General features: G+C 44.2%; 2 protein-coding genes across 7 annotated transcripts in view; one reads left to right on the top strand and one right to left on the bottom strand.

The window, feature by feature from the left end:
* Positions 1–6,498, bottom strand: part of CALCOCO2 (calcium binding and coiled-coil domain 2) — a 23,665-nt gene extending 17,167 nt beyond the window's left edge. For 3 of the 4 annotated variants that reach the window (XR_015147687.1, XM_086358067.1, XM_086358064.1), the window contains exon 1: positions 6,460–6,498. The gene's annotated coding sequence lies outside the window, so the exon portion shown is untranslated. Of the gene's footprint in view, positions 1–6,031 lie in introns of all 4 variants that reach the window. The other variant, XM_086358066.1, reaches the window with a different exon arrangement.
* Positions 6,499–23,254: 16,756 nt separating this feature from the next.
* On the top strand, positions 23,255–69,926 carry TTLL6 (tubulin tyrosine ligase like 6). Of its 3 annotated transcripts, XM_086358061.1 has the most exons (16): positions 23,255–23,394; positions 32,101–32,329; positions 33,193–33,230; positions 34,153–34,271; positions 34,408–34,538; positions 36,122–36,278; positions 37,053–37,196; positions 37,818–37,903; positions 43,200–43,425; positions 44,752–44,927; positions 46,218–46,406; positions 47,206–47,383; positions 48,326–48,607; positions 61,100–61,469; positions 61,952–62,220; positions 68,972–69,926. In XM_086358061.1, exons 2-15 carry the CDS (start codon positions 32,151–32,153, stop codon positions 62,218–62,220), a joined length of 2,544 nt encoding a protein of 847 aa, XP_086214187.1. In that variant the 5' UTR covers positions 23,255–23,394; positions 32,101–32,150; the 3' UTR covers positions 68,972–69,926. The 3 variants fall into 3 exon arrangements, with proteins under 3 accessions (XP_086214187.1, XP_086214188.1, XP_086214189.1); XM_086358062.1 differs by lacking the exon at positions 23,255–23,394 and having other exon boundaries at positions 33,190–33,230; XM_086358063.1 differs by lacking the exons at positions 23,255–23,394; positions 61,100–61,469; positions 61,952–62,220 and having other exon boundaries at positions 33,190–33,230.
* Positions 69,927–71,358: the final 1,432 nt, after the last annotated feature.

The raw sequence follows: 71,358 nt of genomic DNA, 5'->3' as shown, positions 1-71,358 counted from the left end.
ATTGCAAGAATTATCAAAATGAGACATGACTAAGCAAATGCAGATAGAAAAATGGCACCAACAGACTTCCTTAAGATATGGTTGCCACAAACTTTCAATTTGGTAAAAAATGTCAAAAGTATCTGTGAAACACAATAAAACTAGGTAGACAGTGACTAGTCCTTAAATTAGTACCTGTCATAAGAGTAGGCACTTCACACAAAGTAAAGGCATGTTTAATTGCTAAGTTATGTCTAACTCTTTGCAATGCCATCAACTGTAGCCTGTCAAGCTTCTCTGTCCGTGGGATTTCCCAGGCAAGCATACTGGAGTGGGTTGCCACTTCCCTCTCCAGGGAATTGAACCTGTGTCTCCTGCTTGGCAGGCAGATTCTTTATCACTGAGGCAACTGGGAAGCTGCTAAAGTCATGCTGAGTGACAGAATAAAGTACTTGGACAAAGTCTGCATAAAGAGAGGGCTTAACAGATGTGATTATTACTTTTGCGGGGTTTTTTTTTCTCTTTTCTGGCATACAGTCTTTGCCCTCCAAAGGGTCACAATCCGATATGAAGGTTAGATGAGAATTTAAGTGACTGCCAAATGGATAAATACATGCAAAATGCTCCTGGGTTCAAAAGAGGGAGAGAGATGAAACTGGTTAGGAAAATAAAGAAAAGCTTTGAGCAGTGAGTGGAATCCTGGGTAAGTCCTCAAAGAAGATTAGGGTTTTGTCAAGTGTGTTTGGGGGTGAGGAAACTTCAGATGAATGTAACAGCATGCAAAAAGCAAAGAGACAGAAAAATGCAGTCCATGTTTGGAGGACAGCAAGCAAGTTTGGATCTCTACAAAATGGAGACAGTAAGCTGATTTCACCTTTCGAGGTCATGCTGCTGCTGCTGCTGCTAAGTCGCTTCAGTCGTGTCCGACTCTGTGGGACCCCAAAGACAGCAGCCCACCAGGCTCCCGTCCCTGGGATTCTCAAGGCAAGAACACTGGAGGGCTTCCCTGGTGGCTCAGTGGTAAAGAATCTGCTGGCTAATGCTGGAGACATGGGTTCGATCCCTAGTCCGGGAAGATCCCACATGCAGCAGAGCAACTAAGCCCATGCGCCTCTGAGTACTACTGAGCCTGTGCTCTAAAGCCTGGGAGACGCAACTACTGAAACCAGTGCCCCTAGAGCCTGTGCTCTGCAACAGGAGGAGCCACCGCAACTAGAGAAAAGCCCCTGCAGCAAAGAAGACCCAGCACAACCCAAAATAAACAAAACTATTTAAAATAATTAAAAAAAAAAAAGAACACTGGAGTTGGTTGCCATTTCCTTCTCCAATGCATGAAAGTGAAAAGTGAAAGTGAAGTCGCTCAGTCCTGTCTGACCCTCAGCGACCCCATGGACTGCAGCCTTCCAGGCTCCTCCTTCCATGGGATTTTCCAGGCAAGAGTAGTGATCAAGGGTGGGGAACTACTGAAGAGAAAGAAACAATAGGTAAAAGAAACAAAGTCTTTAGAACTGTCAGGACCTGACACTTCCTGCCCTTCAAAAGTCACACGTCCTGTGTTCTAAATGCCTCCTTGGTCTAACATTTAGTGAGTCCATGTTACTCAACCCTCAGCTGTACTGGGAAATGAGAACAATACTGCAGCTCTAAACAGCAGATGAAGAAAGAGCTGTACATATGCAAAAATGGCATAATACCTTACAGATTCAGCTTCTAGAACATGCTGGAAGATTGTATACACACACATGCAAACACAACTTAAAAAAATAGTAAGTACAATAACCAAAAACACAGTAGCTCTTCTGGCTCTGCCCTACCCACTTATTTCCTGGTTTTATTTTGAACTCTAAACAAACAGGCCTTCTCTTCCAGCTCCCTCAGAAATAAATTTTTTCACAGAGAAGGCAAGAGGACTTTGAGGTACCCAACTGTCTGTTCTTGGGACTGAACTGCTCAGAAATGTATTGGCTTTCTGGGGTTTGTGACAGTTTGGCCACATCCTCAGTGTCAAAACTCAGATCAGTTTTTCTAAGGAAAGGAGAGGACACATTCTAGTCTAGGCCAGTACTTGTTCCTCCTGATAAGCTGTGGCCTGCTGATCTGATGAATGCTGCAGGAGAATGTATAGGGAGATTTTTCAGCTTGCAGACCCCAGTCTTTCCTAGTGGTCTTCAGTCCACTGAGGCCAGCATAGCCCTTGGGTCCTAAGCTTGGAGCACCATTTATCTGAGCATGTGACTTGATCTGTGCTTTACCATGGATAATGATCAATCCCTCAGGTAAGAGTGACTTCGGGCCCCGTCTCTCAATTAACCTAAGTACCATGATATTGTCTGTTCTTTTCCTTCATAACACTATCATAACTGTAAATACAACACTAATGCTAGCCCATAGTAATTACTAAGTACTCACAGAATAAATGAATGAATAAGATATGCATGTAATTCATCAAAAAGTGAAAGGAAGGAACTTTGTAGGTAAACAATGGTGTGTATGATGGTGGCGCTAATTCTTGTCTTTAGCCCCACTCCTAATTTGTTTGGTGTCTTTGGAGAAGCTGCTGTTTCTCAGTTTTCTCTTTTCTAAATTAGGGTGAGGAGCAAGTTGCTGGTGGCTAAGTGGTTAGGATTCTGGGCTTTCACTGCTATGGCCGGGATTCAGTCTCCGGTTGGGGAACAGAGATCCTACAAGCCACATGATGTGGCCAAAAAAATAAAAAATAAGTAGGGTAAAGAGATGAAAATCTCCAAGTGTTATGTCAGTTCTCGGTATAGCTGGTTCAGCGGGCAGAGCCGGTTCAAGTGGCGTAGTGCCAAAAAAATAAAAGGCACAGATTTGATTTCCTTAAGGACCCATAAAATTCACACTCCATTACCTGCCTTCCACACACTCAAACTCAAAACATGCTGTTTTGCAAATGCATGCTACTCTGAAAGGCAGGACCAGTCAAGGGTAGGGGAGTTTGGTACTGCCTCTCTTTCTTTACTAGAAAACAATCAATCTGTAAGTGAGCTCAGAACACTGAGCTCAGAACACTGAAGAAATGACAGCATATGTACACAAAATGGCATGACAGAGCTCAAGCTCTGAGGCTTGAGTGTACAGCCAATGGAATCTTTGTTGTTGTTCAATCACTAAGTCGTGTCTGACTCTTTGTGACCCCATGGACTGCAGCACACCAGGCTTCCCTGTCCTTCACTATCTCCCAGAGTTTGCTCAAAATCATGTCCACTGAGTCAGTGATGCCATCCAACCAACTCATCCTCTGTCGCCCCCTTCTCCTCCTGCCCTCAGTCTTTCCCAGCATCATCTTTTCCAGTTAGTCGGCTCTTTGCATCAGGTGGCCAAAGTATTGGAGCTTCAGCTTCAGTATCAGTCTTTCCAATGAATATTCAGCATTGCTTTCCTTTAGGATTGACTGGTTTGATCTCCTTGAAGTCCAAGGGACTCAACTCTCAAGGGTCTTCTCCAGCACCACAATTTGAAAGTATCAATTTTTTGGCGCTAACCCTTCTTTATGGTCCAACTCTCACATCCATACATGACTATTGGAAAAATCATAGCTTTGACTATACGAACCTTCGTCAATAAAATGATGTCTCTGCTTTTTAATATGTTGTCTAGGTTTACTATAGCTTTTATTCCAAGGAGCAAGCCTTTTGATTTCAAGGCCAATAGATGGAACTCTGACATAGTTACTTTTTTTTTTTAATCTCAGTTTCCGAAATGATTAAGGTCCTCAGAGGAGGAAGGCAATGTATTTTAAAATGAGTCTCCTGAACTGGCTCCTGGCTTCTAAGAAAACCTGACACATTTTCATCTAACGAGCATCTCAAGATTAATACATGTCTCCTAGGACTGTTCCATGAGGGCACAGATTCTCTTATATTCTCCTGAAGAAAAGGAACAAAAAAGCCAGTTCTACTCCTGCTCCTTCTGAATGAATCTGTAAACTACACTGATAACACTTTTTTGCAGAAAAATTAAAAAATGTTTTAAACTTTCTGATTAGGTTCTAACAATGCAAATAGTCAACCAAATCATCTTACCAATTTTCCCAAAGAATTTTCCTCATTATGCTAAATCAGGAAGAATAACTTTATTTAAAAAAAAAAAACTAAAATTCTACCACACAAATATTCAACATTTTTATGTTAGCCTTTTATACCAGTGGGCACATGTTTCATGAGAAATGAAGACTTTAGGTAAGTTTCCCTGGATTAGTTCACAGAAAGCAAATGCATCCGAAGCCCAGAGAGAAATGCTAATCAATTCTTCATTTGGGAACCGTTAAAAACAAAACACACATTCAACCCAATTCCTTCTTCCTTCTGCTTACTTAACTTTCTAAACTATTAGCAATTAGCAAAATGGATGAACTGATTTGAATCCCATTCCCCCTGGCCCTGGAAGAGATGCTTCCACAAAACTACCCTTTAGAGAACACTGACAATAGCTATTACGGATGTGTAGATGGCCCTGAGATGGGGAGCAAAAGCAAAGATACATAGCCACTGGTCCTCAGATTATTACAGCCACTTGCTCTAATCCAAATTGTCCAAGTTCATTCTAGTTCCTTACCTAAAATCTTTGAGTGACTTAAGTAAATTTTATACCCCCAGGAGACTTTTAATACCTAATTCACTAATAATTGTTTGGATTCGTTACCCAGCTTATTCTAAGCAGCCTTTATCCCATATACCACATCACTGTGCCAAAAGTACTACGGAAAAACAGAGAAACAGTTCTGAGCAACCAGAAGAAACTGCAAAAAGCTCAAAGCTGTGTACTCAATCTCCATTTTCTTTCATTTTACTTTACTGAGATTTTATACTTCTTCTGTGAAGAGGGTGATTATGCTAACCCTTGAAGTGACAAGGGTAGTGACAGTGATGTGCAGCAGAAAGGGAACTAAGCTAGGAGCCAAGGGACCTGGGTCCATTAGTTCTGCCACTAACTAGCTCTGAGATCTTGGCCAAGCCACACTACTTTTTAAACCTCAGTTTCCTCATCTGTAAAAATGCATGGATCAGGCAAGAAAATCTCTAAGAAACTTTCCGGCTATAATGATGATCCCAAGTGAATGAAAAAGGAAGCGAAGACAGAGTTTAACTGTCTTCATATAAGAAAATGAGGAAGCATGGTATTATATTAATAAGCACAGTCAAAATTTTTGAAGAGCCCTATTTGTACTCTGACTCCAAAGTCTGCAGGATATGTTAGTGTTGTGTAACTCTTACTACCCTTCTCAGAGTCCTTTCCACTCCACAGATGTCATTTCTGCAAAAGGGTAGACTTTCAGATAGAGGCCCTCTGAAAGCATCTGTGAAAGTGAGTCACCTAGATATTCCTTAATCATTAAGGATAGTCCTTAATCATCTACATAATCTACAAAGGCCTACTGTATTAAAGTCTTTTGCTTTTAAAGGTTTTTGCAGTTGCTGCTGCTGCTGCTAAGTCGCTTCAGTCATGTCCGACCCTGTGCGACCCCATAGATGGCAGCCCACCAGGCTCCCCCATTCCTTGGATTCTCCAAGCAAGAACACTGGAGTGGGTTGCCATTTCCTTCTCCAATGTATGAAAGTGAAAGGTGAAAGTGAAATTGTGTCTGACTCTTAGCAACCCCATGGATTGCAGCCCACCAGGCTCCTCCGTCCATGGGATTTTCCAGGCAAGAGTACTGGAGTGGGGTGCCATTGCCTTCTCCTTTTGCAGTAGTGTAATTGTTATATAGCTTTTATATTATTCTACTCCACTCCAACCATGGCTACTTGTTGGCTTACATCAGAAGCAAAGAATCCGAGGGAGAGAAAAAAGTTTAAATGTCCAGGAGGGTTGAACTCAATAAATAAAAGTGGAAACATTAGCCCCCGAACTAAATTGGGGGGAGTGTTGGGGGAGAAGGACTACAGGAGATCGATGGTAAAGAAGCAGGTCACCGCACTCCAGCTGCTCTCTCTTCTCAGCTGTCTAGAACATCTCCTCCAATTACAAAAGGCAACTGAACGAAGGGGGGGTTCAGTGATCAGGACGGGAAACTGAGAAAGTAACTTGCCTAGGGTCACTGGGCAGGGTCCCGCTTCTGCCACCAAGCCGACCGCGATGACGATGACGTCAAGCACGGGAGTTAAGGAGCCAGCACGACCTCGGCCGGCGAGGGGGGCATGACGCCGTGACAAGACCCTCACTCGGGTCAGAGGAATTCCTTCTGTCCCAGGGACCGCCCACGCGGCCCTGGGCACTGAAGCCCTGCCCTCCGCGGCAGAAAACTGCCCTCAACCCTCCAAAGACCGCGGAGAGGCTCCAGGGGGCCCATGACGTCACTCCCACTTACGGTCACCCTAGAAAGATGAAAGGAGGTGAAAACCGAAACCAATCGCACACCCGCCCGCCCATGGCCCTTTCTCAGTACTGAAAGTGTGAAGTCGTTGAACCTGAGGGCCCAACTGTCCCTAATTGCCCGCCTTCGCGCCAGAGACTCACCAGGGGTTGCAGTCAGCGGCAGCGCTACAGCAACAGGGCACAGAGGGGAACAGAGGCGGGGCTAAAAACCCAGGGACGAGCTGTCCTGTCTGACCCCGCCCATCACGTCATAACGGTCAGCAAGTCCCGCCCTCACCGCGGTGCTTTACGGGACTTGTAGTGCTCAGGTGCATGGGTTCCAGAGTTTTCCGTCACCTTGTGTGTTCCGGAGCAGCAATCACATCCGAAGGAGCTTATTTCTTCCCCTAGGACGAGACATTTACTTTAAAAAAAAAAAAAAAAAATTCTTTCAGTTTTCAATGAGAAAGCTCCATACATTTGAAGGGCCAATGAAAGATCATCTTCATTTTTCTCCTGCCTCCACAAAATACTTCACTAAGAGTCTTACAGATGAGAATGCCTTTGGCATTTAATGATGCCTCCCACCTGCCCAGGGAGACCCAGCAATCTCCCTGGGTGCCCTAGTTTGTGGTTCATCATTTCCCTTCTAGGAAGAAATTATTCTTTAATGTTAACTCTGTCAAAGTAGTGCTGTTCCTAATTGGGTTAAGAATAAACTCAGCAAGAGTTCCTGCTAAGTCAGTTTAGAGAAAATTCCCCCACTTTTTGATATCTGATGAAACCCTGGCCTGTCTTCAGCAAGAATCCTGTAAGTAGGTTTAGCAACAATCCCCTCACCTTGATGTCTTTTCTTAGTAATTTTCCATTCACTTATCCTTACTGTATTTGGAGTCTAGTTCAATCTCTCTCCTTTGGTGTAATGTACCCATTGCAATAGTCCTGGATAAAGTCCCTCTTTTATCATGTCAGGATAATTATTTCTTAACACGAAACATGCTGACTATGGAAGATTAAATTCAGAAATGCCCCTTCTCCAAGGTGCAGCATCTGTCTAAATCTGAAAGGTAAGTTTTCTATGTCATTTAACGAGGGAACTTATGCCCCTGTAGCCACTTGAGGCTTCAGGCAGGAGAATGAGTGTTTCCAATTCTGCATTCTCACAAGATTCCTGGCACTCAACTGAGATGAAAGAATGGTGGGAAATAATGAGTAAACCCGGGAGTGGGGTTTCTGTTGAAAGTTCTAATTACCTTCTGAGTTACCAAAATAATACTCTTCTATCTAAAACTGTCTACTGTCTTCTGATCTCAGAATCCTGGATGTATTTCCATTAATGTTACTAGTCTTTTGGAAAGCACTAAGAGTTGACACCTCCTACACACACACAGCTTACGGTTGAGGTGGTAGTCTTCCTTACTGCGGTAAGAATAAACTCAGTTATATCTTGTCAACTGGTTGTTTTGTTGATAGTTTGGGGAGCTAAATTTGACAGCATAGAAGAAAAAGATCAGTCTGATGTTTCCAATATAAGTGTCAAGGGAAGGCTGCAAGTACAATCCTTTATAACTGAATATTAAAGAAATGAGAATTTATATTTAGACCTACAAAGAAAATCTTCCACTTCTGTTTTCAACTGCTAGATATGGGGGCTAACTAAGACTGGAGATTAGGTTACTCTGTGCCTGACACAGTGGGTTATCTCATTTAATCCTTATAAGAGAAGCACTTTTACTATCCCCATTTTATAGTTGATAAAATTGAAGCTTAGAGGAATCAAGTTACTTGCCCCAAGGTCACACAGCTAGTTAGTGCCATTAGAAGGCTTTGAACCCAGCATTCTGACTCCAGTGTACTCAATCACTATACTTACTGTATTTTTCATGAGAGTTCAGTGATCTGTAAGGGAAGACAAACAAACACATAAATGAGTTTAATACCATGATATTGGCTTTAGGAGAATTGTTATGGTGCTAAAACAAAATTGTTTTTTCCTAGGGCCAAGAAGGAAGCTTTCAAAGAAGTATTAAAGAAAAAGTTATTCTCAGATCAGATCAGATCAGTCGCTCAGTCGTGTCCGACTCTTTGCGGCCCCATGAATCGCAGCACGCCAGGCCTCCCTGTCCATCACCAACTCCCAGAGTTCACTGAGACTCATGTCCATAGCCTGTTAAAATGCTAACAAGACTTTATTCAGAACTATTACAATAGAAACATTAAACAGGGGAGAGAGATTGCACTCAACTCCAAATACAATAAGGATACATAGGAATTCATAGCCATTAAGCAGAGTGAGGGGGTGAGTAGATGCAACACTACTGAAAGGACTTGATATCAAGGGTAATGAGGCTTCTTGCTCAACTGACTTAATAGGATTTTTGCCGAGGTCAGGCTAGGAACTGATTAGATATCAGGGTGGAGGATTCTTTCTGAATCAACTTAGGGTTTTTGCTGAAACTGGACTTGGCAAGAATAGACACAGAAGCCCAAATATGAGGCCAAGTTGAGAAAAGGGCTCAGAGGAGCCTAAGCAGAGTTTGGTCAAAGAGAGAGTGTTTGTCAGATGCTTGATTTATGTGAATAACAAATGTGGCAGGCAGAAAAAGGGATGGGAGGGGAATTTGAGATGGAGGGAGGGAGTGGCCATTGGCCAACGGCGGTGGTGCCATTACCAGAATTCTCTGTAATGATGGAAATGTCCTCTATCTGCACTATTGGGTCCAGGAGCCACTCACCACATGTACACCACATAGAACACTTGAAATATGGCTATTACAACTGGGAACCGGGTTTTTATTTAATGTAAATTTAACTAGGTTTATGTGACCACTGTCCCAGCTAGTGCAGATCTGCTGGAGCTGGGTGACAGGGCTGTGGACTTTGGAAAGTAGAAGCAGGGGCAACCTCAGAGAAAGTGCCCAACTAGCTCCTGCTGCTTTCACCTTCACCCTCAGCTCTAGTCCTGCCCAGTCCTACCCAGAAACCAGTGACTCCTCTGGCCTTTGGACTGTCAACTCCATGGAAAGGAAAAGTGAGAGGAATTTTATCCCTGAAGCTTGCTATCTCTGTAACCATCTAGAGACTCTACAGTTTGATGACTTACAATGTGGAAATAGCTTGTATGTCCAGGTTTGAGAAAGAGAAGGAGTAATCAATGGCAAGAAGGCAACTAAAAATTATGTCAAGTACAGTGTTTCATAAACTTCAAGAGAAACCAGGCATGCCTTACATTAATCAGGTGTTTCTAAAATGTGCTGGCAAACCAATCACCTACTTAGAACTTTAGGGGATGTTAATATTTAAGGGTGCTTTGGAATGTCCTGTTAAAAATTTGGGAGGCATATATTTGTGTTTATAAAGTACACTAAGTAAAAAAAAAATTTCTTTAATTCCACTCATGTTTTCAAGACTGCCATCTGTAGAGAAAAATGTGTCTGTTGCACACTCTTCCTTTAACTAGCTAACTCAAATTGATTCAATAGGAATTATTTCACAATTCTGTAAATTGTAAGTAATTTGGGAACAGGTAAGTTTGACTTGTCTGATAGAGGTTTGATTGTTTTTCCTCCTTTTCTTGTGGAAAAAAAAATCAGTTTTGCCTCTGCTTGCAACTCCTTTCAATATTCTAATGGAAGACATTTTCACATATTGAAGTATGGGGAGGTCATTCTGGCTTCTAGGTGATTTAACTTGGATTTTATGCTCTGTGGCCTATCAAACATATATTATATATCTGTTTTGCTATCAAAGAAAATGGTATAGTGACCAGAAGTTTAAAGTGTCCATAAGAATTAAATGCCTCCCTTCCTAGGACACCAATGCTTGAACTCCTTTGATGATAAGACTCCCTTCCCAGGTGTCAAGACCATACCAACTTGCTGTGTATGTGCTGATCTGCTTTTTTTTTTTTTTTTTTAAGTTGAAGGAATGTATCCCTGATGATTTGTTTGATATTCTTTGTTCTGACAAGATATAAAACTGTATGGAAAACCATGCTTCTCCAGAGCAGTTCTTCAGAGTTATCTGAGTGGCTGTGTCCTGGGTTATAGTCTTCAATTTGGCTAAACTATAACTCTTCTCTATTCCTATTACAGTTTGGTTATTAATTATTTACATTGAAAATTCTTGGGGTAGTTGGCAGGATATCAGAAAAGCTGGCCTGAGGTCACCTGTATCCTACTTTGGGCTGGTGCTTAGTACCAAGCCCCTTGAGGACCCCCATCCCCACCCCACCTCTGCCTCACAGCACTCTTTAGATGTTTTGGTGAGTTTTCCCTGATATCTGGATATCCTTTTATTAAATGATAGTCCATGACTTTTATTTGAGCTGTTATCTTAAAATCTGTAGTCTTAAGCAGGTAACAGTTCATTTCCTACGTGAAAGGAACCTAGGGAGAATTCCTAGACAGAAGACATAGGGGGAAATTCCTAGGCAGGGACTAAGGGGAAATTTCTAGGCAGGAAAGACCTAGAAGAAACTTTGGAATGAACTAGGTTGGCTGATTTTTTTTTTTTTAAGTGTGGCTTAAAATTGGAAAGATGTATATGTTATAGTAAAATTAAACTTTTTTTAAAAATGAAAAACTATGCTTCTAAAGCTTATCAACTCATGGACAGACAGCCACCCACTGAACTGTTGGCTTCATGTACAATTGATGTGGAGCCAGTACTTGCAAGTACTTAAATATGTGTGTGAGTCGTTCAGTCGTGTCCGACTCTTTGCGACCCCATGGGCTGTTATAGACTGTAGCCTGTCAGGCTCCTCTGTCCACAGAATTCTCCAGGCAAGAATACTGGAGTGGGTAGACATTCCCTTCTCCAGGGCATCTTCCCAACCCAGAGATCAAACCTGGGTCTCCTGTATTGAAGGCAGATTCTTTAACATCTGAGCCACCAGGAGAGCCCCATTGGCTCAATTAATAGAACCTAAAATTGAAAATTTTAAAATTGAAATTCTCCAAGCCAACCTTCAGCAATACATGAACCGTGAACTTCGTGATGTTCAAGCTGATTTTAGAAAAGGCAGAGGAACCAGAGATAAATTGCCAACATCTGCTGGATCATGGGAAAAGCAAGAGAGTTCCAGAAAAACATCTATTTCTGCTTTATTGACTATGCCAAAGCCTTTGACTGTGTGGATCACAATAAACTGTGGAAAATTCTGAAAGAGATGGGAATACCAGACCACCTGATCTGCCTCTTGAGAAATCTGTATGCAGGTCAGGAAGCAACAGTTAGAACTGGACATGGAAAAACAGACTGGTTCCAAATAGGAAAAAGAGTACGTCAAGGCTGTATATTGTCACCCTGCTTATTTAACTTCTATGCAGAGTACATCATGGGAAACGCTGGACTGGAAGAAACACAAGCTGGAATCTAGATTGCCGGGAGAAATATCAATAACCTCAGATATGCAGATGATACCACCCTTATGGCAGAAAGTGAAGAGGAACTCAAAAGCCTCTTGATGAAAGTGAAAGTGGAGAGTGAAAAAGTTGGCTTAAAGCTCAACATTCAGAAAACAAAGATCATGGCATCTGGTCCCATCACTTCATGGGAAATAGATGGGGAAATAGTGTCAGACTTTATTTTTTTATTTTTTTGGGGCTCCAAAATCACTGCAGATGGTGATTGCAGCCATGAAATTAAAAGACACTTACTCCTTTGAAGGAAAGTTATGACCAACCTAGATAGCATATTCAAAAGCAGAGACATTACTTTGCCAACAAAGGTTCGTCTAGTCAAGGCTATGGTTTTTCCTGTGGTCATGTATGGATGTGAGAGTTGGACTGTGAAGAAGGCTGAGCACTGAAGAATTGATGCTTTTGAACTGTGGTGTTGGAGAAGACTCTTGAGAGTCCCTTGGACTGCAAGGAGATCCAACCAGTCCATTCTGAAGGAGATCAGCCCTGGGATTTCTTTGGAAGGAATGATGCTAAAGCTGAAACTCCAGTACTTTGGCCACCTCATGCGAAGAGTTGACTCATTGGAAAAGACTCTGATGCTGGGAGGGATTGGGGGCAGGAGGAGAAGGGGATGACAGAGGATGAGATGGCTGGATGGCATCACTGACTTGATGGATGTGAGTCTGAGTGAACTCCAGGAGTTGGTGATGGACAGGGAGGCCTGGTGTGCTGCAATTCATGGGGTCGCAAAGAGTCGGACACGACTGAGCGACTGAACTGAACTGAACTGACTAAAAATTGAAAAAAGAAGGTGGGAGAGGGAAGCCTTTTAAACTCAAGGAAGAACACTATGAGATCTTTCTGTGTGTCTATCTGGATGTATGTGTATATCTGTGTGTATTATAAATATGATATGTTTCTATCTCCAGATGATATTATATAATTTATAAAAGAGCTGTATTTGCTTGATTTCAGCATAAGCACCTACAAATCAAATGTTTCTAAATGTAACAAACAACTAATCTCCAAGGTGACAGAGTAGAAGGATATGTGCCTTCTATTTTGGTGCCAGAGCACCAAAATCACAATTAGCTGTTGAACAACCATTGTCAGGAAGATGCTGGGACCTACCAAAAAATATACCCCCAATCCAAAGACAAAGCAGAAGCCTCAACAGGATGGTAGGAGGGGCAAAATCATGATAAAATCAAATCCCATATACCTGCCAGGTGGGTGACCCACAAACTGGATAACAATAATACCAAAGAAGTTCTCCCGCTGTTATGAAGGTTCTGACCCCTACATCAGGCTTTCCAGCCTGGGAATCCAGCAAAGGGACTGGGAATCCCCAGGGAATCTGACTTTGAAGGACAGCAGAATTTAACTACAGGACTTCCACAGGACTAAGGGAAGCATACTTTTGGAAGGCACAGACAAAATCTTGAGCTCACCAAGACCCAGGGGAAATGCGCAGTGACCCCACAGGAGACTGAACTAGACATTGCTGGTGTTGGAGGGTCTTCTGTGGAGGTGTGGGTCGGCAGTGACTCTCCATGGGGATGGGGGCACTGCAGCAGTAGTCCTGGAAGGTGCCCCTTGGTCTAAGTCCTCTTAGAGGTCTCCATTAACTCTACCACAGAGCCTGTTAGACCCCAGGGCTGGGTCACCTAAGGCAAAACAATTAACAGTGAGGGAGCACAACCCCACCCATCAGCAGATAAGAGCAAGACCCAGTTTTTCCCTCCACCAGTCCCTCCCATCAGGAAGCTTACACAAGCCTCTTAGCCTTCTCCATCAGAGGGCAGACAAAAGAAGCAAGACGAACCACAATCCCGCAGCAACTAGAACAAAAACCACAACACAGAAAGTTAATCAGAATGAAAAAGCAGAAGGTTAGGTCCCAGATGAAGGGACAAGATAAAATCCGAAAAACAACTAAATGAAGTGGAAACAGGCAACCTTCCAGAAAAAGAATTCAGAATAATGATCAGATCAGTCGCTCAGTTGTGTTCGACTCTTTGCAACCCCATGAATCGCAGCACGCCAGGCCTCCCTGTCCATCACCAACTCCTGGAGTTCACTCAGACTCACATCCATCAAGTCAGTGATGCCATCCAGCCATCTCATCCTTTGTTGTCCCCTTCTCCTCCTGCCCCCAATCCCTCCCAGCATCAGAGTCTTTTCCAATGAGTCAACTCTTCGCATGAGGTGGCCAAAGTACTGGAGTTTCAGCTTTAGCATCATTCCTTCCAAAGAAATCCCAGGGCTGATCTCCTTCAGAATGGACTGGTTGGATCTCCTTGCAGTCCAAGGGACTCTCAAGAGTCTTCTCCAACACCACAGTTCAAAAGCATCAATTCTTCAGTGCTCAGCCTTCTTCACAGTCCAACTCTCACATCCATACATGACCACAGGAAAAACCATAGCCTTGACTAGACGAACCTTTGTTGGCAAAGTAATGTCTCTGCTTTTGAATATGCTATCTAGGTTGGTCATAACTTTCCTTCAAAGGAGTAAGTGTCTTTTAATTTCATGGCTGCAGTCACCATCTGCAGTGATTTTGGAGCCCCCAAAAAATAAAGTCTGACACTGTCTCCACTGTTTCCCCATCTGTTTGCCGTGAAGTGATGGGACTGGATGCCATGATCTTCGTTTTCTGAATGTTGAGCTTTAAGCCAACTTTTTCACTCTCCACTTTCACTTTCATTAAGAGGCTTTTGAGTTCCTCTTCACTTTCTGCCATAAGGGTGGTGTCATCTGCATATCTGAGGTTATTGATATTTCTCCCAGCAATCTGGATTCCAGCTTGTGTTTCTTCCAGTCCAGCGTTTCTCATGATGTACTCTGCATAGAAGTTAAATAAGCAGGGTGACAGTATACAGCCTTGACGTACTCCTTTTCCTATTTGGAACCAGTCTGTTTTTCCATGTCCAGTTCTAACTGTTGCTTCCTGACCTGCATACAAATTTCTCAAGAGGCAGATCAGGTGGTCTGGTATTCCCATCTCTTTCAGAATTTTCCACAGTTTATTGTGATCCACACAGTCAAAGGCTTTGGCATAGTCAATAAAGCAGAAATAGATGTTTTTCTGGAACTCTTGCTTTTCCCATGATCCAGCGGATGTTGGCAATTTGATCTCTGGTTCCTCTGCCTTTTCTAAAACCAGCTTGAACATCAGGAAGTTCACCGTTCACATGTTGCTGAAGCCTGGCTTGGAGAATTTTGAGCATTACTTTACTAGCGTGTGAGATGAGTGCAATTGTGCGGTAGTTTGAGCATTCTTTGGCATTGCCTTTCTTTGGCATTGGAATGAAAACTGACCTTTTCCAGTCCTGTGGCCACTGCTGAGTTTTCCAAATTTGCTGGCATATTGAGTGTAGCACTTTCACAGCATCATCTTTCAGGATTTGGAATAGCTCAACTGGAATTCTATCACCTCCACTGGCTTTGTTTGTAGTGATGCTTTCTAAGGCCCACTTGACTTCACATTCCAGGATGTCTGTTTCTAGGTCAGTGATCACACCATCGTGATTATCTGGGTCGTGAAGATCTTTTTTGTACAGTTCTTCTGTGTATTCTTGCCATCTCTTCTTAATATCTTCTGCTTCTGTTAGGTCCATACCATTTCTGTCCTTTATTGAGCCTATCTTCGCATGAAATGTTCCTTTAGTATCTCTGATTTTCTTGAAGAGATCCCTAGTCTTTCCCATTCTGTTGTTTTCCTCTATTTCTTTGCATTGATCGCTGAAGAAGGCTTTCTTATCTCTTCTTGCTGTTCTTCGGAATTCTACATTCAGATGTTTATATCTTTCCTTTTCTCCTTTGCTTTTCACTTCTCTTCTTTTCACAGCTATTTGTAAGGCCTCCCCAGACAGCCATTTTGCTTTTTTGCATTTCTTTTCCATGGGGATGGTCTTGATCCCTGTCTCCTGTACAATGTCACGAACCTCATTCCATAGTTCATCAGGCACTCTATCTATCAGATCTAGGCCCTTAAATCTATTTCTCACTTCCACTGGAGAAGATGCAAGAAATGTTTGCCAAAGACCTTCACTTTCACTTTTCACTTTCATGCATTGGAGAAGGAAATGGCAACCCACTCCAGTGTTCTTACCTGGAGAAGCCTGGTGGGCTGCTGTCTACGGGGTCGCACAGAGTCGGACATGACTGAAGCGACTTAGCAGCAGCAGCGGCGGCAGAAGAACTGAAAAACAAACATATGGAGATGAACAATACACTAGAAGGAATCAATGGCAGAATAAGGCAGAAGATTGGAAAGGTAACCCGGAAGAGAGAATGGTGGAAATCACTGCTGCCAGACAGAATATAGAAAAAAGAATGAAAAAAAATGAAGCAACCTAAGAGACCTCTGGGACACGCCAACATTTGCCTTACAGGGATCCTAGAAGAAGAGAGAGAGACAAGACCTGAGAAAATATTTGAAGAGATAATAGCTGAAGACTTCTCTAACATAGGAAAGGAAGTAGTCAACCAAGTTCAGGAAGTACAGAGAGTCTCCTGCAGGATAAACCCAAGGAGGACCACACTGAGGCACATAGTAATCAAACTGACAAAAATCAAAGACAAAGATAAAATATTAAAAGCAACAAGGGAAAAATTACAAATAACATACAAGGGAACTCCCATGAGTTTATCAGCAGAAATTTCTCAGCAGAAATTCTATAAACCAGAAGGGAATGGCATGATACATTTAAAGTGATGAAAGGGAAGAAACTACAACCAAAAATACTCTACCCAGCAAGGAGCTCATTCAGATTTGACAGTTAAAGGCTTTTGCAAATGCCATTTGTCATCAAAACTAAGGCTTGCACTAAAGGGACTGAACCCAAGTATTAGGGAAATGACTTTCACACAAAGGCGAAGACAACAGAATCTGTAATGGTTATGGCACTATAGATAAAGTCCATTCTACCTTCGTAAAAATGAACCCTTCATTGTTGAACTTTTGCCGTCCTGATGTCCTTGGAACATGACTACGGTCTGCTCCCAAATCAGAGAAATTAAGATGGGTAAACAATAGCTATGAATTAAACAATTGAGGCTATGGGAAACCCAATACAGCTGCTCGGATTTTCCCGGTTCCCTGGCAAGCCACATTTTTGCTTGATGGGTTAAACTCTTCCCTTGCTGCAAGCCTGACGTTCTCATAGTGACAAAGAAACTGTTAGAAAATGTATTTTCCATGTGGAGTATGCTTTTTCCGGTGATCAAGGCACCTACTTCACTGGGAAAATCATACTTGTCTTCTTTTTTATTCTATTTATTTATTTTTGACTGTGTTGCACAGCTTGCAAGATCTCAGTTCCCTGACCAGGGATCTAATCCGTGCCCCTTGTAAGGGAAGCAGAGAGCCCTAACCACTGGACTGCCAGAGAATTTCCAACATAGGAGTCTTAAAAAAGACCTCACAAACTTCTTAAAATCATTACTGTCAATATCATCCTCAATCACCAGACAAGTTCAACAAAACTAAAGGAAAAACTAAACTCAAGAAGGAAAAAAATCAGCTACATGGGATTTGACTAACTGGTAAATATGATTATGATTTTTGTGACTTTTTGTCTGAAATACTGCTGACTTCTAATCTTTGTTTTCCAGATATAAGGGAACTTTTCTCCTTAAACTAATTATGGCTTATAGCAATTTGGTAAATTATACCTTTATAAGCAGAATTCATGTATGGATGTGAGAGCTGAACCATAAAGCAGGCTTAGCACTGAAGAATTGGTGCTTTTTAACTGTGATGTTGGAGAAGACTCTTGAGAGTCCCTTGGATTGCAAGATCAAACCAGTCAATCCTAAAGGAAATCAGTCCTGAATATTCATTGGAAGAACTGATGCTGAAGCTGAAACTCCAATACTTTGGCCACCGGATGCAAAGAACTCATTGGTAAAGACCTTGATTCTGGGAAAGGTTGAAGGCAGGAGGAGAAGGGGACAACAGAGGATGAGATGGTTGGATGGCATCACCAACTTGATGGACATGAGTTTGAGCAAGCTCCGGGAGTTGGTGATGGACAGGGAAGCCTGGTGTGCTGCAGTCCACAGGGTCACAGAGAGTTGGATATGACTGAGTGACTGACATGACTGAGCGACTGAACTGAACTGAACTGAATTGAAGCAGAATTAAAGCACTTTTCATCTGATCCCTCCAGAATTTAGAAACTCCTAGGTTCTCAGCAGTCTTTCCCACAAAGGCTAAATGGTTATAAGATGCAAGAAAAACTGACTTTTTAAATGATCTATCTAGTTGGCTCCCCCCAGGAATAGTCAATTTTTCCACTTTGCTTCACAGACAATTATCTGATTTATTGTCATAGTATGTATTATTATTCTTTTCCTAGAGGAGCCTGGTGGGCTACAGTCCATGAGGTCGCAAAGAGTCGGATACGACTGAGCGACTAAGCACAGCACGTGTTAAAAGTAAAGTCCCTGGAACACCAATGCTGGTACTCCTTTGATGAGAAGATTCCCTTCCCAGGTACCAAGGTCATACTGATTTGCTGTGTGCATGCTGATATTCGTTTTTGTTTTTTTTTTTTAACCTTGAAGGAATGTATCCATGATTTGTTTGATGTTCTTTTGATCTGAAAAGATATAAAACTGTGTTTTTCCAGAGAAGTTTGTCAAAGTTATCTGAGAATTTTCTCAGAGTTATCTGTGTCTTGGTTGGCTCAAATATAACTCTTTTTTATTCCTATCATAGTTTGGCTATTGATTATTTGCACTGGCAGTTCTTTTTAATCAGACAAATTGTGCTGCTTTTTCTGAACTAGCTGAACCATCTATCTTCACTGAATGAGCTAAATAAAACCTTTAACATGAGTTCAAATGCACTTTTATTTTATTTTATTTTTTCAAATGCACTTTTATATCTGTGTGAATCATGGTTTTACCTTTTCTGGTGAACATTTTCTTAATATTTTAAACTTTTAATGCATACAAATACATATTTGACATAATTGTAGTCATAGTCTTTATACATTTTTTTTCACTTACTATTATCAGGAAAAAAACTTTTGTATACTGCTGTAAAACTTCATAACGATTGGGAGTTTTTTTTGGTTGTTGTTACATAAGTGATTCTACTACAGCTTTCTTCCCTATTCTCTAACCATTGAATATTTAAGTTATTCAACCTTTATTTATTATTGTTATTATTCGACCATGCTGTGTAGCATACAGGATCTTAGTTCCTCAATTAAGGATTGAACCCAGCACCCCTGCAGCAGAAGCATGGCGTCCTAACCACTGGACTACCAGAGAATTCCCAAAACAACTTTTGAAAAGCAAAGATTCTGCATTTGCTTAACTCCTTCTGAAATTCTTGAATTTGACTATCATTACTATTTTTTTAAATAAATAAATAAGTGTTTTTTTATTTGTTTATTTGGCTTTGTCAGATCTTAGCTGCTGCATCCTGGATCTTCGTGGCCTCATGCGGACTCTTTCGTTGCGGTGTATGGACTCTAGCTGTGGTGAGCAGGCTCAGTAACTGTGTCACAAGGGCTCCAGAGCACGTGAGCTTCAGGAGCTGCAGCACGTGGGTTCTCTAGTTGTGGTACAGAGGCTTAGTTGCTCTGTGGTATGTAGATCTTACTTCCTTGACCAGGGATGGAACTTGTGTCCGTCCCCTGCATTGCAAGGTGGATTCTTAACCACTGGACCACCAGGGAAGTCCCTCATTACTATTTTTACCATATAAAATGATATCAATGTGTAGGTGAGAGGACTCCATACTATATACTCATTTCACACACATACATGGGTACATAGTATGGAGTCTATAAAAGAAGAATTAGTGGGAAATGAGTATTCCAAACAATTTGAAGGAAAATAAAAAGGTAACTCTGACTATACAGGATCCTTTCACTACATGTAGTGCCTTCAGTGTGGGAGACCCGGGTTTGATCCCTGGGTTGGGAACATCCCCTGAAGGAAATGGCAACCCACTCCAGTATCCTTGCCTGGAAAATTCCATGGACGGAGGAGCCTGGCAGGCTACAGTCCATGAAGTTGGACACGACTGAGCAACTTCACCTCACTTTAGTGCACTTACAAGTGCGTGCATCTGGTGTCTCCAAGGCACCCAGCAAGCTGCCCTGCACACATAAAGTGTTCAAGTAATGTGCCTGTTATTTCCTCTGCAGTCAGGGCCACTTTCTATGGAATTTGTTTCTAAAAGCATCTGCACCAAAAAAAAAAAAAAAGGGTGCCGTAAAAACAATCATGAATAATAGCTCCTTTCAGGGAAAGCTGTTTCCCCCAGAAGGCAGAGGGAAGATGAGAAAAGACAAAATAAAAACAGAAGGTGGAAGCTCCATTGCTCCTGGGCAAGCAGCCCTATTCCCTGGGCCTCTCTGAGCCCCATCAGATACATACCAAAACGGAAGACATCAGAAGAGGTGCTGGACAGCAATTTCTGTTACTATTTCACCAATAACAGTACTAAGAAGTGTGTGAAGGAAGGAGCAGTTCTCTATGAAACCCTGTAAGGCCTTGGCCAAGGCATCATATTCTTCTGGGCCTCTCTTTTCCACATCTGCAAACAAGAGATCTCTTCTGATTTAATAAGACTTCTGTGATTGGACATACCTCTATAATATTTCCTAATACATTACATCATTTCTATTTCCTACTTCATCCCTGGTACATAGGGATGTACATGGTACATATACCAGTACTTTCTTTTGATTGGCACAAGCAGAAGGGGCTTCTAGGCTGGATCTTGGGTCAGGGGACCAAAAGCAGGACACTCTATCTTTTTACATTAATTACTTAAAGGAAGTGTCTCAAACTGGGAAACAGAGTGTGTGTCAACTGTAAATAAACTTCTGAGGGTTCTGTTATTGTCTTTTATTTATTTAGTCAGGTGGGTGCCTTAGGAACAAAAAGACAGTGCAAACAAACAGCTTCAGACCTATATTTTTTCACACACTCTTGCTTCTTAGTTGGAGTTCAGAGGAGGGGACATAGTTTACATTTTTGGAGGACTGCAAGGACCCTCTAACACACTGCTTTAACCTTCACACCTAGGCTCAGGAAACCCCAGTGTTTGTCATGTGGGTTTTCCTGCTTCTGGTTTGTCTGCTACAAATCGCTGATGCTCAGATTTCTTGGCTGTCACTCTCTGGCCCTGGAGGGGATGCCTGAGGGGGTTGAACCCTGCTTTGCTCTCCAGTGGGGGCAGCTCTACTGTTCACCCTGTGTTTGTTCCTGTCATTACCCCTGAAAGGACAGCAGTGCCAGGCTCTGGCCTATTAGCTCCCACTGCGGCCAACCCTCTCATAAATAACCCGTTGTCAGGGATTTTAATGGAAGCCCTCTGGAAGCTGTAAATCTTTGTAGCTCCCTCCTGCATCCTCTCTCTCATTTCCATTACAATATTACTCCAGAGGGACCAGAGACCAAAGCGTGAGCTTGCCAGAGCAGATTGGTAGGACACTGGGGAAAGAAAGAGGCGGGATGGGGGAGGGGAACAGAGCTGGGACAGTTGGTCTTAGGGAAGCATCTGTTGGGTGGCCAGTTGATGATGGTCACCTGGATCCCCAAGGCCCTGGAGAGGGGGAAGGGCAAGATGGCCTAGGGCCACCTGGTGGGAAGAGGGGAGAGAACAGGATGGCAGAGAGGCTTGTGGAAGGGTGCACCTTGGGCCCTCCAGTGTGAATTTAAGCACCAAGTAGCAGGATTTTAGTGTCTGCTTCAGGTTATGCTATGCCTTTGCCTCTAGCCTCCTGCTTGAGCAGATCAGCAGGTAAAGGGGTGGTGTCCTGGGTTGGCAGGAAAACTTTTCCTCTACCCATTTAGGTCTGAAAGGTAACAAAGTTTTTATGTACACCAGAGCATTCAGGAGTGAGTAACTACCCCAAATAGCTAGGGATTAAGGTTTAGACATCAGTTTAATAAGAGTGGGGGTGATTAGGGATTCAAAGGATGGAAGTCTCTAATGAGACTTGTTTACACAATTTTTTGGAATGTCCAAGAAAATGGACATTCCAAATGGCTGGGTGGTGCCTGCCTGACTGGAGATCTTCCTGGATGGGTGGAGGGGGTTGCCAGATTGTGACCACTGGTGTTTGGAAAACTCTGGTTTATTTATATCAGGGAAGTTCAAATTGGATTTCTTTCTGCATCGGCTGTAGCCCAAATACTTCCAACTTAAAAGTAAAAACTCTCCTGAAGATTTTTTTTTTTAAAGTCCATTCACCTGCTGTTTCTCTAGTATTCTATCACAGCATGGCACGAAGTCCTGGGTACAAAGTTCCCAGTGAACCTGCTAAAATTTAGCTCCTGGACTAACTTCAGCATGCTTCACATCACAGATGTGGATTTTGTCTTTTCCCTTAGTTGTTTTGACCACAGGTTTTCTTAGGAGGCCTTCTCCTTCTTACATGTCTCCCCTCAATTGCTGGAAAAGAAAGTAATGATCCAAGTCTTACATAAATCATACTCCTTGGGACTAAACGATCTTTTTTTTCACAGGAGCAGCTACATTTCAGTGGCATCAAGTCAAGCATCTGGAAATTTTTCAAGAAGGAAGAGGGATGTATATCCCTCCTCTGTTCAATCCGTTAAGGGAGTTTCTCAAAATCGCTATGATTCAAGACTTAAAATCAATCCTTTGTTCAATCTTTCACCAATCTGAATTAACCCAGGCAAAAACAGCTCTGTGCTGTGCTTAGTCTCTCAGTCGTGTCCGATTCTTTACTGGCTGCCAATCCTTTCCAGGCAGAACTCTAAGCTCAGACAGGTGGAAACTTTAGGAAACCACAATTACCTGAATCCAGTCACTACTCTGATTCTCCACCTGAGAACAGTCAAGGTGTTGTTTTGAGAAGTCAAAACCCCTGAGCCCTGGGCGGCTCTTTCTTATTGGCCAGTTCAGTGGCGGTGTCAGGGCCCCCCCTACGGCCCCCCCTCCCACCCTCTGAGGTATCGTGATTCAATAAGCCTGAGCGGTTCGTCACAGGCTTGTGATACCCATTTTACTGCTAAAGAAGCTAAGTCTCAGGTCACGTCGGCTGTCCGAGGTTACACAGGAAACCTGAGATCTCGACTTGGGTTTCAATCTAGCCCTCTCCGCTCGGTGTTTCCTGCTCCGGGTAGTGGATGTTTACCCTCTACAGAGTGCCTAAGGCCCAAGGCTCCCCTCGCTCGGACCGACTAACGCCCCTGGAGCTCCAGAATCAGACGTTCTGATTCGCTCCGGTCCCCGACGTTCAAGCCGCGCCTGCGCACGACGCCCGGACGGCGCGGGCCGGGTCCGCCGAGGACCCGGGGGCGGGGCGGACCGGGGAGGGCTGGGCGGATCTGGTAAGGCGGGGACCCGCGGAGGGCAAGCGGTAGTTGCGCCTCGCGAGGCTGGAGCGCGGCCCCGCGTCCCAGCGTCCTCGGCGTCTCCCGGGACGACCTCGGGCGCTTCTCTCCGAGCGGTTAACTGGATTCGGGAGGCTAGGGGCATGCCAACTACCGAAGGGGCCAATCGAAGCCCTGAAAAGCCCTATATGCAAATAGGGGGGCCGGGTGGACCCCAAATTAGGAGCGGCTAGGGTTGGGGTTAGGGGTTGTCTGGCAGCCAGAGGGAGCGTGTCTCCGAGGAGGGGACCCACGAGTGTGGTTGCGAACTATACGGGCGGCAAGCGGGGGCGAGACGGGGGAATAGGAATTGCGGGTAAGAGCGCCCCAAAGCCCGCTGCTGCCCCCAGGCTGCGGCCTCCTAGTGCCTCGCCAGTGAAAACCGGGTTCTACATGTCCCCCTCGTCCCCCACGGTGCCTAGTTTCCCAAGGCTACCCCTCTGCCCTTCCCTGGTGGCATTCTGTGGCAAGAGCCTCCCGCACGCCCCTGCTTTCTCTCGGTTCTCCTGTAGCCCACCTCTTCTCATCAGGTCTAGGTATCGCTTGCCCTCTTCCACGCCCCATACTCAGTTCATTGCTGAAATATTCTCACTCCCTTTTCTCATCCTCAGGACCCCATGCCAGTACCTTTCTCACACACCAGCCATTCTTTTCCCAGCTCCTCACTCTTTCCTAACCTACCTTTCCTCCCAAACCTGGGTCGCCCTCTGTGCGCACCCTCACTTCCTGCCCTCCCTCGATTTCCCCAAATCGTTGCCCCCAGGGAGCTGTCCCTGAGATACCAGAGATCCCTGGGAATCGCACAACTCTGTCCCTTTCCTCATTCCTCATCCTCGGATCCTTCTCCTGACCACCTTTCTTCCTTTGTCTGAAGAATCCTTACAGAAAGACACTCTGTTTCTCGTGGCAGCGCAGCCCCCTGCAAATAACCTACCTCCTTTCCAGCCCTCTGCAAATAACCTACCTCCTTTCCAGCCCTCTGCAAATAACCTCGGAGAAGGCAATGGCAACCCACTCCAGTACTCTTGCCTGGAAAATCCCATGGGCAGAGGAGCCTGGTAGGCTGCAGTCCATGGGGTCGCTAAGAGTCGGAAACGACTGAGCTACTTCACTTTCACTTTCATGCATTGGAGAAGGAAATGGCAACCCACTCCAGTGTTCTTGCCTGGAGAATCCCAGGGACAGGGGAGCCTGGTGGGCTGCCGTCTGTGGGGTCACACAGAGTCTGACATGACTGAAGCGACTTAGCAGCAGCAGCAGCAAATAACCTATCTCCTTTTTCTTTCACTTCTAGGCGTTATTTTTCACCTTCCTGAAGGAAAACCCTTCTAGGCTTGAGGAAAATTCTTTGAGACTTGAACCCTAGGGAAAAACGTAACATATTTATTAATAGGAATGAACGTGGGAAGGGAGTTAACAGTTTACTAAACCCTAGTATGTGCTAGGCACTTAAGTTATTTATTGTGTATACCAGTGCCACAATTACATTTTCATTTTACAATAGCCCTTATTTTGAACCAAACATTACTTTAAGAGCTTTAGATATATTAACTCACGTAATCTTTAAAGCAACCTCATGAGGTGAATATTATTTTCATTTTACCTATGAGGGAACTGAGGTACGGAGAGACTCACTCATCCACAGTCACGCTTCTGTTATAGTAAGTGGTAGAGGTGGGGTTTGGATCCAGAACCAATCTGTCTTTGCTAGTTGCTGCTGCTAAGTCGCTTCAGTCATGTCCGACTGCGTAATGTGGAGAAAATGACTGGGTATGAGCCTGCCTGAAAATTGCATCTTCCAGTCTTGCAGAATGCCTTGATTTCTAGCAGAATAAAAGATGGCATCTGAGTCAGCAAGTTTCTTGTTCGCAGGGAACGTGGCCAGTTATTCTCAGCACTTATTGGCAAAACCCTTGAATAGTTGAGTGCCTCCCTTGTTAGTCTGGGTTTTGCTAAGGGTCCCTTCAGGCCCTGTGCTGAAATTCAAAGGGTGGATAGAATGAAAAGCCAAAAGACCATAGTGAAAGTGAAAGTCTCTCAGTCGTGTCCAACTCTTTGTGACCCCATGGACTATACAGTCCATGGAATTCTTCAGGCCAGAATACTGAAGTGGATAGCCGTTCCCTTCTCCAACGGGTCTTCCCAACCCCGAATTGAACCCAGGTCTCCTACATTGCAGGCAGAGTCTTTACCAGTTGAGGCACCAGGGAAGCCCTTCCTTTCTGAAGTCATAGTTTTATGCTAAAATATAGACCAAATAGTGCTCAAATTGACTCTGGTAACAAGAGGCAGAAAAAATAACCTTGCTAGAGTAGGGGAAGGAGTGGAGGACCATAGTAGGCATTTTATTTTATCCTGCCCGCTTCAAAGTTCAAAGCACTTTCCTGGATATTAATCTTAGTGGTGATTCTGTAATGACAGAAAAGATAGGAAATGAGGGAGAATATAAGCACTGGCTTCTAAATATGATATCCTATGTCAAAGAGGCAAAGCTAAAAGCAAGATCCAGAGATCTTACTCCATATCTTTTTTGCCCTATCTACTTCTATCTTTTCTAATAGCTAGCAGAGGCGTTCTATGCTTCTGGTAGGGGAATGAGGACTAAAAGATGAAAAGGTGAGTGGAGTGCAGGAAAACCTATTATTTGGAAGAAGAGAAGGAAATCACAGGCAGACACAGTAGGAAAACTCTTCAGTGCTGAATGAATTCCTACAGACCAAAAGAAAAGCCTAGGTTGTGAAGGTCAGGGTTAAAAAAACTAGGCTAACATTTGAAACACTTAACAACCAAATGATTCTTTCCTCCCTTTTACAGACCCCCATATTAATCCCTGGTAGCTCAGCTGGTAAAGAATCTGCCTGAAATGCAGGAGACCCCAGTTCGATTCCTAGGTTGGGAAGATTCTCTGCAGAAGGGATAGGCTACCCATTCCTGTATTCTCAGGCTTCCCTGGTGGCTCAGACAGTAAAGAATCTGCCTGCAATGCGGGAAACCTGAGTTCAATCTCTGGGTTGGGAAGATCCCCTGGAGGAGGGCATGGCAACCCAGTCTAGTATTCTTGCCTGGAGAATCCCCATGGACAGAGGAGCCTTGCAGGTTGCAGTCTATGTTGCAGAGTCGGACATGACTGAGCAACTAAACATATTAATTCAGCCTAGCAAAGGAAAGCACTAAACATTTCCCACCCTTCTGTAGCACCTCTCGGGCCAAGAGTAGTCAACATGTGTAGTCTTTGAGAAGTGGAAATGGGTCTCTCCAAGTAACCTGCGTTGTGTTTGCTTGCGTGGAGCTCTCCCGGTGCTCATCCCCTCCCCCTGGTGGCCAATGGAAGTCATTTTCATGCTGTCACTAGGCTTTGGTTGGCAACCTCTGCTTGGAAGATCCCAAGATCAAATCCCATACCAAAATGCAAACAGGGTTTTTTCCCACTGTCTTAACTATTTTACTTAGGAAGGGGAATTGACTGTGTCTTGTGTCATCAAGAAGAACTGAAGATGATATTTGCTATGTTTGCTACATATATTTGTGCAGCATAGTATGTATGTTGTTTTTGCTTTAACTCCCTAAGTCCCTTGGTCTATATTGCCTGCCCACTGACTGGCATAATGGAAAGCTATGTAGAAGGGCAGGAAGCTGGGGCTTTGATCCTGGCTCTGCTGACTTCTCTCTGGCTTTCTACAAGTTGTCCCTGTCCGCTAGCTGGGAGGGGGATTTCAAAACCTCTAAGAAGCAAACAGGCTGAACTGGACAATTTCCAAGGTTCCTCCCCACTGTAATATTCAGGAATCCCACTGGAACATGCTCTAATTACACTCAAATAAGAGCCCTGGTACAGTGTGGACACTGGCAAAAAGAAGGGAAAGAAACAGAGTAAAAATACATACACAGTAGGAACAATAGGGCTGGTCTCAGATTATGTCAGATCTGGGGAGATCCAGGCCCCTTGTTGGAAGTGGGGATTTAGAAGTATTTGGCTTAAAGGAAAATGGTGTGGGACCAGCTGATTCTTAAGAGGCTAACATCACTAGACTGCTTCTGGGAGCTAGGAAATCAGTCGCTTCACTTTATGGTTATGGTCGTTTACGGGTGATTGGCAGAGAGGAAAAGGCAGTGGATGGAGTGTAGAGGAGAGACAGGATGTGGGGTCAGATGAATATGAATATAGCTTCTAATCCCAGGTCTGCCTCTTACCCTCTCTGTGTTTCAGCCTTCTCATCTGTAGTAGAAGTAAGAGAGTATCTATGGTATGATATTATGAGGATGAGATGAGACAGTATGTATGTAAAGTGCTTTAGTATAATTAATACCTGTTATACTTGGTAAGTATAATTAATACCTGTTATACTTGGTAAGTGGGCTTCCCAGGTGGTGCTAGTGGTAAAGAATCTGCCTGCCAATGCAGGAGACGTAAGAGACATGGGTTTGATCTCTGGGTTGGGAAGACCCCCTGGAGGGGGGCATGGCAACCCACTCCTAGAGAATCCCACAAACAGAGGAGCCTGGTGGGCTATACAGTCCATAGGGTCACACAGAGTCTCACAGGACTGAAGCGACTTAGCACGCATGCATGCTAAGTAGTCTAGGTAAGTAGGTTGTAAATAGTATTTACTATTATAGTGAATGAAACTGTTTTAAATGCCTTCCGTATGAAAGGATGCAAAGTCAATGCTTAAAAAAAGTTATTTTTTATGCTCACACAACATTTCTATTATATAGATGAGGAAAAGGAACCTTAGAAAAGTGAAACTAGTTCCTGCGTTTATTCATCCTTCCAGTCCATTCATTCAAGAAGCATAGGGATCTCTGTTATGTGTCAGACACTGTGGCAAGAGTTGAGAATTCACAATAGCCTCTTCCATCAGAGAAGTCACAGTCCAGGGCCACACAGCTGAGAATGATAGCAAATAGTGAGCACCTGCTTATGTGCCAGGCACTCTCCTAAGCAGACTGTATTAACTCAAATGAATTACTACATTTAATTCTCATGGCTGGGGTACACCATTTTACAGCTGAGGAAGCTAAGGCAGAGAGCTGTTATGATAAGTAAATTGCCTGAGACCACACGCCTAGGAAGTGGCAAAGCATGGACTTAAATCTAGGCAGATAGACTCCAGAATCTTGAGTTCTTAGCCACTTGCGTACAGCTGCCTCTTAGTAAGTGGTTTAAAGCCACATCCCTGACTGCACAGGCCCTTTGTTGTTGTTGCCAGTTACTCAGTGCGACCCCGTGGACTGCAGCATGCCAGGCTTCCCTGTCTTTCACCATCTCCCGGACCTTGCTCAAACTCATGTCCACTGAATCGGTGATGCCATCCAACCATCCCATCCTGTGTCATCCCCTTTTCCTCCTGCCTTCAGTCTTTCCCAGCATCAGGGTCTTTTCTAATGAGTCAGTTCTTCTCATGTGGCTGAAGTATTGGAGCTTCAGCATCAGGCACAGGCCCTTCCACTAGGATATAAGTACCGTATTTCAGGATGCCAGCAGCAGCCCCCCTCCCTTCTTTGCATTCTCCTTAACCTTGTTCTTTGAATCTGTGGCCTCACCTCTTTTGATTTCTCAAGGCTACAAGATTGCTTTTGACCAAATTTTAAGACAGAAGAGTAGGTAGGAACCCCCAGGTTAACAGGGAGTAGTTGCTGAGACTGGGAAAGAAAAGTTGAGATCTGCTAGCAGAGTCTGAGTAAATTCAGATGTCTGTGGGGTCAGACGTGGAGCCTAAATGAAAGAGCAGTGATCTGGGGCATACAAAAGTGTTTCCTCTCTCTCTTAATGCTGCTAAATGGAAAACAATAACATGAGGGTAACTGTCACTTGGCTCCTGAATCAGGGAGACAACAGGGAATGATAGGGACTGAGGCAGACTGGAAAATGTCTAGAGAGGGAGCCATTGCTCTGTTCTGGTTGATTGCTGGTCTGAAGCTATGGGGACCTCCTTTTCTGAAAGGAATGGACATCTAGATTTTTATGACAGATCTACATTTCCCAGTTATTGGCAGCTACTTCTTTTTTACATCTCTAACAGTGATGACCACCACTGTGGGGCAAGTAAACATTTCTGTAGGCTAGATTCAGGAGGCAAACCCTGGTGACAAATGTTGAGTGAGCTGTTCTCTTTTAGGGGCTGGAGAGAAGCCAACAGGATTTAGCCTTGGGTATGAAACAGGAAGAAGAGGGCTGAGGAAGAGAAAGCTCCCAAAGACAAAGTGAAAATAGTCACATGTGGCAATGGCTGTTGTCTGCTGTCTTGCATCTGTCTCGGGTGCCTTCCAAGTGTGTCTCATGTAGCCTAGTTTACAGAGGAAGGTGGGCAAGTCTGCCATGATGAACCCACAGAACTACACAAGCTCTGTCCCTTCCTTGCCTTCTGTGCCCGAGGCTCTCTTGTGCAAGAGTAAACAGAATTTGACTGGCTTTTTTTTTTTTTAGGGGGGGTTGTTGTTGTTCTCTTTGAGGCAGACAAATACAAGCAACCATGACTTGTTTTTACCACTTGGGCAAGGATTTGAAAAAGGGCAAAGACAACTTGCAACTCCAGAGGCCAGATTCAGGGTCAGTTTTCCCTTCTCAAGTTAACATTAACCTTTAGGTAAACGGAGCCACTCCTCCTAGAGGGCTTGGTAAACAGGAGCCATTGTGGAGGCCAGGGGAGGGGAGCCGGCCGTTTACCTGGCAGGAAGCGAGCAGTCCAAGGTCAAGATTTCATGTACTGCAGTCCTCTTGAACTTTTCCAAGAATATGCCTGTTCACTGAGAAAAACTGACGCACAACGCCCAGGTTTCATCCGTTAATTGCACTGAGTGCAGCCTTTCTCCCCTTGCTCAGGGCAGGCGTCACCACAGATGGCTTGGCTGTGAGGAACAGCCCTCTTCAGCAAGAGAGAGAAACCAGGGGCAGTTCTTGGCCACTTAAGAGCTCTGCTGTTCCTCTCAGTGGTGGCTACGAGCATTCAGTGAGATGGTGTATTGAAAATTCTTTGGAAAACCTAAGGAATTATGTCCATGTAGGGTTTTATTATTAAATTATTCATAGGTAGCCTCTGAATTAGAGCACCCTCCCCCATCTTGGTTTGAAAAAGAAATGGAGAGTGGTGGCAGGGTATCATAATGTTAAATAAAACACGGCTGTAAGGTATCGAAGTTGTCTAGAATTAGCAAGGTTGGGTATAGAGGGGAGGTGATTCCCAAGAGGCTGTGTGACTCTGCTGAGCCTGCTGTAATTGCATGCTGCTGGTGGTAGCTGAAATTGTTGGAATCCCTCTGGGAAATAACATGGCGATATAAATAAATAAATAAAATATCAGAGGCTACATAATTTCCATATCCATTAATTTAGTAATTCTGGTTCTGGATAAATATCTTAAGACTATAATCCTAAAGAAATAAAGGCTCTTCTATACATGAAAGTGTGCATTTTAGAGCTATTTATATAATAGCAGAATTGAAAGCAACTTTCATTGCCAATAACTGCATTTAATTGCAACGGCTGGTTAAATTCAGACACATTCCTTCAGTGGGATATTATTACACAATGATGAAAAGCTAGAACTATGTAAACTTTGCCACAACCAAAAGAATGATTATGATATGATAGTAAGGGACAAAAAGCAGATCAAACGTTATTTATTATATAATTATAATTATATAAGACTTAATTATATAAGACATATGTAAGACTTGTATAATTATATAAGACTAACGATAATTAGAATTTTAGAATAAAAAGGAATATACAAGGGACTTCCCTCTGGTCCAGTCGCTAAGACTTTGCCTTCCAATGCAGAAGACACAGGTTTGATCCCTGGGCCAGGAACTAAGATTTCACGTGCCTTGTGGCCAAAAACCAAAACATAAAACAGAAGCGGTTTTGCAACAAACTCAATAAAGACTTTTTAAATTGTCCACATTAAAAAAAAGAGAATGCACGAAAAGGCCAAAGTTGCTCTGTTAGTTACAGGTGGCTTCCCACCTTGCCCTTTTCTGAGCTTCCTTTAATGTTATAACATTAACAGTATTTCAATGATAATAATAAATTAGAGTAAATTGTAGTAAAGGTATTAACCATTTTTTAAAAGCCAAGGAGTTTTGAGGAAAGAATAGGGTAATTAGCAAGAGGACTATTGGCATCAAATCAGAGGGATTAAAATAATGAAGAGGTTGGTGGGGTTTGGGGAGGTGAGGAGAATGTACCAGAAATCTGGTTTTATGGTCATAGAAGCCTCAGATGTGAAGGGGATATGAATCAGTTCATTGGGCCTGGCCAGTTCTAGCTTACCCAAAGGCAGACTAAACACATTCCTAAGGATTAGTGAAGCAAGGGCATTAAAATCCACGTCGAAAAACTTGATTTTGAAATTTCAAGCAAGCATCAAGGAAGTCATCATGGAGGTGGGGTTAGGGGATGAAAATTTTGCTGGACTTCCTTGTAGGTATTTTATTATTTTGTCTTGCTTTTATTTTGAATTGGATGGTGAGGGAGACACTGTAGCCTCTTCTGTGGTTGAAGTCTCTGAAGGGTTGCATCTGACCCTGGGCTGGAGTCTTGCTCAGTCAGCTACAAGTCAGTCCTGCATTTGTGAATGTCAGTTGCATGCGGGATGTTTGGTGCAGTGCCTGAATAGTTAACAGACCTCCTCAAAGCACCCCGTCTACAACCATGGGGACCAACTCCCTCAGCTAGGGAGGCTCAGGGCTCAGTTCTGAGGCTGTCTCCAGACACTCAGTTTAATAAGACTGTTTACCTGGTGCCGGGCATAGCATCTCAGCTTGCTATGATGCTGAAAACCCCAGGAGGGAAAAACCAAGGCCAGAGTTGGCTGAGTGAGTCCCCAAGGTCATAGTCATGGCAAAAGGTGGAATCAGCTCCTTGCTGGAGCTTGCACGAACCGTGGAGGTGAGGTAGCATTTCATGCACTGCAACCTGTTGTCTGGTTCTGAGTGCTGGCCCACCGCCCACATGAGCAAGGGAGGGGGTCCCCCTGCAGGTGGATCTGAGTAACTGCCATTCTGTTTGCCCTCTCTCCAGGGTAGAGGCGGGGGCAGTATTTCCCCCGAGCCTCCTCGCAGGCAGGGGAGATGCTCCAGTGCCTACCTTTGGAAGAAGAGGAAGGGACAGACTCAGAAGAGAAAGAGGATGGTTCTATAGAAGATTCTAAAGAAATCATCACCATGGCTTTTGTGAGAGAGAACATTGGGGCGCAAAGGGGGCTTCAGAGTGCCCATCAGCAAGGCAAGAAGAAGAGGAAGAAAAAGAGGTTAGGATTGCAAGATGGGGAATGGGGATCCATATTGGGAAAAGCAGGAGGGACCTGGAGGGGAGGGGGCCTCAGCTGCGAAGGAGTAAGTAAAGGAGAAACTGTGGAGTAAGTCACACCATTTTTGGTTCATATAAAAAAGAACCTACTTTTGATTATCTGTTTTATAGAATCAAATAATGGTGTGTGTAATCTAAAACCACACCTGTCCTCATCTTTATTCTGTTGTTAGAATGCCTTTTGAAAAACTGTGTGGGGAGAGACGATTTCCTCATTTTAAGAGAGCACTTATTGTCTTGGGGATTCAGTATACTTTAAATGTAACAGAACCACATTGATTTCTTAGGATCTGACTGTGGCTTCTGTATTCCAGTTCTTATTTAATATTTTGCCATACCCTACTCCATTCTTGGTGAGGGGGGAATGAATCACTCCTCAGACTGATTGATATCTGACATCTTATCTGCTTTCTAACTCATAGCTTCCCTTAATCGGGGGCAATAGGAGGGAGACCATTAAATATTTTGGCCAAAAAGATGTTCACTTCCTATTCCTGATGGGCCACTGGAATTAGAGGATTGAGGAGTGATGATGTTAATGTGAAGCTTCAAAATCAGCGATAATCACAATACAGAGTTTCTAGCTCATAGGCAGAGCAACAGTACTCTGCACCCATGTTTCCTGTCACTCTGCAGCTACAGGGGTGTGTGTCCTTGGTAACAGGGATGGTCAAAGCAGGCTCAGTGTGGCCACTGAGAGTTCACTCAGCTCCCATGGGGCTGGATGTTTTTGCATGCAGTCACTTGTTCTGGCAAGTGTGTCTGTCTCTGTCTTGGTGCTTTCCCCTTTCTCTTTTCCAGATGATTGGTGATCAATCTATCCAGCTGCCGATATGAGAGTGGTGAGCATCTGCCCTCAACGCATCCACCATGGGGACCCCACCAGATTCCCCCAAAGAGTTGGGAAGGGTCACTCACATATTCCTGAGGACAGGAAAGGGGTTCTAATTGTGTTCTTTGCATCTCCCAGTCCAATGAACTATTTGAGAAGGTTGGGTATCTCATTCCAAGAAAATACGAGTTTTGATCTCAGTGGTGTGTACTTCCACTATCTATAGTTCCTGTTGATGGTTATTGGGGGATCTGTTGAAGAGCTGGCAGCGATGGCTGCAATCAATGGCTCTTTTTTGGAGTACAAGTTACAAACTGGCAGTCCATGGGCGAAAGATGACCTGCAGACCTACTTTGACTGCAGAGCAGAGTGTCATTATTTTCACTTTGAATTTGGGTGCTTTAGGCTGGTCCTGACTCTTTGGGTCACTACAGGCACTTCTTCCTTTCCAGGTCCTTAAAGGTATTTGAATTTGTGTTGGAGTCAGCTCCCAGTTATTAATAGGGACCAGGAAAGAAGGATGTGTGTGGTTTTGAAATACACTGTGTAGTTTTCTTCTGTCAATTTACCTTACTAATTAAGCTTGGTTTTGGCTGATGTTAAGGATTAGTTTATATTCCCTGAACACTCAGTGCTAGTGTTTGGAGGAAAGCCAAGGCCTGCTTCCTGGCAAGGGTGGGTGAAACACTGACCTCAGAAAACCTTTTGTGGTGATCGCTGGGCACAGGCCATGCTCTCCAATAGCTTTTGACTCTCTGTGTTCCTTTCTCGGCAATGGCATGTCCAGATGGGGCAAGATGGCTTCCGGTCCCAAGGAGCCCACTAGTCTGGCTTCCGTGTATAGTCTGGGAGCACCTAGGAACGTAACCTCCCCCTCTTGTGCTTCTTCCCCACTTTCCCCCTTGGGTCTTTCTTCCTCTCCCTCCTGGCAGTGCGTAGGGCCGCCCAACAGTATGGCCTTCGAGAGGGAGGAGAAAATGACGACTGGACTCTCTACTGGACTGACTTCTCAGTGTCACTGGAACGGGTGATGGAAATGAAAAGTTACCAGGTATCTGGGTCAGAGCTGGTCCTCGGTGTAAGCGTGGCATCGACCCTGTGGGGCCCCACTCTTATGACTACCCCAAAGGGGAGCTCCTGGGTGCTCCTCTGGGCCCCATTGTTCACCACTTCGGCTTCCTTTGCAGAAAATCAATCACTTCCCAGGGATGAGTGAAATCTGCCGCAAGGACTTGCTGGCCAGGAATATGAGCCGCATGTTGAAGATGTTCCCGAAAGATTTCCACTTTTTCCCGAGGACCTGGTGTCTTCCTGCTGAGTGAGTGCCCCTTTCTCCACTCCCCACCCCCAGTTTACATTTTCCCCTTGCCCCTAACCCTGGTTACTACTTTCCCTTCCCATGGGATCTTCCATTTCTCTCGCTTCAGGAAGAGAAGGGATAAAGGGTGTGTCAAAGGTTGAGAAAACACAAGGCTCTGCCTGTAAAATTAGATGACATTTAGGGGCTGGGTGCCTTGGAGCCTGTGCCCACAGTTGGGTTGAGAGTTTGTTCTCACCTTGAAAGCTGTTAATTTTGAACTTGTTCCAGTCCTTTCACTGTGCAGTTTCTGAATTTTTGAGGCCTTCGAGCACTTCTGGAGGGAGTGAGGTGATAGTTAGAGCCCTCTAACCATTAGGAGCAGGGAGGGATGCCTGACCTCTGACCCATGGCAGGACATGGCAGTCAGCCTTTTCCCATCTCTGTCTCACTATATCCATCTGGACATCCATTCCTGGTACATAAAGTACTCTGGACCACACCGCTGAGAAGCAGGAGAAATGTGAGGTGACATGAGCATGACCTGGGTACAGTCCGGTGTCTGGATGAGGTGGGGAGGTGGGGGTACAGAAGCATTGCCATCAGAATGATGTTCATAGGGCAGGGGCCCCACAGGAGTCCCACTGTCCCTGCTCCACTGAGTGCTTTCCCAAACCAAGAGCACCAGGGTGCCCAGCCTTTTCAGACTTGTCTAGAACAATTGGCAGAACTTAGCTGCAACTTAGAAGGAAATGTGTTTGTCATCAGGTCAGCAGGCTCCTCCAGATTTCCTGGCCACTGAGAGACATTGTAGTTACATGACTTTTCCAGTGGCCACAAAGCTCCTTTGAGTTAAATGGAAAACAAGAAGTATTGCAAGGCTGAGATTTAGAATGCTTTAAGTTGGTTGCTTGCTTCTGAGTATACTTTCTTCAAAGTACATTCAAAGATAGCATTTGCCGGACTACCCCAGTGGTCCAGTGATTAAGACTCCACCTTCCAATGCAGGGGGTGCAGGTTCAATCCTGGTTGGGGAACTAAGATCCCAAATGCCATGGGGTGAGGCCAAAAATTAAAATAAAAAGATAGCACTTTCCCTGTCCCTCTAGCTAGAGTGGAGGTGTTACAGAGGAAAAGCTGAAGTCCAGAGCAGGGAAGGAGATCCAAAGTCACGTCATTTGTCAGGGCTTGAGTCAGATTTAGAACTCCACATCTCTTATCTGTAAACTCAAAGCCAAACTGCGTGGATCACAGTTACTTTTATGGGAAGTGAGGCATGTACCAACACCTTGCCTGCACTGTGTCATGTATGAGATAACTGCCATTGTCCACATTGTGTAGATGAGGGAACTGAGGTTTAGTGAGATCAAGTCCATGCAAAGGGCCACACTGCTGGTGAGTGATGTTGCCTGGGTTTAAATCCAGCTCTGATCTCCCTCCAGAGCCCATCCACTCTCCACTGTGTGTGCTCCACTATCTCTCCAGATCTCTGGGCATCTGTCTGTCAATTCCAGGGTTTTTGTAGCTTTTTTTAAAAAAATAAAGAGCTTTCATTTTCGCTGATCCCCAGCTAAAGGTGTCTCATTCCCTCCCTGCTCTGGTAGCTGGGGAGATTTGCAGAACTACAGCAGGTCAAGAAAAAATAAGACTTACATCTGTAAGCCGGATTCGGGCTGCCAAGGGAAAGGTATATTCATCACCCGAACAGTGAAAGAAATCAAACCAGGGGAGGATATGATCTGTCAGCTCTATATCTCAAAGGTACTTCCTCATCATAACTATTTATTTATCATCCATGCACCCTCAGGCTGTAGCTTCACTGTGAAACTAGGGAAGGGAGGGCAGGGAGGGAGTGATGCTGAATCCCATCTTCTGCCTTGTACTTGGTCAGACCAAGCCTTCTGACTGGAGAGGTGACATGTGCCTAGGCCAGCGTGCCCTTGCACCCTTGGAGGTTGGTCTGGCCCTGCCAGGCTGGCCCCTTGCCTCTAACAGCCACTGATCTCTGGAGATCCCACCTCCTCTGGGAGAGAGAAGTAGCTCTGGAGAGATCAGGGCAACCAGCTTTACTCCATGGCTGGAGATAAAGCCCAGTACAGAGAGGGAGCCTTCTAGAAGGTACATGGAAGGGAAGCCTGGCTGGCATTGCCATCAGCATTGCAACTGCATGAGAATTCTGGCAGAAGAGCAACAGTAGTATATGCAGTCCTGGAGGGTGACAACATGTCCTTCATCATAGGACTTCTTCATGTTATTTTGTTTCATTGCCAGGAGAGCTCTTCAAGGTAGTTACTTACTTGTGCCATTCGACAGATCAGGAAACAAAGGCCAGGTGTGGTTTAGTGACTTCCACAGGGTCACGTGATGGGTCACAGGGCCCAGGCCCCACATCTCCCTCTCCAGTCCTGGCCCAGGCCACCCTTTTTTAAACACAGGCAACACTGGAGCTGACACCAAACACAAGACAGGGCCCTAATGAGCTTCAGGTCTGGGTTTCTCCTCTGACGCTGTGTGGCTTCTGTTCTCTCCTCCCAGCCCTTTATCATTGACGGGTTCAAGTTCGACTTACGGATTTATGTGCTCATGACATCCTGTGACCCCCTCAGGATTTTTGTGTACAATGAAGGACTGGCACGCTTCGCCACCACCTCTTACTCCCATCCCTGCACAGACAACCTGGTGAGCTCGGGGACACGCTCCCTCCACTTCCTCTTTAAGCTGGTAAAAAACCCCTAGTTACATCTGCATTCCCAAGGCGGGGTGAATGTGGCTGTCACTTGCTGGACTCTCATTTAGTGTGTAACAGGGTGTATCTGTTCTTGGATTTAGCCTTCCCAAGAGCCCTCAGAATAGGGATTATCATCTCCAATTTACAGATGAGGAAACTAAAATCCAGTTATAAGGACAGCAGAACTAGGAAAGTCCAGGACCTTGGGCCAAGGCCCAAGTTCACAGAACTAGGAAGAGGCGAGGATGGGACTCGTGGCCTGACTGCAAAACCACAGTTCCATGGTGCTCAAAAAAACGACATGGGCAAGCCCTTAGTCCTTCCCCCACATCCCTGGCCCCAAGGTTCCTCAGGTCTTCCTCAGCAGAGTGCCACTCAGCCTCCAGAGGAGTGGGAGTGTTATGCTCCAGCTATAGGGTACCCCTTCTTTCTTCCTCCTTTTAGCCAGTATATGTAAGCCCTAAGACATCTTCTTCCTTCTCTTTAAACCCCAGGGCCCATGGGAGGGTGCATTGAGGATGTGGGAGGCTGCGCTTCCTTCTGACCCCACAGACTTGTGTCTCTTTCCCCAGAACGATATCTGCATGCACCTGACTAATTATTCCATTAATAAGCACAGTGCCAATTTCCTTCAAGATGCTCACTCTGGCAGCAAGAGGTAAGGAAGCGGTTCCCCTTCTCTTTTCTTCCCCTGCTGGGCTCAGAGTGGCTCTCTGTGATTCTACTCAAACCCCGTCAGACCCCATCAGTGTTTCCATCTCAGATCATGTGGTCTCAAAAAATATTTCTTTTCCTCTAAACCCAGAACAGACGCCTTAGTCTCTGCCTTCTGGCTGTTAATCATTAAAAGAAGGTCACATCATAAACCCTAGGGGGTTGGGAGGAGGAGAGATAAACATGAACTGTTTCCCTAGCAGGATACACACACACACCAAAACATACTCATATTACAGTTGGCCCTTCTGACATTTTCAGACCAACAGCTATTTATCGATTGCTGGTCTGCCACTGGAGAAGGACCTTCCAGGCCTGGGGTTCCCTGGGGTGTTGCTCCGACAGAGATTCTCAAATGATGTGGCATGGTGTCCTGGTGTGACATGACCTGTGGCTAGCTGGCTAGAAGTTTCCCCAGAAGAATGGGGGGAAATGGGAGGAATGCATGAGTGGCTTTTACATTTTCCCCAGTGGCTTTTACATTTCTATTATCATCTAATCCTGTCTCACTGAGTTTTAAGATGACTAGGCTAAAGGGAGAAGGAAATGGCAACCCACTCCCGTGTTCTTGCCTGGAGAATCCCATGGACGGAGAAGCCTGGTAGGCTGCAGTCCATGGGGTCGCACAGAGTCGGACACGACTGAAGCGACTTGGCAGCAGCAGCAGGCTAAAGGGAGAGGGCAAGGAAGGCCTGTGTGTCAGGGCCCATGTTGGTGCTTTGTGTGCATGTTTTTTTCATTGAATTTTTGCAACACCATGGCAGAGGTGCCATCACCTCCCCTTTGTAGGTGGACAGCTATGAGTTAGGCACCACCTCCATTTTATAGATGAGGAGACTGGGCCTCTGAGAGGTTAAATAAGCTGCCGAAAATTACAGGCTATAAATGCTTGAGCTGGACACAAATGTCAGTCTGTCAGATTCCAAGGCGCATGATCTTTCTCTTGTATCAGGCTTAAAGGACTGGTAAATAGAGTCTGTTTGGCTTCAGAGAATCAGAGAAGCATAGGAAATTTCACAACTCTCTCGGTAGCAGAATTCCACAAAGCAAAAGGAAAATCAGTAGGTTAAGCCTCCTGGAAGGGGACGTGTCGGGTGGATAGAAGGCGATCTCCCCCTTGTCCGAGAGTGCCGACCACCCATCTTGCCCACAGCTCCCTGACCTCCTCTTTGCCCACCTGGTCCTTGGGGACCCACTGGCATTCTGCATTGTTCCATGTTGAACATCGGGGCTCGGTGAGGCCCAGCTTCTAGTCCCTGCTCTGACTCTTGCTGGCTGAGTAGTCTGGAGCAAGTCCCTTCACCTCTGTGAGCCTCCGTTTCTTGGTCTGTAGGATGAGAGCAGTGAGATGCCCTGCCCTGCCCACCTCGTAGGGTCACTCCAAGCCTCACGTGACCTGTGAGAGCTCCCAGACCGCTAGCGCTCCTAGTTACTGTGATTTCTCCTTAGTCTAGAGGCGTGTAGTTAAAGGACCACCATCCCCCTCCTCTTATGAGAACAAACACCCCACTAATGGACTTTGGGCCCTCAGACTGTGATGGGCAGTGTGTGTGTGGTGCCAGGACCAAGGTGGGGGTGTAGAGTATTGTTCTGCTGCCTGTATTTTCCTTCCTTCCTTCCTCTTCTTTCTCGTCGCCTCTCTCACCCAGGCCTGGCCTCACTGCTCTGCTCTTGTCCATCCCCCTCCCTGCTGGAGCCCCCTCTCCTACCCGCCCCCCGCAGTCCACCATCCACCCTTTCTCTAGGCCCATCTCTCCTCAGCTGCACCTGGATGTCTGTGTTGCCTTCTGCTCAGCATTTCCCAATGTCTTGCATCCTCTCTCCTCATGTCCACCCCAGCAGTCCAAGCTTCCCCCTCTCTACCTTCTGATTCACAGGATTGGAGAGTTTGGTATCATCTCAGATGTTTCCTTTTTCAGCAAATCATTGAATTCTGAAGTTCCTTCCTTCAAATTTCCCCCAGTCCTTTCCTGTCCACCAGGCCTGACCTTGGTTCAGCCTCTTCCTTGACTATTGCATGACCTCATCACTCTTCTCCTTAGCTCCAGGCACCTCTGCTTAACCTTTCTGTACCTCCGATTTCTCATCTCTGAAATGATGAGATTGGGACATCCCTGGTGGTCCAGTGTCTAAAACTCCGCACTCCCATGCAGGGGGCCTGGGTTCAATCCCTGGTCAGGGAACTAGATCCTAGATGCTTCAACTAAAAGATCTTGAATGCCACATCAAAAGCTCAGCATAGCCAAACGAATAAATAAAATGACATGATAGGGAATTCCCTGGTGGTCCCGTGGTTGGGATTCCGCATTTACACTGCAGGGGGCACATGGGTTTGATCCCTAATCAGTTCACTGATCAGATCCCACAAGCCGTGCAGTGCAGCCCACAAAATAAATACAAATAGATAAATAAAATGATGCAATAAAAACAAATCCTGGCCAGCCAGCCTCAAACAGATTTACCATAAGAACTTACTGAGATGATGTGTATGAATAGGCCTCAAAAACCATAACCCCCATGCAGGTGGCTCCTGTTATTATTATACACTCCATATACTCATTACTTCCACACTCAGGCAACCAGTATGATTCCCAGGTGCCTAGAGCACCAGTTCAAACTCCTCTAGTCGCTCTATGCTTTGACCAGACCCCATTTCCCACTATTATTATTACTACAATAATAGTTACCATTTTATTTGTTGGGCATTTGCTGTCTGCCAGACACTGCTCTGAGAAATTTACACACCTCAATACATTTAATCCTCACAATGACACTATTAAGTTGGCATGATTTCCCAAGTTTGCATATTAGGGAACAGGTATAATAATGTTAAGAAACTTGGCCAAGGTTACACAGCTAGAAAGTGGCAGAGCTGGAATTAACTCCTGAGTCTGGTCCTTGCCCTTAACTACTAGTAACACTGCCTGCACCATCCACTCTGTGGTGTTCTCCAAGGATGTTCTTTTGCTCGCTTTTTGATACACAAGCCTTGCTCATTCCCACTTCTCTGCCTTTGCTCAGCTCCACCTGGAAACATAGGGAAACATCCTTGAAGGCCCTTCTGTCTAACTAAGCTCAGTGTTGCCTTCTCTGACCTGGTCCTAGATGCTGGTCCAGCCACATAACCACTGCAGCGTGGGGGAAACCCATCTTCTCCGTGGGCCTCTGTTTCCTCACTTGTCAGATGGGAGAATTGTCTTCCATCTCTAAGGACAAGCCTGTGGAATCTGAGTCTAATCACCCCAGAAACCTCTCCATCTCTGGACTCCCACCATCCTCCTGGTCAGCATCAACTGTAGCCTGTAACTACTCTGCTTGGAGCACATGTTTGTCCTGTGTACCCAGTTGTACTTAAGTTCCTTGAGGGTTAGTATGGCGCCCTGGCTTTAGAATCTAGGTGTTTCCCATGTTTTAAGGCAGAATGTTTTCCTTCTCTCCCTCCAATTTGCTTTCACCTCTCTTCATTCTCCTCTTCCTCACCTTTTGAAACCATCTGCTTCTCCTACTGACTGCCCCACCTGCCCTAAACTCCCCCCTTCCTAGCTTGACACCAACCATACCCGCAGTAAATCCCCACCAGACTGCAAACTCAGTAGGAGCAGTGAAGAAGAAAAACTGGAAACTTAGCAGGCCTCCAGGGCAGACACGGGGCCTTCTTCATCTTTCAGGGAGCCTGGCACATAGTTGGTGTGTTAAATTGAATGGACTAACCACTGGGCGTTATGAAATTACACAGTATTGTGGGTTCATTGTGATGTGCCTGAGTCATCAAGAAGAGGTTATGTTATGATTCATAATGTCTATTATAAGATGGTAGAGGAGTATCTAATCTATTTTGGGAATATTTATTTCCCAGTTAGGCAAATTAAACACTTTTTTTTTTTTCACTTGAGAGGATTGGCTTCAAGTGATCTGGAAAATTCATTTACGAGCAGCACTTCATCCTGGACAGTGGCAGGTAGAAAGGCGTGCCTCTGTACTGAGTGTCTCTGTTTATCTGTCGTCCTATAAGTGCGTCTTTGGTTGTTTCATATGTATGCTGGCTCCTCAAATGGTCCTTAGGCTTCCCACAGGAGAGGTGCTGCTTTCTCAGGATCCCCTCATCGCATGAATTTTGCACACACAGCAGTGTGTTTGTCGCTCAGTTGTGTCCAACCCTTGGTGACCCCACGGACTATAGCCCGCCAGGCTCCTCTGCCCATGGGATTCTCCAGGCAAGAATACTGGAGTGGGTTGCCATGCCCTCCTCCAGGGAATCTTCCTCACCCAGGGATCAAACCCATGTGTCTTATGTCTCCTGCAGTGGCAGGTGGGTTCTTTACCACTGGAGCCACCAGCAGGCCCTTAGTAAGTGTGCATTGGCTCCACCGACTGGGGTCCAGATCTATGGACTGCTGCTTGAGCTGTATTTCCTGTCTTCTCATTCTTCTCTTTGCTTTTCATTCTCCCGCATCACCCATATTTCCTCCTCCAATGTTTTCACTTCCTACTTTGGCTCTGTGCACACATGTGTGTATGTGAGGGGGCTGGTATCTGTCCCCACCATTGTCTTTTGGACCTGTCAGATTTGTCCTGTCTCTGTACTGCCCAGCTCAGAGCTGACTGGAGCATTTCTTCACAAATTCTCTGCAAGGGGCAGATATTCTCCGATATCTGTGACAGGGGGACCAGCCATCTTGGTTTGCCTGTGACTGAGGGGTTTCCTGGGATGTGGGACTTTAAGCTGTAAAGTCAAGACTATCTGGTTTGCCTGGGACAGTGGGTAACTCTATCTGTGGAAATGCCTTGGGGTTGCCTTTTCCCTCTGGGCTTCCCTTTAGGGGGTTAACATTGAATAAAATTAACAATATTTCTGTGTTTTTAGTGTCCCCAGAATCCCCTCAGATAGTGGAAGTGGAACCCAGATATCAGTGGTCTTAAAAGACTCCTTAAGTGCTTCTAATTAACACCAAAGGCTAAGAAACCATTGCTACCAAAGCAACATTGTGATGTGGGGTGTTGGTTTTTACAATTTTTAAAATTCATCCATTCAGCGGGATAGCCAATCCCTGCCCCAGCCCACAGATGTTTCCTCCTGCGGGTCCTCCTGAGCTGACACAGCTATTACCCTGGCTCCTGAGTGTCCCTCCCACTGGCTTTGGGACTTTATCCTCTCTAGAAGTTTCTAGTTTCCAGCATTCTGCGGCCTTAGATGACCAGAGGTGGGCCGCCCTGCCTCATGGCCCATGGTTCCCTTCCAGGAAGCTCTCCACCTTCAACACGTACATGGAGAGCCATGGCTACAACGTGGCGCAGATCTGGAGAGACATTGAGGACGTTGTTATCAAGACGATCATCTCGGCCTACCCCATCATCAAGCATAACTACCACACCTGCTTTCCCCACCACACACTCAACAGCGCCTGCTTTGAAATCCTGGGCTTTGACATTTTGTTAGATCACAAACTCAAGCCCTGGCTGCTGGAGGTAGGGAGGTTGGGGTGAGGGGTAAAGCTGGCACCTGTGACTGGGGTCAGTCCCATCCCTCCGCCCTCCTGGCTCAGCTAGCATGTTGTAATCCACTTGCTGAGCAACGGCCTCCCCGGTGCTCGCTGCCTGGGGCGTCTCCCTTTGCTGAAAAGCGGCCACCAGAGGGAGGTAGACGGCCGGGAATTAGAGAATTCCTTGTGCTTTCTTGAGGTCCACCCAGACTTAGAAGCTCTGATCTCAGGCACAGAGTGACTCTAAAGACAGCTCTACCTTTTCTAACAGAGTTGTCTCCGTCACAGAAAGGAGACTTTGATCTTCATCAAAGCTGGGTGGAGGATATTTGAGATCAGATGGAGCTACTGGGCCTGGCTATCTGGGGCCTAGATTCAGTACCAAGCACCAGCAGAGAACAACCTAGTGTCTGTGGGCACGGAAAAGGGCGGGGGCCACTCAGTGAGTTTCCTGTCTCCTCCAGACCCATGGGGTGGTGGGAAGAGGAGGAAGAGAAGCTTCTGGGTGTCTGAGTCTCTTCCTGACTGGACCTGTGCGAGCAGGCCTCTCCCGCGGCCGTTCAGAGTACACACCGGAAGCAGGGGCGAGGGCAGGGTTGTGGTGCAAGTCAGAGGTGATGGTGACGGCTGCCAGTGATACAGAGGCAGCCCTCAGACGGGAAGACCCAGAATTACATATCAAATTCCTGGGGTCTTGCCTTTCCTCCATTCCTAGCCCTTGTTCCCAAGTGCAGGTGGGAAGGAGAATATGGCCGTTCAGAGCTCTTACCAAAGAGCAGAATAAGCTACCAGGAGCAAGCCTTCAGAAACTGCTAGAAGTCTTCAAATGTCACATAGTGCCTCTGAACAATATGTACTCTTCTGTGAGCAGGAATGAGTCATCTCAGTCCTCCCACCATCCTGACCCTTAACCCCTGTCAGGATCCTGAATGCATCACTCCCTTCCCCTCCCCACCTCCCAGCCTGGCCCTCTGGACTGCCCTCTTCCAGCTGTTCCCTGGGGTGCACAGTACACGGGAGGGGCACATGCACCCCAGATGAAGGGGAAACCAAAGACAGTGCCCCCACTCCCACCCCTTGGCATGCTCCTCAGGAATTCAGGACTGAAATAAAGCTAGTTACACTGCAGGGGGTTCTGCTCCTTCCTTTTTTCACCGGGGCTCCAGTCCAGACCCTCTTTCCCTCTCTCTTCCACTCATTGTGGTAGCCAGGGCCCCTAGGTGGGCTCGGGTGGCTCCGTGGAGGGGGCACTTAGCTTTACCCCCTGCTTGCATGCTGCCCAGCCTCCCCAGCTGCCGTCTTGTCCTCACAGGTAAACCACTCTCCAAGCTTCTCCACTGACTCCTGGTTGGATAAAGAGGTAAAGGATAGTCTGCTGTACGACACTCTGGTCCTGATCAACCTGAGAAGCTGTGACAAAAAGAAGGTCTTGGAGGAGGAGAGACAGCGGGGGCAGTTCCTACAGCAGTGTCGTTCTCGGGAGACCAGGTACAGTCATGGGTCAGTTCTAACAAATGATAATCCTGTTTGGAACATTAGTTTCCATTTGCAGGATGTGGCAGGTTAAACAGTTTTTCCTGTGGTTATTCCTTTGTTCCTAAAAATAGATTTATTTATAGACATAAGTACATGTGATGAATATAATTTGTTAATATCATATGAAGAGATCCAGGGATTACCGATACAAAAAAGTAAAACCATTTGTCATTACAAAAAGGAACATTCATCTGTTCTCCCCTTGTCACTGAGTTGTGGGGGACACCTCATCCCTGCTGCATAGCATTTGCTTTCATTCTATAACAGAGGCCTTCGTCCGCAGAGCGAAAAGGAAATCTCAGAGCCCGTCAAGGACTTGGCTTTGCTGCTTTTCAGATCTCACAGTGGCCCCTGCCCTCCCCACAAGCCTGACCCTTCGGAACTGAACTTCTGGAACCAGGCCATGGCATCAGGCCATCTCTGTTTGGATGGCACTGTGTTTCTCAGAGCACGTTCATGTCCACTGTCTTCCCTGTAAGGAGGGGGCGGGTAGGTGGTAGCATGGGGGATTGTATGTCCTGCTTTTGGAGCTAAGAAGACCAAGACTCTGGAAGGGGAGCTGCCTGTATAGGTCACCTCGCTGGCAAGTGTCAGGTCTGGACACAGAGCCTGATAGGTGTGCGCTGTCTGGCATTCCAGGATGCCTTCCACTGAACTCTTGGAGAAGGAGGCAGCATCATCTAAGGAGCATCCCCTGAATCAGTCTCCTCGTCATGACTTGGCCCTGGATGGCTCAGGGGCTCCTGGTTTCCCTACTATCAAAAGGGCTTATTGATCCTCCGGCCTGACCTCTACCTCCTGGGGGGCTGTGAGGGGGAATGAGATCATCAGCTCTCATAAAATCTCATCAGGCTTATCCACGAAGCCCTCAAGTTTAGCCGGTTCTCCAGAGGAGAGTAGCGGGGACTGTGATTGGAAAGGTAACAGTCTACCTCCCGTCAGAAGCTAAGCCAAGAGGGAAATGGGCTTTACCTGTGATGGGAGAGAATTTGGTGAGCTGTCAGGAAGACTGTTCTAACCAGCTGTTAGTGCACTATGACACCAGCTGTCCCAGGAGGGCTAGAATCTCCTTTCAGGAAACGTTCATGTATTCATTTACTTAGGAAACGCTGGTTGAACACTCTTGCGTGCAAAGCCTTGGTCTCACCCTAGATGACATCCATGTCCTTGGAAAGGCCATGTCCTTTCCAAGCTTGGTCCCAAGAAAACCTAACTGCAGCCCTGTGTTCTGCTTCCCAACAGGAAAGAGGAAGTCAAGGGCTTTCAGGCCGTGCGTGTAGAGAAAACTGAGAAGTATGAAAAGGAAAACTGTGGAGGGTTCCGCCTGATTTATCCCAGTGTGAATTCGGAGAAGTATGAGAAGTTTTTCCAGGACAACAACTCCCTCTTCCAGAATACAGTTACCTCCAGGGCTCGGGAGGTCTATGCCCGGTAGGAAGGCTCCTGGGGTGAGGGTGGCTGGGTGTTGGGGGAAGAGGAGATAATGCTTGACCTGTGGTGTGACCTTGGGGCAGCCATGAAGTTGCTTTAGTCTCACAAGGACCAGGAATCATAAGGTTCCTTGGTGTGGGATGTTGGTAAGTGGATATGAAGCTGTTTCTACAAACTCACCCCTAAGACAGCCACCCCAACCCCACTCCCAGAAAGCCCAACCCCTCAGAACTACTTCCTAGATTCATTCAGGTATCAGATTTAAGGACCAGAAGGGACTCATCCCATCCAGTCCAATGCCTACCCACCATCCATTTCATGGAGTGGAAAAAGGATCATCCAGCAAATAATGACAGAAGAAGCTCTAGAAGCCCTGTCCCCTGAGTCCTGTGACTGAGTTATTTCCATCACGTCTTTGACCAGAGAGGCCCAGCATATGAAGGGTTTGGATGTGGGAGCCCCTGATTTTATCCTCCTACCCAGACCCTCTCCCTAGCACTTGTCAGTTGTGTGATCTGGCATACTGGGAAGGGAGGAGGGAGATGGGGTGGTACAGTAGGGTGCTGCCCCCACCACATCTCTCCCTGGGCTAATCCCAGACGGGAAGTGGTGTGGTTGGAGGAAGGACTATCTCCTCCATCTCTTGCTTTGGAACTCTCAATCATTTGGACACACTGGGGCAGGGAAGATGGAGCACTGCCCCTCCTTGCCCAGTCTTGTCTGCCCCTCAAGAAGTATGTCCATAATATTCATAGCCCATCCCTAACCTGCGTGATACTCACTGTTCCTCACTGGGCAGGCAGCTGATCCAGGAGCTGAGACTGAAACAAGAGAAAAAATCCTTCCAAATGAAACAGAAGAGGGTAGACATGCAGGGGGAATCAGCAGGCGAGCAAGCGAGAGGCAAGAGCTGGCAGAGCTTGCGACAGAAACGACAGCAGAAATGCAAGACTACCACCAGCCAGACCTCCAAACAAGTAAACGTGGATGGGAGGGGAACGCGCATGCCCAGCACACTTCCCCGGCTGGGGCCAGTTTTCCAGGGGGGGATGCTGAGAAGACCCCTACTGAGAGCTCAGAAACACTGAAGGAATGGAGGCTGCATGGAGGGCTGGGGCCCAGGAGGGGGGCCTGGAAGTCACAAGGAGCCCCGCGGCCTTCAGAGGATCCCTCCATCCAGGCAGAGAGGACTCGCGCTGTTCTGTCCTTCTCCCTGCAGTAGGAGTAAAAGCAGCTGGGAGGCTGAGGACCAGCCCCATGTGGGAGTGGGCTCTAGGACTACCCTACTCATGGTCCCCAACTCCAGTTTAGGTTGGAATGCCCCCTTCCTGCAGGCCAGGGGCACAACTGAGAGAGGAGGCTACAGGGAAGAACTTCTGGGGGCAGGGCCTCAGAACACTACATGGAGGGCAGAACACAGCTGGTCCTTCCAGCCTGCTCTCTGCTCCAAGTATGGACTGGCCTCCAGGCTGGAGCCAGCTGTCCAGTTGTCCCGTGATCTCAGTCTCTGGAACCCCCTTCTTGGCCTAGCTCTCTCTTCTTGCTCAGTGGAAAGATTCAGTTGACTTTTCAGTCTCTCTCCTCCTTCTTAAAGACTTACCTGAAGTGACAGGATTAGAGGGGTTTTTTTGGAATAATTTTTTTAGGGTCATAGACCCTCTGAGAATCTGATAAAAGCTATGGAATCTCTTTCCATAAGTAACTGCAGTTTTAAGTGGTTCAAAGGCCCCATGAAGCCATCCATGAGCCCTCTAGGGGTGTCCTTGAACCCTAGGTTAAGAGCCCTGGATTAGAGAGACTGATTCAGATTGCTTTCCTCTACTCCTGATCTCCTTTGCACCTACCGTTGGGTGCAGATGATCTGGAAGTGGACAGAGCTTGGTTCCCATGGGCTCTATGTTTGGTTTCCTTCTTCCCAGTATCTCCAGCCATTGATATTGGTGTCCGGTACACCTGACTTGCTCTCGAGTGTCAGACACACAGAGAAAAATGAAGCAGATGGCAGCCTTGACCAGGAGGCCCCCAAAGAGGAGGCTGATCCAGCACTCTGTAAGCCTTCATCTTCAAGGCCTTACAGCTCTGTACCTGACCTGAGGAATTCAAGCCTTCTCAGCTGCTCCAGGCCAGAGCTCAGTAAACCCATCTCCAAAATGAAGGAAGCCAAGTCTACCTCTGCAGTGAACACGATCACCAGCACTGTGGTAAGTAGAGCAGTCTGCCTCCCCTGAGGACTGAGCTGGGGTGGGGTGGGGTAGTGGTGGGAGTCTTGCCTTCTGGTCCATTCTCCGCCCCTGACTTACTATGGCCCTTTGAGTAAGCTGCCTTCCCTTCTCAGGCCTCGATTTCCCCACTTGTGAAGTCCAAGTTGTGGAACAACACTCCTGCTAGGAGTCTAGGCCTATGGTATAGGGCTTTTAGAAAGGATGCATGCCCTCTTTGGGGCAGGTTACCATCTGTTGTATTAGTTTCTGTAGGGCTGCTGTAACAAATTACTGTAAACTTAGTGGCTTGAAACACAAATCTCTTATCTCACAAATCTATTCTTCAGATCAGAAGCTAAAGATCTGAAAACAAGGTGTTGACAGGGTCATGCTCCCCTCTCTAGGGAGGATCCTTGCTTGCTTCTTGCTAGATTCTGGTGGCTGCTGTCCAATCTCTGCCTCTGTCATCACATGGACTTCTTCCTTGTGCTTCTCCTCTGTGTTGACTGGTATAAGGATACCAGTCATTGGATTTAGGGCTTACCGTTATCCACAATGAGCTTATTTTTAACTTGAGATCTGCAAAGATCCTATTTCCGAGTAAGGTCACATTCTGAGGTTGTGGGTGTACATAAATTTTAGGGAGCTGTTGAACCCAGTATACCACCTCAACAACATTTCCATTTGAAACAATGGAGTTTCAAACTCCATTGATGTATGGACACCTTTTGATGGAAAGAAACCTCTTTCAGATTCCAATTGTAAACAAATTATTTTTTTAATATATACAAGCATAAGATCAGATATAAAGCCTTTATACCTATAACTCTTGAAGTGAAGTGAAAGTTGCTCAGTCATGTCCTACTCTTTGCCACCCCATGGACCATTCAGTCCATGGAATTCTCTAGGCCAGAGTACTGGAGTGGGCAGCCATTTCCTTCTTCAGGGGATCTTCCCAACCCAGGGATCGAACCCACATCTCTCGAATTGCAGGTGGATTCTTTATCATCTGAGCCATCAGAGAAGCCCACCTATAGCTCTTGCTCCATGCTAAGTTGTTGCAGTCGTTTCCAAATCTTTGCGACCCCATGGATTGTAGCCCACCAGGCTCCTCTATCCATGGGATTTCCCAGGCAAGAGTACTGGAGTGGGTTGCCTTTTCCTCCTCCAGGGGATCTTCCTGACCTAGGGAAGACCCAGTGTCTCCTGTGTCTCCTGCATTGGCAGGCAGGTTCTTTACCACTGAGCCACCAGGGAAACTTAAAACTCTTACACAGCTACAAAACAAAACAAAGCACTTCCTGGTGGTCCAGTGGTTGAGGATCTGCCTGCCAAAGCAGGGGACATGGGTTCAATCCCTGATCCAAGAAGATCCCACAGGCTTCAGGGCAGCTAAGCCCGTGCAGCACAGCTGTTGAGCTCATGCTCTAGAGCCTGTGAGCTACAACTGCTAAAGCCCGCACACTCTAGGACCCATGCTTTGCAGCAAGAGAAGCCTACACACCACAAAGAAGAGAAGCACCCGTTCCCTGGAACTAGAGAAAGCTTGCGCTCAGCACCAAAGACCCAGTCTGGCCAAAAACTAATTAATTAAAAAACAAAGCAAACAGCACCAATAAAATGGGCACAAAATATTAACTTCCCATGACAGTTGATTTTCTATTTTTTGTAGAAACCAAGTTGCCACATAAATGTGGTACTGAGAGTCCTAACACAGGTTCTTTTAGGCCAACCACGAGCTATGTGGTGACTCTACTGGAAAATCTTCAGCACTGTTGGGCCTTCACTTGGTCCAAGTGCAGTATAAAGCAGTGCAGTGTTTTTCAAATTTCTAACCAGAGCCCATAATAGAAATTCATTTTATTTCATAGTCCATCAAATATACATACCTACAACTGGAGAAGAGTTTAAAACAGTGCTTAGCCATGCTGCATATAGTGAGTGACTCAGTCTTTTCTTTTAAAAATACCACTTACAACTCCCTAAATTAATTTCATGACCTAGTGGTAGGCTTGCAACCCATAGTTTGATAAACATCTTAAAGAGAGTTTGCTTCAAAGCTTTATCCCCTTGGATTTCACAATGATTTCTTGGATATGACACCAAAAGTACAAGCAGCAAACCCACACATAGATAAGTGGGACTACATCAGACTTAAATAATCAACAAAATAAAAAGACAACCTTGGAATGGGAGAAACTCTTTTCAGATTGTATATCTGATAGAGATTAATATCCAGAATATATAAAGAACTCTTACAACACACAGCAACAACAAAACCAAACAACCTGATTAAAAAATGGGCAAAGGCTGGGACTTCCCCGGTGGTCCACTGGTTAGGACTCTATGTTTTCACTGCGGAGGGCACAGGCTCAGTCCCTGGCCAGGAATTAAGATCCTGCCAGCCATGTGATTCAGCCAAAGGAAAGAAAAAAAGTGGGGTGGGGAAGGAAAGGTTTAAATAGACATTTCTCCGAAATGAAATTAGCCAGCCACAAAAACAAGAAAACAAATACTGCATGCTTCCACCTATATGAGGTATCTCGAGTAGTCAAACTCTTAGAAACAAAAACTAGAGTGGTGGTTGCCAGTGGCTGCTGGGTGGGGCGAAAAAAGGATGTTTAATGGGTACAGAATTTCAGTTTTGCAAATTAAAAAGATTCTAGAGATCTGTTGCCCAACAATGTGCATATGGTTAAAACTACTGTACTATACACTTAAAAATGGTTATGATGGTAAATTTTATGTTATATGAGGGGTTTTTTTTACTATAATAATAAAGAGTAAGGAGTATACTTTGGGAATCCGGCTGCCTCTGTTGGGTTCTTGGGGTCTCAATTTTATTATATACATGACTTCCATCTAGTCAGTCTAGTCTCCCTAAGCCTTAGTTTCCTCACCTAAAAAATGGAATTTTCATCATAGTACCTACCAATGGATTACTATGAGGATTAAATGAAAGGATCCACAAAAATGCTTCGAGTGGTATTCAACACACAGGAGTCAGTAAGCATTAGCTATTATTTTAATGTTACTGCTACTTCTTAAGACCCACCCCCTTGCGTATGTGTGTGTTTTGCATAAACCCAAGAATTAAAGCAGTACTTTAACCTAAGACTTAAAGCAGTACTACTTAACTCTGATGAAATTACAAAATAAGGCAGCTAGCAAAAATTCACTTTTTTTCTTTTTTTGGATTTCATGTTGATTTGAGCAAAATCATTGGCTCAGGATGTTGTACTATACTTGGTTCATTCAAAGCCTTTGCTTGTTTGGTTTATTTACTTGTCACTTTGTCCCTATGCTCATCTCCATTCACCTAGCCACCATCTTTTGTTTATATGTTTCCTTGTAAAGAAGAGATTTTTTAAAATGCAAGCATTTAAAATTTGTTTAAATGTGACTGGGTTATTTATCTCATTCTATGTCCTATTTTTATTCTTATTGAGCTCTACTTTTTCTTTTCTTTTTTAAGATTAATTTTACATGCATTAAAATGCTAAGTTTTAGCTGAACAGTTCTGACAAATAAATACACCCGTGTGATCCATATCCCTGTCATGATATAGAACTTTCTGATATTTCCCCAAAGTTCCCTCTGGCCTTTCCCAGGCAATTAACCTTTGCTCCCTGCATCCCTCCCCAAGGCAGCCTCTATCCTGACTCTTTTTTTCATTAGTTTTGCCTATTTTAGAATTTTGTGTAAATGGAATAATATAGTATATATTATTTTGAGTGTGACTCCTTTAATTCAGTATTATATCTGTGAGATTGATTCATGTTGTTGGAGACATCAGTACGTTGTTCTTCTTTGTTGCTGAATTGTGTTCCATTGTACAAATACACGGCAGTGTGTTCCTCATTCTCCTGTTGATGGACATGTGGGTTGTCCCTAGTTTTTATTCTTTTATTGCTATTGTGATTAAAGGTCTTATGATATAAGTCTTTTGCGGACGTAGTTTTCTTTTCTCTTGGATAGCTACTTACGAGAAGGATTGTTAGGTCAAAGGGTAGATCTATGTATAACTTTATAAGAACACCAAAGCCTTTAGTTAAAGTGATTATAATAGCTTTTGTACATTTCAGCCAACAATGGATGAAGGTACTGATTGCTCCATGTTTGTTACCATTTGGTGCTGTCTTTTAAACTTTAGCCACTCTAATGGCTACGTTGTGATTTCTTATTTCAGTTTTAATTTGATGATTAACCATGTCAAGCACTTCATCAAGTATGTTTCTTTCATGAATGTTTCTTTATGAGGAGTTTGTTCAAGTTTTTGCCTTTCTCCTTTTTAAGAAATGGGATTTAAAAAAAAAAATATTTGTTTATTTGTTGCATTCGGTCTTAGCTGTGGCACAGGGGATCCTCATTGCAGCATGTGGGATCTTAGTTCCCTGACGAGGGATCAAACCCACGTGGTGGATTCTTAACCACTGGACCACCAGGGAAGTCCCAGATTTAAAAAAAAAAAAATTTTAACACCAAAAACATCTTGTACTGGGGTGCAGCCAGTTAACAATGTTGTAATGCTTTCAGGTGAACAAGTGAAGGGACTCAGCCATGCATATACATGGTAGCCATTCTCCCCCAAGCCCCCTCCCATCCAGGCTGGCACATAACGTTGAGCACAGTTCCATGTGCTAAACAACAGGTTTTTGTTGGCTATCCACTTTAAATATAGAAGTTTGTACATGACCTTCCCAAAGTCCTTAACGATCCCTTCCCCCTGGCAACCATGAGTTCCTTTTCTAAGTCTGTGAGTCTCTTTCGGTTTTGTAAGTAAGTTCATTGGTATCATTTCTTTTTTGATTCCACATATAAGGGATGTCATATGATAATTTCACCTCTCCTTGTCTGACTTACTTCACTCAGTATGACACTCTCTGGGTCCATGCATGTTGCTGCAAATGGCCTTATTTCATGCTTTTTAATGGCTGGATAATATTCCATTGTATAAATATATATACACCACATCTTCTTTATCCATTCCTCTGTTGATGGACATTTCGGCTGTTTCCATGTCTTGGCCATTGTAAACACTGCAGTTCTACAGTGAATGCTGGGGTGCCTGTATCTTTTCGGGCCATGTTTTTCTCTGGGAATATATACAAAGAAATGGGATTTTTTGTTTTGCTGTTGTGTTGTAGGAACTCTATATATTCTGGAAACCTACCTATTCTTTTTCTTAATAGTGTTTTTTGATTAGTGAAAAAGCAATTTCGATGAAGCTTATGAATTTTTCTTTAATGGTTATTGCTTTCTGTGTCCTGTTGAAGAAGTTTTCATGCACTCCCGTGTCAGAGATATTTCCCTAGTTTTTTTCTGAAAGCTTTATGGTTTTAGCTTTGTGTATAGGTCCATGATCCAACTCAAATTAACTTTTGAGTGTGCTAGGTGATGGGCAGTAGGGTTTTATCCCCTTAGGCACATCTAGTTACAAGACTTTACTGAAGGACTTTCCTTTCTCACTGAATTGCTTAGGTGCCTTATAAGTTCTATTAAAGTTTTATTTTGTTGTTGTTGTTGATGCCATAGGATTTTTATCAAACAATTATGTCATCTTCAAATAAAGACAGTTTTACTTCTTTATTTTCAATCTTCATACCTTTTATTTCTTTTTCTTGCCTTATTGCCTGTCTGGGATTTCTAGCACAGTGTTGAATAGGAGAGGAGAGAGTAGACATCCCTGCCTTGTTTCCAATCTTAAAGGGGAAACATTCAGTCTTTTATCATTAAGAATGGCATTTTTTGTAGTTTTTGACAATGTTCTTTACCAGCTTGAAGAAGTTCACTTCTATTCCTAGTTTGCTGAGAGTTGTTTTAAATCATGAATGGATATTGAATTTTGTCAAGTGCTTTTTTGGTACCAATTGATAGAAGTTTTTCTACTTACATTGTTAATATGGTATATAACATTGATTAATTTTTTATCTTGAGCCAATCTTTTATTCCTGGAATATAAAACCCTTTTGCCAGGTTGTATTGTTCTTTTTACAGATTGCTGCATTCAATTTGCTAACGTTTTGTTGAGGATTTTTGTCAGTGTTCGTCAGGGATGTTGGAATATAGTTTGTTTCTTTTGTCTGTTAGCTCCATAAAATAAATTGGGAAGTGTTTTCTCCTCTTCTGGAGGAGATTGTGTAGAATTGTCATTATTTCTTATTTAAGTATTCAGTTAGAGTTCTCCAGTGAAATGATCTCAAGCGGGTGATTTCTTTTTTTGTAATATTTTAAACTATAATTAAATGTCTTTAATAGTTATGTATTCCATTTTGAGTGAGTTTTGGTGGTTTGTGGTTTTTAAGATATTGGTCCATTTTATCTAAGTTATTGGATTTATATGTGAAGAGTTGTTTATAGTAGTTTCCTATTATCCTTTTAATGTCTGCAGAGTTTGTAGTGATACATTCTTTCATTCCTGATAGTGGTAATTTGTTTATTCTTTCACTTTTTTTCCCCTTGGTCAGTGTCACTAAGAGTTTATCAATGTATTATTTTCAAAGAGCTGAGTTTTGTTTCCATGAATTTTTTTATTTTCTATTATTTTCCAATTATTTTCTATTATTATTTCCCATTTCCTATTATTTTATGATTTTTTAATTTCATTGACTTTTGTCACTAATACTTAGGTTCTGTTTGCTTTGGATTATTTTTGCTTTTTTAATTTCTTAAGGGGGACATTTAGAATGTTGAATAAGACCTTCTTTCCTAATATACACATTTCATGCTATAAATTTCTTTCTAAGAACACCTTTAACTAGATACCATGAATTTTGATCTATTTTCATTTTCATTTAGTCCAAAATGTTTTCTAATTTCACTTGAGATTGTCTTTATGACCCTTGGGTTATTTAGAAATGTGGATTGTTTTTTAATTTTTAAAATTTTATTTATTTTTGTGTTTTTTATTGAACTATATTTGCTATATAATATTATATAAATTATAGATATACAATATAATGATTCATAATTTTTAAAGGTTACACTCCATTTATTGTTATTATAAAATATTGTCTCAATTCCCCATTTGTACAATATATCCTTGTAGTTTATTTTGTACCTAATAGTTTGTACCTCTGACTCCCCTATCCCCTCCCCACTTCCCTGTCCCCACTAGTAACCACTGGTTTATTCTCTATATGTGAGTCTGCTTCTTTATTCTTATATTTGCTAGTTTGTTGTATTTTTTAGATTCTACATGTAAGTGATATCATACAGTGTTTGTCTTTCTCTGTCTGCCTTATTTCATTTAGCATAATGTCCTCCAAGTCCATCCATGTTACTGCAAATGGCAAAATTTGGTCCTTTTTATGGCTAAGGAACGTTCTTTTGTGTGTGTGTGTGTGTGTGGTTATACGACATCTTTATCTATTTTTCTGTTGCTGGACACTTAAGTTGCTTTCATATCTTGGCAATTTAGAAATGTGTTAACTTTCAGTTGTTTGGGGGTTTTCCTGTTATTGATTTCTAATTTAATTCCATATCATCAGAGAACACACTTTATGTGATTTCAGTTCTTTAAAATTTGTTAGAGTTTATGTTATGACCCGGAACATGGTTTCTTTTGGAGAATGTTTCATGTGCACTTCAAAAGAGTATCTGTTTTGCTGCTATTGGGCAGTGGGTCAATTAGGTTTATTTGGTTGCTGATGTTGTTCATTTCTTCTATATTCTTACTAAATTTCTGTATACTAGTTCTGTTAATCACTGAATTCTATTCAGTACTGGAATCCACCTCAGGACTTTCATCATGGATATGGGGGCAAAGAGAGTAGAGAAAAGAAAAAAAGAAGAGCCACAACTAAAAGGTTCTGTTAGGGCTTTCTCTGTCTAAGGAATTACTTAGCTGGCTAAGGAATGTTCCTTAGCCATAAATAGGACAAAATTTTGCCATTTGCAGCAACATGGATGGACCTGGACATTATACTAAGTCAGAGAAAGACAAATACTGGATGATATCACTTATATGTAGAATCTAAAAAAATACGACAAAATAGTGAATATTCCCCAGTACCCACTTTTGAATTTTGAGTTGCTTTGAGTTCAAGTCAGGGCATACTGAAGGAAAAAACAGTAAACTTCTCTGGTGGCTCAGATGGTAAAGAATCCACCTGCAATGTGGGAGACCTGGGTTTGATCTCTGGGTTGGGAAGATCCCATGAAAGAGGGCATGGGCATGGCCACCCACTGCAGTATTCTTGCCTGGAGAATCCCCATGAACAGAGGAGCCTGGCAGGCTACAGTCCATGAGGTCTCAAAGAGTGGAACACGACAGAGCGACTAAGCACAGCACTGCCGACTTGCTGGTGCTTTGAATTCTCATCTTCCTTAAATCTTCCTCAATCTGCTTGCTACTATTTACTTTTCAGAATTGTCAGATAACTATTCTATGCATGCGTTCTTTGCAGGTTTTATAGGAATAGCCTATGGGAGAGATAGATGCAATATGCTTAATTCATCTTAGCTAGAATCAGAACCAAACTACTGTCCCTTCTGGTTGTTTTAAATTTTCTTATCTCTTTGATCTCTGCATGATGCATCCAGATATCTCCTTTTTCATGGATGATAAAAGCATTTATATTTCCTCTTTATTTATTTTGATCTTAGTATGAGATTATTCATTTTATTAAAGAACCAATTTTAGGCTTTGTTAATTTTCTCTACAGTTTGCTTTCTATTTATTTTCTATTGCTATTGCTTTTCCAGAGAAGGCAATGGCACCCCACTCCAGTACTCTTGCCTGGAAAATCCCATGGATGGAGGAGCCTGGTGGGCTTCAGTCCATGGAGTTGCTAAGAGTCGGACACAACTGAGCAACTTCACTTTCACTTTTCACTTGCATGCACTGGAGAAGGAAATGGCAACCCACTCCAGTGTTCTTGCCTGGAGAATCCCAGGGAAGTGGAAGCCTGGTGGGCTGCTGTCTATGGGGTGGCACAGAGTTGGACATGACTGACGTGATTTAGCAGATTGCTTTTCTAGTGTTGTTGTTTGTTGTTTCATTGCTAAGTCGTGTCTGACTCTTTTGTAACTCCATAGACTGTAACCCACCAGGCACCTCTGTCCATGGGATTTCCCAGGCAAAAAATTGGAGTGGGTTGCCATTTCCTTCTCCTGGTGATCTTTCTGACACAGGGATTAAACCTGCATCTCCTGCTTGACAGGAGGATTCTTTACCACTGGGCCACCTGGGAAGACCAGTGTTTTCTTTATTATTTCCCTTTTTTCTCTTAGCTTTTAGTTTAATTCTATCACCATTTTCTAGTTTCTTAAAGTAGAAAGTTAGATTATTTACTGTAAGCCTTTCTTCCTATCTAATGTAAGTGTTTAGCACTATAAATTTCCCTATAAATACCAGATTATCTTCATAACATAAATTTTGATATGTTGCATTTTTATCATTGTTTGAAATATTTTTCTGATTTCCTTGTGATTTCATTTTTGTTCCATGGGTGATCTAGAAGTATATTGTTTAATTTTCTAATATTTAAGAGTTTTCTAGTACTCTTGCCTGGAAAATCCCATGGACGGAGGAGCCTGGTAGGCTTTAGTCCATTGGGTCACTAAGAGTCGGACACGACTGAGCGACTTCACTTTGACTTTTCAGTTTCATGCATTGGAGAAGGAAATGGCAACCCACTCCAGTGTTCTTGCCTGGAGAATCCCAGGGACGGTGGAGCCTGGTGGGCTGCCGTCTATGGGGTCGCACAGAGTCGGACACGACTGAAGCGACTTAGCAGCAGCAGCAGCAGATATCTTATTGCTATTCAGTCAGTTCAGTCACTTAGTCATGTCTGACTCTTTGTGACCCCATGGACTGCAGCATGCCAGGCTTCCCTGTCCATCACCTACTCCCTGAGTTTGCTCAAACTCATGTCCATTGAGTCGGTGATGCCATCCTTACCATCTTATCCTCTGTCGTCCCCTTCTCCCACTCCTGCCTTCAGTCTTTCCCAGCATCAGCGTCTTTGCATCACTTCTTTGCATCAGGTGGCCGAAGTATTGGAGTTTCAGCTTCAGCATCAGTCCTTCCAATGAATATTCATTGACTGGTTTGACCTCCTTGCAGTCCAAGGAACTCTCAAGAGTCTTGTCCAACACCACAGTTCAAAAGCATCAATTCTTCAGTGCTCAGCTTTCTTTATAGTCCAACTCTCACAGCCATGCGTGACTACTGGAAAAATCATAGCTTTAACTAGACGGACCTTTGTTGACAAAGTAATGTCTCTGCTTTTTAATACACTGTCTAGGTTGGTCATAGCTTTTCTTCCAAGGAGCAGGCATCTTTTAATTTCATGGCTGCAGTCACCATCTGCAGTGATTTTGGAGCCTAAGAAAATAAAGTCTGTTACTTTCCATTGTTTCCCCATCTATTTGCCATGAAGTGATGGGACCGGATGCCATGATCTTAGTTTTTTGAATGCTGAGTTTTTTTAATTTATTTTTTATTGAAGGATAATTGCTTTATGAATGTTGTTTTAAGCCAACTTTTTCATTCTCCTCTTTCACTTTCATCAGGAGGCTCTTTAGTTCTTCTCTTTCTGCCATAAGGGTGGTATCATCTGCATATCTGAGGTTATTGATATTTCTCCTGGAAATCTTGATTCCACTTGTGCTTCATCCAGTCCGGCATTTCTCATGATGTACTCTGCATGTAAGTTAAATAAGCACGGTGACAATATACAGCCTTCATGTACTCCTTTCCCAATTTGGAACCAGTCCATTGTTCCATGTCCGATTCTAACTGTTGCTTCTTGACTTGCATACAGATTTCTGAGGAGGCAGGTCAAGTGGTCTGGTATTCCTGTCTCTCCACACAGTCAAAGGCTTTGGCATAGTCAATAAAGCAGAAGTAGATGTTTTTCTGGAATTCTCTTGCTTTTTCTATGATCCAACAGATGTTGACAATTTGATTTCTGGTTCTTCTACCTTTTCTAAATCCAGCTTGAACATCTGGAAGTTCACGGTTCACATACTATTAAAGCCTGGCTTGGAGAATTTTGAACATTACTTTGCTAGCATGTGAGATGTGTGCAAATAACATTCTTTGGCATTGCCTTTCTTTGGGATTGGAATGAAAACCAACCTTTTCCAGTCCTGTGGCTTATTGCTATTAATTTCTGATTTGATTCCTTTGTGGTTTGTACAATGCTTTGATAAAGTTTCAGTGTCTTAAAATTTATCATCTTATTTTACAGCCCAGCAATACCTTGATGAATATTCCATGGGCACTTGAAAAGAATGTGTATTCTGCAGTTGCTGAGTATAGTGTTATATATATCAATTCAATCACCCTGGTTGATAGGGTCACTCAGATTTTCCATATCCAGACTAATTTGATTTCTGCTTTTTATATCGATTGCTTAGAGATGGATTTTAAAATCTCAACCCCAATTATGGACTTATTTCTAAATATTTATTTATACCTCATATAAAGAGAATCATACAATAATTGTACTTTGTGTCTGGTTTATTTCACTTTGGAGCTTCTTTGGTGGCTCAGACAGTAAAGAAATCTGCCCGCAATGCAGAATATCCAGGTTCGAAGCCTGGGTCAGGAAGATCCCCTGGAGAAGGGAATGGCAACCCACTCAAGTACTCTTGCCTGGAGAATCCCATGGAAAGAGGAGCCTGGTGGGCTATTGTCCATGGGGTTGCAAAGAGTCAGATATGACTGAGTGACTAACACTTTAACTTTATTTCACTTAGCATAATCTGTTCAGAGTTCATTTATGTTGTAGCATATATCAGAATGTACTTCCTTTTGAGGATGGTAATAATATTCCACTGTGCCTATACCACATTTTGTTTATCCATTCATTTGTTGGTGGACATTTGGGCTGTATCCACCTGTTGCCTATTGTGAATAATGTTGCTGGGAACATTGGTGTACATACTTTTTTAAAAGGAGCAATCTTATAACTTATTTAGCATCTATAGCTAGGAGCTGAATTGCTGGGTCAACAAGGTATTTGTAATCTTATTTATTTATTTTTGACTGCACTGTGTCTTTGTTGCTGCATGCAGGTTTTCTGTAGTGGTGAGCAAGGGCTACTCTTCATTGCAGTGTACGGGTTGTAATCTTATCTTACTTATCTTTCTAGATGGTTCACCAGAGTGTCTGGACCAACCTACATTCTCATCAGCAGTGCATGAGCGTCCCTGTAGCTCCCTTGCATTCCACCAACACTGATATCCAGCTTTCTATTTTTTGCCAGTTTAATAGTTGTGAAATAATACCTATTTCTCTGATTACTAGTCTCCAGTGTTTAAAGTCTCTCACATTTAAAGACCTCCAGAGGAAGCTCTGTGGACATTCCCCACCATCTTCCGCCTTAGTGTTTAACCAATTCATGGTTAGAAACTGTTCTAACCAAAATCTTCCTTATTGCTCATGAATGCAGCTCTTCATCTGTTTGTTTTAATTAAAAAGGGCATAGGAAGGAGCCCTTTGCTTTTCATAATCTCATTTTGGGCCATTTTCTCTTCCAGCCTCTAACTTCAGTAGAAGCCTTCCCAGAATCCACCACCCAGGTCTCAGACACCCCTGAATGTCTGCTGAATGTGACTATGACAGCCAGCTCTGAGTGTAGCAGCCCAAAGATGGACAGGGTGGCCTCCTTTAAATGCAAGCCACAGCAGGTGCCTTGGTACCTCATCCCAGAAAAAGTATCAAACGGTTTTCTGCCTACAAAATCCCAGAGCTTCTCGTGGAGTCCGAACCCAAGCTGGACTTTGCTAAAGAATGGCCTGAAGAAGCAGCATCCTATGTCAGAGCTGTTCACCAAGGTTCAACTGAGAGAGAAGCTGTCTTTGTTCCCAGCTCACTACAACCCAAAGCTGGTGCTGAGTGACCAGTCACGTGAGTGTCAGTGTGTTTGAAGATGTGCCAAGAGCATAGGGGATGAAGAAACCAACAGGACCAGCCTAATCTTGGGGAGTGCCCCATCTGAGGGGGGCTGAAACCCCTGCCTTCAGGGAGATCCCAGTCTGATAGTGGAGACATAGTCTTTGTACTTAGGGAGTCTCTAGCCTTAATGGGAAAGCAAAAAAAAAAAAAAAGTGATAAAAATAGAATGCTATGTCTAAGTACCCTTTTCAGTCTTTTCTGGTTCTTATTCAAATGAAGCCCTTTCAGCTGAGCCTGTACAAGTTTGGGGTGTTAAGTCTGGAAAAAAAAAAAGGGAAGAGAAACTGTTTGGAAGAAAGGCGCAGTGGCTGATTCTAATTAAGGAGCTTCAGCCAGTTTTAAGCAGGAGACCCTAGTGGGAGGTGGCCTTCGCCAGGAATTTGTGCTGAGTCCAGCAGCACAGATTGATGATGCCAATGACTTTGCCTTTCCAGAAAACCCCTCCCTGCTCCGGGAGTCCTACTTTCGCAGCCGAAGCTCTGGTGAGAAGAGGCAGCTGGATGTGCCCTCCTTCCTCTTCTTACAGAATTCTCACAGCCATGATGTTTCCCTGAAAGACCTGCTGGTGGTTGCCACTCCAGCCCGACTGGACCCAAGGCCTGGCAGAAGCCATACAGGTGCTTTGAAAGACCTGTGTATGCAGGATCAGGAAGCATACAGTCACTACCTGATCTCTGGCCAAAGAGGATGTGAGAGGAACTAGGTAGGCCCACTTATATTCCCTTCATGTGTCTACAGCATTGGCAGGCACTCTTACATATATTTCTGGAATGTTGGGTAGGTAGGTGGGCAGATAGATTCATAAAGACACGCAGGTAAGTAGACAGTTAAGACTCACCTCAGGGCTTCCCTGCTGGCTCAGTGGTAAAGAATCCGCCTATCAATGCAGGAGACATGGGTTCAGTCCCTGGTCCGGGAAGATCCATGTGCTGCGGGGCAACAAAGCCCGTCCACCACAGCTGCTGAGCCTCTGCTCTGGAGCTTGGGAGCCACAGCTACTGAAGCCCTGCCTACAGACTGTATTCTGCAAGAAGAGAACCCACCATGATGAGAAGCCTGCACACCGAAATGAAGAGTAGCCACTGCTTGCCCCAACTAAAGAAAGCCTGTACACAGCAACGGAAACCTAACACAGTCCAAAATAAATAAATATGTTTTAAAAAAAGACTCACCACATTCAAAATGTGACCCCCTTGCAGTGTATCGATGTGTTTCTACTATGACCGATCTGGCCCCGCTGCTTTAAGTACACTTTGCCTTGTTTTCCACTTCTGGCTGAAACTGAGACAGTCACTAATGCCGGCCCTGGAAGTAGAACCGTGTTAACCATGAAAAGGTGATCTCCATATCTTTTGTCTTCTGCCAGCCTAGCCTACTTAGGTCCAGGGCACTTGACCTGAGAGCTGACCCTGTAAGGCGTGTACTAAGGGGACAGAACAACAGGACACTGGTGCCTGAGATCTGGAAACAAAGATCCTTAAGCTTTTACTTATTTACTTATTTATGGCTATACTGGGTTTTCATTCCTGTGCACAGGCTTTCTCTAGTTGCACTGAGCCGGGGCTACTTTTCTTCACAGTGTGAAGGCTTCTCATTGTGGTGGCTTCTGTTGTGGAGCACCAGCTCTAGGCCCAGGGACTCCAGTAGTTGCTGCACATGGACTCTAGAGCACAGGCTAAGTAGTTGTGTTATGGCGCACGTACACGTGGAATCTTGTCCTGGACCAGGGATTGAACCTATGTCCCCTCTGTTGGCAGGCAGATGCTTAACTACTGGACAACCAGGAAAGTTCAAAGACCCTTAAGCTTTAATTCCACTGTGTAAAAGCACCAAAGAGATGGCAAGGGAGCCCTCTGTCAGAGCATTAGTGCTTCTGAAGGAGGGTGATATGTGAAAATTTAGAGCTCTACAAGATAGCATTGCCTATGGTGGAGGGTTAGAACTGGACATGAAACAACAGACTGGTTCCAAATAGGGAAAGGAGTACGTCAAGGCTGTATACTGTCACTCTGCTTATTTAACTTATATACAGAGTACATCTTGAGAAACGCTGGGCTGGATGAAGCACAAGCTGGAATCAAAATTGCCAGGAGAAATATTAATAACTTCAGATATGCAGATGACACCACTCTTATGGCAGAAAGAGAAGAACAACTAAAGAGTCTCCTGATGAAAGTGAAAGAGGAGAGTGAAAAAGTTGGCTTAAAGCTCAACATTCAGAAAACTAAGATCATGGCATCCGGTCCCATCACTTCATGGCAAATAGATGGGGAAACAGTGGAAACAGTGACAGACTTTATTTTCTTGGGCTCCAAAATCACTGCAGATGGTGACTGCAGCCATGAAATTAAAAGACACTTGCTCCTTGGAAGGAAAGTTATGACCAAACTAGACAGCATTTTAAAAAGCAGAGACATTATTTGCTAACAAAGGTCCATCTAGTCAAAGCTTTTTTTCCAGTAGTCACATGTGGATGTGAGAGTTGGACTATAAAGAAAGCTGAGCGCGGAAGAATTAATGCTTTTGAACTCTGGTGTTGGAGAAGATTCTTGAGAGTTCTTGGGACTGCAAGGAGATCCAACCAGTCCATCCTAAAGGAAATCAGTCCTGAATATTCATTGGAAGGACTGATGCTGAAGCCGAAATTCCAATACTTTGGCCACCTCATGAGAAGAACTGACTCATTGGAAAAGACCCTGATGCTGGGAAAGATTGAAGGCAGGAGGAGAAGGGGACAACAGAGAATGAGATGGTTGGATGGCATCACCAACTCAATGGACATGGGTTTGGGTGGACTCCGGAAGTTGGTGATGGACAGAGAGGCCTGGCATACTGCAGTCCATGGGGTCGCAAAGAGTCAGACACGACTGAGTAACTGAACTGAACTGAACTGATGGTGGAGGGATTTATACTGCTTGACTGCCTATAGGAGATAAATTTTAATCATCTCATTCACTTCTGCCACCTAAAACAGACTGACCGGACAGTCTGACCTGACCCCCTTGTGACCTATAGTTCACACTGCAGAAGGGCTGACGAGTGAATATCAGCCCATATGCATCACTTTGGATGCTCATAAAAATGCATATTCCAAGGCCTGCTCCTGGAAGTTCTGAATCAGTAGGTCCTACTGAGGGGTTCAGGAATCTGCATTTTAAGAAGTTCCACTATGTGTTCTGATGGTCCTCTCACCACCCTCAAAGGAAAAAAATGGCCTAGTGTTTCCCAAACTTCCATGATGATATGAATTGTGTGGGGGCCCTTGTTAAGCCTGTAGTTTCCAAGGCCACACCTCTGGAAATCCTGACATGAGATTTGGGACAGGTCACTGGGAATTTGCCTTTTGAAGACATCTCTCTAGTGTGGAAATGAAAACTATCCTGTATGTAGACCCAGGCCTGGGCAGAGGAAACTGTGATGACCACCCTGACCTGTGGACCTGTTATAGGAACAAAACTCCTCAGTCCTGATGGGGCTCAAACCCACCCCCACTGTCTCTGGCTCATAATTTTCTAGAATTTTAAGTTATTTATGCTCCTACTTTTAAAGGGAAGGATAGGGGACTTCCCTGGTAATCCCTGGTGGTCCAGTGGTTAAGAATCCACCTTGTGATGCAGGGGACACGGGTTCAACCCCTGATAGGGGGACTACGATCCCATATGCCTTGGAGCAACTGCACTTGTGTGCCGCAACCAAGATCTGATGCAGCCAAGTAAATAAATATTTTTTAAAGTGAGGTGGATGATATGTGGTTGGAGGGGAGGGGGGTTAGTCGCTGAGTTGTGTCTGACTCACTATGACCCCCATGGACTGTAGCCTGCAAGGCCCCTCTGTCCATGGGATTTCCCAGGCAAGAATACTAGAGTGGGTTGCCATTTACTTCTCCAAGGGATCTTCCTGACCCAGGGATCAAACCTGGGTCTCCTTGCATTGCAGTTAGATTCTTTACCAACTGAACCACTAGGAAGCCTGGGGCATGAAAACATATGCAATATGAGTGTTAAAATAAAGTTATAATGATCAGAAGCCACACTGAGAAAGGGAGAAATAATTATATTGAAAGGGTATGATTAAGTGCTTCCTAAAATGACAATTGAATTTGGCTCTGGATCTCTTAGCAGAAAAAATAACATCACATCCTGTTTTGGACTTTTTTGTCTCCCTAATCAGAGACTCCCGAGGACACAGACTATGTCTGCACCGTCACACTGGGGTTTCCCTGAAGGCAGGGTCTTCATCCTCCTACCCCAACCCCGGAGAGGGCACTCCCCAAGATTAGGGCTGGTTCTGTGGGTTTCTTCATCCCCTAAGCTCTTGGCTACTTCTACATCTACTTCTGCTTCACTGACTATACTAAAGTCTTTGTGTGGATCACAACAAACTGTGGAAAATTCTTAAAGAGTTAGGAATGCCAGGCCACCTTACCTGCCTCCTCAGAAACCTGTATGCAGGTCAAGAAGCAACAGTTAGAATCGGACATGGAACAGTGGACTGGTTCAAAATTGGGAAAGGAATATGTCAAGGTTGTATATTGTCACTCTGCTTATTAACTTATATGCAGAGTACATGATGCGAAATGCTGGGCTGGATGAAGCACAAGCTGGAATCAAGTTTGCCAGGAGAAATATCAATAGCCTCAGATATGCAGATGACACCACTCTTATGGCAGAAAGTGAAGAGGAACTAAAGAGCCTCTTGATGAAGGTGAAAGAGGAGAGTGAAAAAGCTGGCTTAACATTCAGAAAACTAAGATCATGGCATCCAGTCCCATCACTTCATGGCAAATAGATGGGGAAACAATGGAAACAGTGACAGACGTTATTTTCTTGGGCTCCAAAATGACTGCAGATGGTGATTGCAGCCATGAAATTAAAAGATGCTTGCTCCTTAGGAGAAAAGCTATGACCAACCTAGACAGTGCATTAAAAAGCAGAGTCATTACTTTGCCGACAAAGGTCAGTCTAGTCAAAGCTATGGTTTTCCCAGTAGTCATGTATGGATGTGAGAGTTGGACCGTAAAGAAGGCTGAGTGCTGAAGAATTGATGCTTTTGGACTGTGGTGTTCAAGAAGACTTGAAAGTCCCATGGACTGCAAGGCAATCAAACCAGTTAATCCTAAAGGAAATCAGTCCTGAGTATTCATTGGAAGGATTGATACTGAAGCTCCAATACTTTGGCCACCTGATGTGAAAAACTGACTCATTGGAAAAGACCCTGATGCTGGGAAAGACTGAAGGCAGGAGGAGAAGGGGATGACAGAGGATGTGATGGTTGGATGGCATCACCAACTCAATGACCATGAGTTTGAGCAAGCTCTGGGAGATGGTGAGGACAGGAGAGCCTGGCGTGCTGCAGTTCATTGGGTCACAAAGAGTGGGACATGACTGAGTGACTGAACAACAGCAACCTCTTGGCACATCTCTGTACACACTGGCACTCATGTAACTAGTCTGGGAACAAAGATAGCTTCTCTCTCAGTTGAACCTTGGTGAACAGCTATGACGTGGGATGCTGCTTCTTCAGGCCATTCTTTAGCAAAGTCCAGCTTGGATTTGGACTCCATGAGAAGCTCTGGGATTTGTAGGCAGAGAAGGTTTTGATATTTTCTCCTAAATGAGTAAAGATAAATTTACTCATCTAGTAAACAGGTGATTTTTTTTTTTTTTTTTTTCATTAGGGCGGCAGGAGGAGGTGGAGGAGGACTCCGGGCGCTCCGCTCTCGGGAGATCCACCCTCCTCCTGGCCGCTCTGCAGCAGCTGCCCTAAACAGGTGATTCTTTAGGGGTGATTCTTTTCACTGCCTCTGATTTCTAAGAGCAGTTTGTCATGTGGTCACTTGCCATTATGGACTTTTTCTACCATAGTAGACGATGGCTGAAGGTACTGGCATGTTTTCTGATGAATATGAATGATGGTAAAATTTACTCTTTTTTTTTGGTAATGTACTCTATAGGCACTAGCACTCTCTCTGTGTATATATATATAATTTAATTTCAATCATAATTGTGAAGTTTAGAAAAGAAAAAACTGAGGCTCAAAGAGCATAAGGTTTAACATTCAGGAGGTTCCACAGCTTTCAGTGGTGAAGGGTTTGAGTCAGATGTTTCTGATTCCGAATCCTCAAGCTCTACAACCACTCTTTCTTTCAAGTGGTATTTTTAATATTAGTCTTCAGTTAGAGCTAAGGGAATGATAAATGGCTCTTTAGTGAAGGTATCTCTGTAGGAAGCAGTGGTGGCCACGGCCAAGCAGGGCATTCCAGGGTATTGTGTGGAGTCACCAGATCTCAGAGCTTATCCTCTGCTTTTAGGTCAAGTAATGGCTTCTCAAAATTCCCAGCTGATCAGACTGCAAGGAACTGACACATACAAGGCAAACTGGGAAAAGTCTAATTATATGCAGCAGAATGCCTGTCAACGAGTTGGTTTACAAATGGAGCAGGATGGGTATGAGAATAGGGCTTCTGCATAATGCTTGAATTAGAGAAGGAAAGCGCAGAGCAGATGTTCAGACTACAGATCATGAACTTTCTCTGTAGGTATAATAACAATACCTTCCACACATCACGTTTACCTACTGTCTCTCATGTAAGCCTCAGGTCAATGCTGTGAGGTTGGCAAGACAGAATTATTCCCTTATCCTCAATTTGCAGAGGAAGAGAATCAAGGTTTGGGAACATTAACTGATTTGCCCAATGTCACACAGTGGTGGGTTTCGGTGTTTCTTCCTCTTTACCAATCCACCATGAACTTAGATCCCATCCTGACTCATGTGAGGAAGGGAGCCCTGACAAATTCCTCCATTTTTCTGCTTAAATCTCTATAACCTCATCATCCTTCCTTGGGATCCACTTTCGCAGTGAGGCCACTGAGGTCAGGGCTTCAGATCTGCTAACAGTTGAGCTTTAGGGGATAAATAGTCCCTTTTGTAGCACTTAAGGATGATTTAAAGCTTGCTAATGCAGGGTGCTTGGCAACCTCCTCGATAAATGTAGCTACAGTGATGATGGTGGTAACGATACTGTGCTGATGGTGTTGAGCCCAACACAGACTGGACACTTGTTTGGGGTGTATTAAAAGTTTTGCCTACAGTATCTCAATCCTCAAAGCAACTCTTTGTGGTAAGTACCACTGTTATTCTCTTTTTTCAAATGAGGAAACCAAGGTTTAGAGAACTTAACTTGCCCAAGGGCACACAGATACTGGGAGCTAAGTTTGTGCTCTTAACAAGTACCACTTGTTGTCTCTGGACCAGCCAGGTTAGCAGCTCTTAAATGATCCTTGTCAAATGTTTGGGGCTATGATAAGGATTCAGGAATATGAATGTTGTGTAGGTAATGGATGTGAATCACCACAAGATAGGAATGGTGATGATGAAAGTTAATTGACTTAAATATTCTAGAAGCCATTTTAAAGAAAAATCTAAGAAAAAAATCTTTTTTTTTTTCTTTCTAGAGTCAGACTGGATTTCTGCCATTTCTTCCTCTTACTCCCAGGAAATGATTTGTCTCTTCCTACAGTGTCTACGATGCCTGCAGAAGCAACTGAAAGTTTTATTTCCTCATCTAGAGAGCCTGGTCTTATGACTACCTCCCTTTAGCACTACGGAAGCTAACAGCCTTGCTTTTTGTCCCGCCCCCCAGTTAGCTTACAGTCCTGGAGAACCACGACTTCCGGGAGTTATGGGTGCTGCCCCAGGACACGTTCTAGCTGCCCCACCAGTGGCGTTCTTATGGGTCCCTCACACAGCACTGCCATCCAGGACACTCCCAAGGATAGAGCAACATGAAGGGAGGAGTGTTGCAAGGAAGGACTCCCCATTTCCAGAAGTCCAGAGCCCTCAGGGCACCACCAGGTCAGTGTCAGTGGTCTTCAACTCCAGAGAGAAAAGACAAAGAGCTAGGGCTTGATGGAGAACTCTGAGCCCCGAGTAAGGGAATCAGGACAGCTGTAGCTTCATCAGGTAAAGACCAGACCTCCTCCTACACCAGCAGCTCTGTGCCCAAGTATCTTCCGGCTGCCTTCCCTACCATCCTAACTCAAATTGCCTTTTCTGATGCCACCATCACTATTAGGCTGCCATAGGTCATAGTCTGGCCCAGAGAAAAGGTGTAAGACTTGCTGAAATGGGACTTCCTAGAAGCTCTGTATCTTTCCCTTTTTCTCCCTAGTCACCAACCCCAGCCAGTCAAGGTTCCTGAGTTGATAAAATGGAAGTCTCTTAAGGTGAAGTCAGAATTATTTGTCTTCCTAAGGGACAATTTGGTGCCAGCACTTTTGAACCTAACGACAGGGTCACCTTCATGGTCGTGCAGTCTATGCAGTCACACAGGGCTCCACGCTAGGAAGGCCTTGCATCTGGTTTAATGCTGTTACCATCTTGAAATTCTGAATAATTTGTGAACAAGGAGTCTTGTATTTTCATTTTTGCATTGGGCCCACCAAATTAAGTAGCTGATCCTGCCTAGAGGCTGTAATGGCTCTGGGTTGTCCAAAGGCAAAATATTATTAAGAGTAGGATGCTTTCCTAGCCCCACCTCCTCCTGCTTGTTCAGCCATGGAGCTATGCAGAGCAATTGTCTGCTGAATGCTTATGGGGGACAAAAAATGCTCGTGGCAGTCCTTGCCCCCATGGAGTGTGCGGTGGGGTAAGACGGGTCCCCGGATAACTAGTCGGATTTAAGTTCCACTAAAGAAGAGCATTGGTGGATGAGAAGGAAATGCCCTCACACCCAGTTGCGAAGATTAAGTCTGCTTCATTAGAAGAGGTGATATTTGAGGTGACGGAAAAAGATAAATGGATTTTTTAATTAAAAATTTTAATGTAAAAAATTTCACATTGCAGTGATGATTTATTTGCCTTTGTATGAAATTTTGTATAAAAATTTAGGTTCAAAATGCCTTTCCTTCAAAAAAATTTTTTAATTGAAATACAATTGACAAACAATATTATATCAGTTTCAGGTATACAGCATAGTGGTTCAACATTTACACACATTGTGAATTGATCACCACCATAAATGTAGTAACCATCTGTTACCAAACAAAGTATTACGATATTACGGACTACATACCCTATGCTGTACATTACATCCCTGTGATTTATTTATCTTATAACTGGAAGTTTGTTTCTCTTAAATCCCCTTCACCTATTTAGCCAACCTGCCTTCCCTCTGGTGGTTACCAGTTTGTTCTTTGTATCTCTGAGTCTGTTTCTGTTTTGTTTGTTCATTTGTTTTGTTTTTTAGTCCACATATAAGTCAAATAATATGGCATTTGTCTTTCCGTGTCTAACTTATTTCACTTAGCATAACACTCTCTAGAACTATCCATGTTGTCGCAAATGGCAAGATTTCATTCTTTTTATGGCTAAGGAATATTCCATTGTGTATGTACACTACATCTTCTTCATCTATTTATCTATCAAAGGACACTTATGTTACTTCCATAACTGGGCTATTGTAAATGATGTTGGAATGAACATAGGGGTGAATATATCTTTTCTAGTTAGTGTTTTGATTTTCTTTGGATAAATACCCAAAAGTAGAATTTCTGGATCATATGGTTAGTTCTATTTTTAATTTTTTGAGGAACCTCTATACTGTTTTCCATAGTAGCTGCACCAATTTGCATTCCCACCAACAGTACATGAGGATTCCCTTTTCTCCACATCCTCACCAACACTTGTTGCCTGTTACACCCTGATAATCAGTTATGTTGAGCATCTTTTCACATGTTGAGCATCTTTTCACGTGTTGACCAGCTATATGTCTTTTTTTGGAAAAATGTTCAGGCCTTCTGCTCATTTTTAATTGGATTGTTTGGCTTTAAAAAAAATTGCT

The sequence above is a fragment of the Bos grunniens genome, chromosome 19 (genome assembly GCF_055505025.1).
Source record: "Bos grunniens cultivar Pamir isolate PY7600 chromosome 19, Bosgru_T2T1.0, whole genome shotgun sequence".
Taxonomy (NCBI): Eukaryota; Metazoa; Chordata; class Mammalia; order Artiodactyla; family Bovidae; genus Bos; species Bos grunniens.
Note: the sequence above shows the minus strand (reverse complement) of the source record. Positions and strands in the feature narration are given on the sequence as shown.

Coding starts and splice junctions, on each gene's coding strand:
- TTLL6 (XM_086358061.1), top strand. CDS start 32,151: ATGCTCCAGTGCCTACCTTTGGAAGAAGAGGAAGGGACAGACTCAGAA. Junction 32,330..33,192: donor AAGAAGAGGAAGAAAAAGAG/GTTAGGATTGCA, acceptor CTTTTCCAGATG/ATTGGTGATCAATCTATCCA. Junction 43,426..44,751: donor TCAAGCCCTGGCTGCTGGAG/GTAGGGAGGTTG, acceptor TTGTCCTCACAG/GTAAACCACTCTCCAAGCTT.